Source organism: Akebia trifoliata, chromosome 1 (genome assembly GCF_017979445.1).
Source record: "Akebia trifoliata isolate Shusen 1 chromosome 1, ASM1797944v1, whole genome shotgun sequence".
In the NCBI taxonomy this organism is placed as follows: Eukaryota; Viridiplantae; Streptophyta; class Magnoliopsida; order Ranunculales; family Lardizabalaceae; genus Akebia; species Akebia trifoliata.
In genome coordinates this window covers 6,393,782-6,465,870 of record NC_141375.1, presented here as the reverse complement: position 1 = coordinate 6,465,870, position 72,089 = coordinate 6,393,782, and the positions used below count along the sequence as shown (strand labels likewise).

At 34.6% G+C, this 72,089-nt stretch overlaps 3 protein-coding genes across 8 annotated transcripts in view; 1 reads left to right on the top strand and 2 right to left on the bottom strand.

Annotated features, from left to right (window-relative positions):
• Positions 1–9,735, top strand: part of LOC147410563 (rhomboid family protein) — a 17,379-nt gene extending 7,644 nt beyond the window's left edge. The window contains exons 2-7 of one of the 6 annotated variants that reach the window (XM_086436858.1): positions 1–62; positions 144–208; positions 860–1,333; positions 1,409–1,499; positions 4,427–4,514; positions 9,435–9,735. The exon at positions 1–62 is cut by the window's left edge and continues 9 nt beyond it. In XM_086436858.1, the coding sequence (XP_086292984.1) occupies positions 1–62; positions 144–208; positions 860–1,333; positions 1,409–1,499; positions 4,427–4,513 (779 nt within the window). In that variant the 3' untranslated portion in view covers position 4,514; positions 9,435–9,735. Of the gene's footprint in view, positions 63–143; positions 209–859; positions 1,334–1,408; positions 1,500–4,426; positions 4,515–5,652; positions 8,609–9,241; positions 9,261–9,426 lie in introns of those variants that run through there. The other 5 variants (XM_086436840.1, XM_086436866.1, XM_086436848.1 and 2 more) reach the window with 5 other exon arrangements.
• Positions 9,736–23,462: 13,727 nt separating this feature from the next.
• Positions 23,463–26,890, bottom strand: LOC147410562 (YCF36, putative (DUF1230)). Its single transcript, XM_086436819.1, has 4 exons — positions 26,284–26,890; positions 25,440–25,468; positions 24,468–24,524; positions 23,463–23,853 (listed from the first exon to the last, which is right to left on the bottom strand). Exons 1-4 carry the CDS (start codon positions 26,798–26,800, stop codon positions 23,635–23,637), a joined length of 822 nt encoding a protein of 273 aa, XP_086292945.1. The 5' UTR covers positions 26,801–26,890; the 3' UTR covers positions 23,463–23,634.
• A 1,778-nt stretch (positions 26,891–28,668) lies between these two features.
• LOC147410561 (serine/threonine-protein kinase EDR1-like) lies at positions 28,669–66,602 on the bottom strand. The gene is made up of 14 exons (XM_086436808.1): positions 65,992–66,602; positions 55,845–56,285; positions 54,628–54,731; positions 53,131–54,005; positions 52,655–52,942; positions 43,489–43,529; positions 35,519–35,587; positions 35,185–35,285; positions 33,250–33,328; positions 33,077–33,175; positions 30,254–30,322; positions 29,880–29,929; positions 29,499–29,675; positions 28,669–29,335 (listed from the first exon to the last, which is right to left on the bottom strand). The coding sequence occupies exons 1-14, from the start codon at positions 66,430–66,432 to the stop codon at positions 29,254–29,256; spliced, it is 2,916 nt and encodes a 971-aa protein (XP_086292934.1). The 5' UTR covers positions 66,433–66,602; the 3' UTR covers positions 28,669–29,253.
• Between the last annotated feature and the right edge of the window lie 5,487 nt (positions 66,603–72,089).

Below are 72,089 nucleotides of genomic sequence, written 5' to 3'. Positions count from 1 at the left end.
ATGAGAGAGTGGTTAGAGAATTAGCACAACTATTGGATGCATATGATGCTTATATCGTTACGGTAAGATGTCTACATTAGTGGGTATTACTTACAACACTTGGCTTCAACTCTGAAATACGTTTGTTGATATTTTCATTTCAGAATAAAGAACAGTCCGCTATATTAGAACATCAAGAGAAGACGTCGGTGCAATCCTTGTCAGCGAGGTAAAATGATCTTAATGTATTGTCATTATGTACATCATTCAAGAGAATTTCTGTATTTAGATAGCTGCTAGTGGCAGCCCAACTTTTACTTATTACGTTCCAATTTCTTAAATTATTTGTCACGCCCCAATTAAAGATTAAAACGCGCCATTCAAACATTACAAGGTTTAGCTCAAATTATTTTCTCAATGGTACAAAACATTGTAACACTCGTCCAAACAATTTCAGTAATTGTTTGCAATTATGATTAGGCTCATATAAAATCTTAAATCCAAAAGATAGAAATCTCGCAAAAAAAATGAGAGAGTGCTTCTATTGGCACCCCAACTTGACTTATTCTCAGCCATTTAGTCATTTTCTTTATTTTTAATTGAGGTATAATTAGTATAGAGTCATGCTGGAGTACCATTGAAATTGACATTGTTTGGGACATTGGTGTGCACAGAACCATCAATGCTTCTCACTCGTGTCTTGATGAAAAGCATCTATGGTTCTATAAACACATCCATGTCAGCAATGTCTGAAACGACGTCAATTTCAATGTTACTTCAGCATTTTCCATTAGTAAAAGTTGAGGTATCATTAGCAGCTCTCTGTAATTATCCCTTGGTAGAACATATAACCCAATATGCTTTTTTATTCAACTTTCAGGTTTATGGGGCTAAGAGCTGCTATTTTCACTACCAATTCCAGTGTTCAATCTTTTGCAAGATATGTTGGTTTCACTGTTTTACAATTTGATGAGTTGACAAAGAACTACCAATCCTTCAATGAACCCCCGGCCTCAGAGTTACTGAAGTTGCTTGGATTTCAAGGAGGGAAGGCATTAGAAACAAATGAATTTGATTTAGTTTTTGTGCACATTGGACCTGATGAAAAGGAAGGCAATAAGGTAGAATTGATCAATGAATTGGTTGGTGGGATATTGCAAATAGCCCAACCTGATTCACAAATTGGTTCTCGTTTACACTTATCTCTTGTTATGAGCTATGGATCTTTGTCTGAGGACGAGGAACCAAGCTTCTTGGATAGGATCTCCCAAAAAGATACAAAACCTGATCTTTCCATGCTTTTCCCTCGCCAAAGCTATGTCATGAAAGGAGCAAATATAGTGGATAACATCAGGTAAGCAGAAACCTGAGAATTTTCTTAATTTTTTTGCAACTTATATTGCAGCTTGAGTTAATTTATGTTTGGCAGGCACCATTGCCCAATGCTGATCACACAGTGGCAGGATGCTGTAACCCGCAAAGATATGGCAGAGAAATTTTCTTTCCAAGAATTTAAGGAGGTAACCACTAATATTTTATTGTTTTTATTTTCTTGTTTTTGTTTTTTGTGTTTGTATGTGTGTATTGAGTGTGTTTTGCATGTATGCATACATTCATTCTTGCACCATTTCCTATGTTTTGGATTGTATGATCTTCTTGACTAAAGTCTTGGAATGTAGGGATTTTGACAGGTAAGAGCTTAGAGTCGGTGAATACAATAGAAAGAAGGAAAATTAACATAGCTTGTTTACAAGAGTCAAAATGGAAAGGAGAAAAATCTAGGAAAATTAATGCCTACAAGCTCTGGTGCACATGAAAAGTTTGAAATAAGAATGTTGTTGCTATGATAGTTGATAGTGATTTGAAGGACAAAATTTTAGGTGTTAGGAGAATATATGATTGTCTATCAGCTAAAAAAGTAATAATAGGGAAAGTGATAATTGACATAATTAGTGCTTAGGCATCCTAAGTTGGATTATGAGTAAATTTCAAAGGAAATTATTTGGAAGACAGATGAACTCATCCAACAAATTCTTTATGCAAAGAGGATAGTTAGAGGAGGAGACTTAAAATTGTCATATAAGGAAAATAGAGATGGGAGGGCACATGGAGGACTTGAGTTTGGAAAAGAATTTAAATGAGAAATATGACATTTAATTTGTGATGGGATGTCCTTGCGATAACGAAGACTTATTTCAGAAGGAGGGCGGACTCTTTATTTACTTTTAAGAGCGGAACCAGTAAAAGTTAACCTATGTGATCGACGCATACCAATCAAATTGTAAGGAAATTTTTATGAGATAACAGTAAAACTAGCTATGCTGTATGGAGTTGAATGTTGTGTGTTCAAGAAGCATCATGATATTGGATCACATAGAAGAGATGGGGATGCTAAAATAGTTGAGTGGATCACTTGGTCCTCTTTGTGTATATTGATGATGGTCACAGGTTGTGACTATTTGTATTGATGAGTTGGAGCAATACTTGATATTGCATTTTTACATAAGGATCTAGGGAAATTACAATACGTTCTCAGAATCGAGGTTGAACGATCAAAGAATGTGATAGTTTTACCACAGAGAAAATATGTTCTAGATCTTTAATCTTAGATAGGATTATTGGGACTAAGCCAGTTTCTTCTCCGATGGATCCCACGTGTATACCTGTGGTAAACCAAGGGGAGTTGATTGATGATCTAAAGAGATATAGAAGGCTTGTGAACAAGATTATCTATTTGACAATTACAAGTACTGATATCACATTTGTTGACAGTGTTTTTAGTAAGTTTATGCAAACTCCTCGTACTTCTAACATGGAGGCAATCATCTGTATCCTGCATTATCTCAAGAGTGCTATTGGTGGAGGTATCATATCATATATAAGGCCAATGGCCATTGCATTTTGAGGTATATTCTGATGCAGATTAGGTAGGATCTTAATCCGATAGAAGATCTCCTATGGGATATTGCACCTTTTTGTGGGGTAACATGGTAACTTGGTAAAGTGAGAAGCAATGTGTTGTAGCCTAGTATTGAAGTGGAGTATAGGGCGATGGGACTTACTACTTGTGACCTATTACGGCTCAAATCATTGATGGATGAGCTTGGATTTACTGTTGATGACCCATGAAACTTTATAATGACTATCAAATCGCAACACACATCCAACAATCTAGTGTTTTTGGAGATGACCAAAGCACATAGAGATTAACTATCATTTCATCAGAGAGAAAGTAGGAGCCAAATTTATTTTTATACCATTTGTAAAATCTACATGTCAGCTGGTAAATATGTTCTCCAAAACAATTATAATCATAATCAGTTGGAGAAGATTCAATCAAAGTTGACATATATAAAAGAGGTCCCAGTGCCCTCAAGGGAAGGGGAAAACAACCCCCAGGAAAGTAATCCCCCCTCGGCCTTGCTTTGAATAGTCCTATGGCAGACATCAGTGACCTTGCCGAGTCCGATGGAGTGTTTTACTTTTCAGGCAATGTTATTATAGATATTGCTTATTGTGATTGCCAGGTAAATTATTTTTTCATTATTTGCTTTGTGTTTGTCCAAAACCTTGTCACTACATTATTATTTATGGCGTTTAGGATTTTTTTATATTATTTTAATAAAAAAAAACTGTGTAAGAATAATCTGTACTTATCTTACTATCCAACTATTTGAATCCCAATTTGATTTGAATCCTACTCTTGAGTCTTGATTTTACAACCCAACTCAATTATAACATCATTGATCCTAACCATTAGTGCCCCCTGGATCTGGACATCCCAACTTCTTAACATCATGGCTTAAATAAAATCCTATACCTACCCTGCTCTTTTGATATGCAATGGAAATGTGTGTTTCCCTTCTTATTTTGGCAATCTTGAAATATTGGAACAAACTAGTTCTTCTATGAAAGCCTCTGCATACTGGAACAGTTACAAATCATGCTGCCAAGGAGTACTTATTTAATTGGCTTAACCAAATTAACACGACATCAGAAAAGTTACAGTTAACTTACAAGCTCGAGTTTATCTCATAGACATTGAAGATAAAGGACTTGATCGAATTGAAAATTAGATGGGTGTAAAGGAACACAAACCCATTGGAGAAGATGAACTCCTAAACAGAAATTTGCACATCATGATAACACATTTACTTTGAAGCCAATAATCGACGATGATCACTTTGTCTAGTTTTCTATTTAAATTTATCAGGGCTTATCTTTTTCTTGACCATCATCCCATGATTTTTACCTTGGATTTGAACTTAGATGTAAAGAGGCATCCTGTCCCTTGATCAATACACAATTAACCCTTTTTAAATGATCCCTTGATTGCTTTAGTTCAATTTAATGCAATTTCCACTTCTGATCAAATTCATAAGTATATTTATGTCATGGTTTAATTAAATCTCCTTATATTATGTAATTATTTTTCTTAAAAATGCAGCGTGGAGCGAATCTTGCTATACCTGCAGACAGGTTTCTGCATGAGGTGGCCTTCAAGCTTTGGAAGGCCCCCAAATATGGTGCATGAGGTAGGATTTCCATGATATTTAGTCGAAATCAGTTCTAACTTGTCAACAGAGTTACATTTGCATCATCTTCCCATAATAATATTGGAGATTAGTCTTGCTAACACATACATTGGAAACTTGTAAGACTGTTCTACTCAATGTTCTTGATCATGGATTTGGAATCAATAGCATGCACTCATGCCCGTTGTTATGTCGCCTGTGTACTCCATTGTCGGTCCCGACCCATACAGTGAAGGGTTGTGGTTAGGTTGTCAGCTAGTGTAAAATTCGCCACCCTCTTTACGTAGATTTATTTAGCTGACCTCAAATCTGTGGGATAATACTTTGTTGTTGGTTGTTAAAGTATTTATTTTGAATTTTGTTATCATTGTCATCTGTTTGAGAGTAATGGGATATGATGCAATGTGATAAGGTGTACTGCGATACCCCAAATCAGATCTCGATAAGGGTAGGAGATTAGGATCTTGATTCTGTTTAGGATTAGGTTTAGTTACAATCTATCTGATTGTGTTTATCCAATCGGTTAGGATTTATTATTTTCTCTATATAAATCTTGCTAGGGTTGTTTAATGATCAATTATGGTGTGAAATTTCTATTTATCGTTTTCATCTTATAGTTTCCTATAAGAACTCTGAGATGGAAGTATATTTCAGGAAATTTTAGGAATGGTTTGAATAAAAATAAGGGAAAATCATTTGTGATGGTTTGGGGTTGTGCAGAACGCAATAACAACATTGTAAGAATGAGTTCTAGGTATAAGTTGAGGGCAATAGAAGAGCAAGCAAAGATCGAAAATAATAGTATTGAGGTAGTAATAAAGGATGCGAAGGAAAATGCTGTAAATTAAGATATGGTTCATTATATAATTTAATGGTGAAATAGGATGGGTAAGGTACTAAGGTATAGACAAGTATGACGACTTCAGAACTTTCTAAATTTAAGCATAGTAACCAAGTTCGAATTCAACAATTACTTGGTGGGGGCCAGTTCGGTTAATTCGCATAAATCTGGAAAATTTTCTAAAAATAATTCTAAAAAGATTTAGGGATTATATGAATGATATTTTTTGGGTTTATTCCCAAAATCTCACCATCTTCAACCTCCCTAAAGTCTCTTTTCTTGTTATTGAAATTCAAGGGTTGAAGAATGAGGAGGCTTTTTAGGCTTTCCACTCATGGAGATGTGCGAAATTCTTGAACAATCGATTGATTTGTGATCCTCCAACTTTACTCTTAAGACTCTTGATTTCCCGACCTAGAAAGCAGAAGAAATGTTGGAGGTTGTAGATGGGGAAGATGATGAATAGTGAGTTGTAGATTGATTCTCTGTTTCATGTGTACGAGGAAATACTTTTTTTGAACTCTTTTCTCAGCCTTTGATAGGGGGTTTTATAATCCTGAGTTTGGGACAAGTGTCACCAATCTACCGCTCTTGGTTCTTGCCATAGGGGGTCTGAGACGCCTCCACCCTTGGTTGTGCTGAAATTTTTCGTTCTTTTGACTGTACTTTGTATCCTTCTGGTCTGTATAAAGAAAACTTGTATCACCAAAGTATGCGCTGGGTATTTTGTGTATTGCCGCAGTTTTAGTAAAGAAAAAAGTTTTAGTTCTTAATTATCGTCCTTCCTCATCTTACTTTCCTTTTTGATATTTCTAATTTTTGTTCGGACGTTCATGTTTTTCCCCTTAGCACTTGGAAAACCTCTAAATAGTTGTCGTGTTGTAGCGAACATAACCTTGGTTTACTTCAAGGATGTCAGACCTTTTGCCCTCAAGCATTGAACATAATGTACATTTTGGATCTTTGGCCTTATTTTATTTAGGGTTACACGTGCATGTTTTGAGTGATATCTTGGTGATTCTTTCGTTGCTTGGATTTGTCTTTCCCAAACTTTTCTTGCTTAGAACCATATGAATGTGTCATAACGACCTTCTTGTGATGTTACTCAGATTTTTCTTCTTGATACGTGAGTGTGTTTTAAACAGTCTCGATTTTTAATATTAGGTTTTTCCCAATTCGATTCATATGATTGTGTTTCCTAGAGTCACACAAGTATGGTTTTAAACAGTCTCGGTGTGCTGTTATTATTAGTTTTGTCTTTCCCAGAGTCACACGAGTGTGTTTTAAAGACCTGGGTGTGTTATTATTAGGTTTGCCTTTTCCAGAATCACACGAGTGTGTTTTAAAGGACCTGAGTTTGTTGTTATTATTAGGCTTGCCTTTTCCAGAATCATACAAGTGTGTTTTAAACGACCTAAGTGTATTGTTATTATCAGACTTGCCTTTCCCAGTCACATGAGTGTTTTAAACAACCTTGATGTGTTTTTATTATCAGACTTGCTTTTCCTAGAGTCAATATGTTTTAAACGAACTCAGTGTGTTAATGGTACAACATACACTTATATACACATTGTTGGAGTTTGAAAATGAACTCGGTTGTATTGCCTTCCTTGGGGGTGTATTTATTATTATGCCAGATTTAGTAGATGTACATATTTTAAAAACTTTATACGTGAATGTTATCAATAAGACTTTCTGATAGGTCTGGTTTGTTGGGCACTGCCTAGAGGGGTACTCCGTTATAACTTCGATTAAGTGGATCAATCTCTCAACACCGTCTAATCTGACTATCTATTCTCGTCATCAAGTTACTTCATCACAACCCTGTTGACTCCTCTATATATCACTTCAGGTGTGATAAAAACATCATAATGATGAAGGTCTTTCTCCCTGAGCTTATTATCTTAATTTCGAGTCCCTTCGCGCTCGTTGACCCTTCCTTTGTTGTGGTGGGCTTATCCTTGTACCGAGGTCTTTGGGGTTGGGGATAGAGCGCCTACTCACCTAGATGCCCTTGAGCTTGATAAAAGTTATTTCCGTAGTCTTCTCGTGAGTTAGACGCCATCTCTAGTATTGTCTATCATGTCGCTTCACCCATGTGACTTACAGAGGGAAAGTGCGCCCTTGGCGTTAAGACCATCTCCCATGCTCGATTTCGCATTGTTGTTGCCAGTGCTCTTGCAATTGGATGTACTGTCTGCTTTTCATGCGGCTGGTCGGTTGCTTGAACCTCAAAATGTGTCTCCAGGTGGGCATTTTCTTGTTGTGGGTTCGTCATCTGATCTCCTTGCTTTATCAGGCTATGTTGTAATTCCCTGAGCATTTTTTTATGGAGGTTGATCACATGGTTATGGGTAGGAATCTTTGAAAGTATCCCATGGACAATGTCAAAAGTGTGGAGGCTTTTTAGGGCAATCACTCCTCGAGATGTGCAAAATTCTTGAACAAATTGTCTGATATGTGATCCACTGACTCTGTTCTCTGGACTTTTGATCTCCCAACTTTTCTCTTTGGACGTTGTTGATGAGGTAGACTCCTAATTCTTTGAAGGTTGAAAGAAGAATGATGAGGTACTACAATTGTTTGATACCGGTGGGTATCGGTTCTTTCTTTCCTTACATTGTTTGGTCAACTCATGTTCCTTCAAAGGTGTCTTTTTTCCTTTGGCTTGCTTCGTTGGGAAGAATTCTCACCTTGGATAATTTGATCTATCGAGGGTGGATTACTCCAAATTTTTGCTTTCTTTGTTCTAGGGATGGGGAGTCTATAAACCACATACTTATTCACTGTCCTTTTTCCTGAGATATTTGGATGTTTTTCTTATCCCGGTTTCAGGTAGATTGGGTTCTTCCTTTATCTGTTTTGGCGCTTCTGGAGGGTTGGAGTTTAAATATCTTTGATTCTAGAAAAAGGCTTCTATGGACTATCCTTCCGTTCGCAATTGCTTGGGGTCTTTGGAGAGAACGTAACAATAGAGTTTTTCATGGCAAGGAGAGTTCGTCGCACACTGTGATCTTGGAAATATTGGGTTTGCTCTTCCTTTGGTCTAAGCTGAGTAAAATCTTTGAAGGAGTGTGTTTCCAAGACTTTGTTTTTAATTGGGATAATATTTGTAACTCGTAGCCCTGCGCAGGGCATGCATTTTTGCTTTCTTTCTCCTTTTCTTGTTGTTTTGCTTTTTGTTGTTGGGGGCTACCTCAGCCTCCTTTTCGTCGTATCATTTATAAAATTTATATTTATAAAAAAAAAAGAATGATGAGGTACCGATGTGGTGTCTGCCAAAGGTCTTCCAAAGATTAAGTAAAAAATATGGAAAACAGACGAAATGGTGGAGATGATGATACTGAGTTGTAGAGTGATTCTCTTTTTTCGTGTGTAAAGAAATGATTTTTCTAAACCCTTTTCTCAGCCTTTGAGAGTGGTTTTTATAATCTCGAGTTTGGGACAAGTGTCATCACACTACCGCTCCTGGTTCTTGCCACATGAGTTCTTGCCCATGTCTCATAAATGTTAATACTCAAGTTCAACAAGTAGTGTCTCAGCATATTAATTGTTTAGTTGACTTGATCTTACTATTTGGGAGCTGGTGAATCAGAGAAAGTCACTGTCAGCACTATTCCGATAAGTACCTGCGGATATCGCATTTAATACAAAGATTTGGCTTAAGATTGAACTCTGACTGCCATAAATTCTTTGTCCTATTATGCCCGAGGTTTACCATCCAAGCTAACGAAACTTCACTCTGAAACACTATTTCAGTAGATTGGACTGATCTTAGAGCTCCATTTTTTTTACTTTGGTTCGGGGTGATTTGATTTCTTGGCTAACAATGAGGTTCTTTGAATTTGATAATTGTCAGTCCTCATTGGAAATGTCTGATATGCAGACTAGGTCCACTGGATTAAGAAAGACACGTATCCTTATCTCGGAGTATGATTAGAAATGGGCTCCACAAAAAGATATTAAAGAGTTAAAAATGAGTTTACCTTATATGGAGATTAATTGGTAAAATCTGTTTGATTGTCTTGACCATGGTACCCGATCTTGTCAATTACCGAGTGACCAGTTCAGAATTGCAGGACCACATTGCTGCCTTCTCATGTAACAACTGTATGTAGCTTTTTGGAGATAGACGTTTTCACTTGTGGAAAAGCTATCTCATTCCAGCCCGAAGTTGAGTAGTTGCCTAAGGGGCGCTTGGCTCGTGTGTAGTCACTTCAGTTACAAACATCTTCATCAACAAGAGTGCAATTCTATACGGGGAAAAACTCAGGTATAATTCAGAATTTTCACTAAAAAAATTTCTTCAGAAAAAATACCCTAGATTTTGTAATTACTTCATATTAGAAATAAAAAATAAAACAACAAGAGGTTGTTGAAGTAAGATTGTCTCCTCCTCCTAACCCCTCTATATATAGAGAGAAGGTTAGGATTCAGTGACAATCCTTATCATTCTACATGGATTAGAGGATACAAAATAGGGTAATCTTTTGTGAGGATGATCTCTATCCTTACAAAAAAAAACTGTCTAATCTAAAACTTCTAATCCCATCAAAATTGATTTACTAGTTGAAGAATTATGGACCATTAATTTTTAGTGTTAACATGTAAATCACTTATGATGGGTTAGAAGTCCAAGAATGGACTGATTCTATGTGAGGATGGAGATCATCTCACAAAAGATCAATCATCTGACCCATGTAGAATGATAGTTATCAAATAAGGATTGTGAACTGATCCTAATTCGTATACAGGATCGGGATGAAAGGCCAATACCAAAACCAACATAATTGCCAATTTCTTACCACAGTTAGATCTACAAGATTTACCGGTTAAGAATCATGTAAAACAAAAAATTTAAGTTTAGAATATTACATTCTATCCCTTTCTCCAAATTATACTTTCACCCTCTATCATGGTTTTAAAACTTGTTCAAGACTGAGACGTATTATTCAAGTTAACTTGGTATCAAAGCTGAACGACATCAATTCACAAGTCACTTTTTTAACTGAGATTTAATACCTAACGTTCAATTTTTTTATTTTTTGAACGAGACGTCTCAAATGTATCGGAACACTCGTCTGAGATGATTCGGTATCAGGCGTAGATGAGACGAGACGCGAAATCGAGTTTTAAAACCATGCCCTCTATCCCTCGTCTTCTCTCAAACACAATCATTCAATTCGAGAAAAATCTATTTCTAACTAATTAGGTTCAATAAGACTCAGTACCTCAAAAAAAAAATTTAATATGTAACAACTATATCTCATAATGAAATTATGGTTTTATCTCAAACTCGTGAAATATGGAAATCAGTTGTACAAAGCATATCAAGAAGAGTATTAACTATTGTACTACCTTTTTACAATTTTATGGAATTGAGCTACCCAATTTTAAAACAATCAAATTTCCTTTACGATTGTAAGAAAAATAAAGAAACAGGTTATTATTTTAAAGTGTATTATTCGTGTAAAATCACTCCATTTTGTGCTAAATATGTTTGCAAAAGTATTTTGGTGAACAAAGTCTATCTCATTTTTCAACTTCTTCGTGTTTCAGTTTCCTCAAACATCTCGTCACTTATTAAAACCTTTGTTAGTAGGGGTGCAAGTTAATTCGGTTCAAACCGAGAACCGAACCAAACCGTGTGTTTTGGATTGGTTTGGTTCGGTTTAGATGAATAATGGTTCGGTTTCGGGTTTTAAAAATGAAGAACCGATGGATTCGGTTCGGTTCTCGGTTCAGACTTAATAAAAAATCGAACCAAACCGAAAATCGAATCAATCATTATTTTTAAATAAAATATATATTTTTTTCATTTTTAAAAACCCTAAACCATTTTCAGTTTTTCATTTTTCCTTCCTCTCTCTCTCTCTCTCTCTCTGCCGTCGGAGGAGCTGCTGCGGGTTGCTCTCTCTCTCTCTCTCGTCGAAGGAGGAGGAGTTGTTCTCTCTCTCTCTCTCTCTCTCTCTCTCTCTCTCGTCGTCGAAGGAGGAGCTGTTGCTGCCCTTTCTCTCTCTCGTCTTTGTCGGAGTTTCTGCGGGCGACGACTGCTCTCTTTCTCTCTCTCGTCGAAGGAGGAGCTGCTGCGGGCGGCGGCTGCTGCTGCTCTCTCTCTCGGCTTGGGACTGCAGGCGTGTGAACTCCGGTGGCCGGCAGATGTTCTCTCTCTCTCTCTGCGTGCGACTGTGGGAGCGCGGCTGCAGGTTAGCTAAACCCATTTTGTTTTGGATGGGTTTTGGAGAAAAATTAATTTTTTCCATAATTTTTAGAAATCTATTTTTTTTTTTTTTTTGAAATTAATCTAATTTTTATGTGATCCCATATTTTTTTTTTTGTTTTTAATTTTTTATAATTTGTGTTTACCTAATTTTTTTGATAAATTTGTGGGAGAAATTTTTTTTTTTTTTTCAACCCATGGAACCGAACCGAACCAAACTGAATTAAGATCGGTTTGGGTTGGTTCGGTTCTAGATCAAATCGGTTCGGTTCTGGTTCTCATATAATGGAACCGACCTTGGTCGGTTCGGTTCTAATTTTACTCTAAATCGAACCAACCCAAACCGAGTTGCACCCCTATTTGTTAGTACTAAATCCATTGAACATGAACTCTTATCAAATAAATTAGTTATATAATGCCTAGAAAAAAAAAATTGAATTGTAAATGAAATTATCATAAAAATTATATGAAAATGAAGTTGGCGCATTTCTCATAAATAATGTGCTGGAGTGTGACACGTGTTTTTTTGAAGAAAATGAAATTTTGATGGACTTGTTGAGAGAAATACTTGCAAAAAAAACATCTTTGAGACGTTTAATAGATTTATGATTGTAAAACTAAAAAAAACAACATATATTTCATGATGGTGCGGCTCATTATTCATTTTGATACAACGATTGGATCCAATGTTTAATATCAAAGTACTCATATTTTAATGTTGAAATTTTTTAAACATTTTCTTAGCCAAATCCATGGCTTGGTGAGATTAATGATATTTTTTATTATTTATATTTTTCTTATATAAAAAGTATTTGTAATTTAAGTACGAACTAGCTTAGTTGGTAAAGTCTTTTGGTAATGATACTAGAGACCTGGGTTCAAATCCTGTCAGCACCGAGATACTAAACTCCTTAAAAACATATATTATATCAATAAAAAAAAGTATTTATAATTAGGTATTATAATTTTTTGGTTGATAATTGAGATATTTTCTTAGATACTAAACAATTTTTCTAAGATTTACGATTTTTAATTGATTTATTAACAAATTTTCATAAATGATATACAATATTTAGTTGCTTATTGTCACACGTTTTCTTGATTAGTCATAATTTTTTCAAAGATTTATGGTAATTTCTTACTATTGGTGATCCATCCACAAACTATTGGTTCACCTTTTGCCTGGTACCCCTCATTGTACTGGCTAGCTACCAGCTGCAAGTTTGTAAAGATTGTTAACTTCTTTATGATGATATCTTTCGCCATTCATAATCCGTTCACAACGGACTCATATTTGACCTCGTTGTTTGTGGCCTCGAATCCCAATTTCACCATTTTCTCCAATTTGTCATTGCTTGGAGTCACGAGAACTATATCGATCCCTACGTCACTGTAATTTAATGATCCATCCACAAACGACCTTCATCCTGCCTCTATCCTCCAAATGTCTTCTTCGACGTCAACTATCTCTACGTCGTCTTCATCTTCTTCCCAAATCGGATCTTCAGTAGATAAATCCACCAAAAGTCAGCCAAAACTTGCCCTTTTATTATCGTTCGGACTTCGAACAACAAATTGTATTCCCCAAGCATAATCACCCACTTCCCCATTCTTCTTGATTTTTCCACCCTCTACATCATCTCCCTGAGTGGGTAATCCGTGATTACCAAGACGCAGTATAACTAAAAGTAGGGCCTCGAGTTTCGTTCACTCGGTTCTTTCGTGTTGAAGTTAATTTTGCTACTTCTCCCTGTTCTCTGGCTCCTCCCTTGCTTCTAATCTTTTCAAAAGCATCTGTCTTAACTACTCATTCTCCCTTCTGATCGCTTGAATCTCGTCCCTCTATTATTGAAGCCCTTGTTGCATCTCTCAACTCAATCAACATGTGTTGAATAGCCTATATTGGGCCTTGTGGAACTAAGGGAGGAGTCGCTAGCTAAGGGTCTATAGGTGGGAAATTTGTTGGTTCCCCAATTCCTTTTCATCTTAGTCTACCCATGTTGGTCGTTTCTCCTTATATCCCACAGACGGTGTCAAATTATAGATGTAATTTCTTATACTACCTCCTACATTGAATTTGCAAATCCATAACTCATGGGTATGCCTACAACACAACTTCTCCGATGCTCTAGTCAAATTAAGTTTAAAAATTTGCAAAGTTTCTTCTATGTCAAAGAAATCATATCTTTTGCACATTCTTCTTCTCTTATTTATAGAGATTTTGTCTTGATCTTTTCGTATTCTCTACTGATGTCATCTTCCTCCAAATTCGGTGTTTTAGTTAGAATGTACTTTTTTAATCGCATTTGGATTCATGGAACCATATTTAGTAATAGATTCCTTGTATCTAGGATAATCCCTGATTTTCCGTCAATCAGATCCCTTATATTTCGGAGTTTGAATATTCATTCCATTTCTCTGTTCTCGAGATCTGACTCCGAGTTTGGCATTGGGGTTATCTCTAGTCTTTATATATCTCTCGGATTCAGATGGTCCCAACGTTACTACATATTTTTGGGACTCAATTTCTATTTTTGCCACATGTCATTGTTTGGTGTCATCACTAAAATAATTCCACAACTAATTTTATATTTTGATTTTTTGATTGCTTTACTACAATTTCTCGACTACACACCAATTTTATATTTTTCCTTTTTCTTTTTACAGGACTTTCTTTATATTGATTTACACACAGGTTCAATTTCCAATGTTGCAAACAAGCACCCAAAAACATCAAAATCGTGATTATTATTTTTTTTGCATTTTCAACAATTTAAGACAATTTACAAGGATACCAAGTAGGCCCCTATGTTTGCTTAATTGCATATTGTCAGTGAGAACTGAGAACCCATTTTTCTAGAGGTTATGAATTTTCCATTAAAAAGATGTACAACTTCTGATGTGTTTTGTCTCATAAATCTTTTTGGCAATTTCTTATTTGCTAGTGCAATCAAACAATGGCAAACATTCTCCCAAAAAGTCATTTTTGTAAGAATAGTTTTTTAGATAATTTGAATTTTTGTAGAAAATATTTTCTTAGAAATCAGACAAACACGACAAAATTCACATCTATTATTGTTTATATTCTAACTAAAATTGATTGATGTACTTTAAAAGTGACTTCACATTGAAAATATCTTTACCTTTATATATTCAAGAGTTGGCAGCACCTAGTCGAAATGTTCTTGGCAAATTATATTTTCAACACAGACATTGGTTTGGAGAAGAATGTCATGGCCAAAATAACAAGGAAGCCAAAAGCGATAGTAAAAACGTGCACCCTGAGATGGAGAGAATCATCTTCTTAGGTGTGAAGCCGCCAATAACTGAGCAAGATATGAAAATTATATCTAAACACTGGGGCACGTGTTCTACACCCACTTGGTGCATCACATTACCAAAAGCTTTTGAAATTTAGTACAAGTGGCAGACCAAGTCGAGGAAAGGATCCATACCAGTCTAATATTTGATTTCACAAGTCTAGGGACATCACTAGGAGGATCAACTCAGATAAAGCTAACAACTTTGGGAAAAAAAGAAAATAAACTCAAGTAAAAAATGTACTGTCAAAGCAACCTCTCTTTATCCTAGCGGCAATGAAAATTCAAAGGCCTCCAGTGCCTCAAAGTCCCTTGCCACCTCTACCTCAAGCTCATTGGCCACTTGCACCTCGGGTTCCTTTTCGAGTCAATCCTCCCCAAGAAGCAACGGTGCAACAAATGATAGAGTCTTGCCAAAATCAACAACTTAGGTCGAATAGGAACAACCGAGTATTCACTCATCTACTAATGACACTATCAAAATTACTCCTGACTTTACTCAGGGAAGAATATCTCACTAAGCGACCACAGATTTTAAAGATAGCAAAAGGCCTAGGATACAATCCCAACCTCTTCTATGAATTTCATAAGGGAGCACCGAGGCATTCCACGGATCAATGTTGGCAGCTCAAACACTGAGTCCAGAACTTGATTGATAGAAAGGCTATTATTTTAGATGGTTGGACAACTCAAGCAAAAAAATATCACTCAAAACTCCCTATCTACCAACAATGGAAGAAAATTTGGACCTACTATAAATATCGTGGTCAGATAAGAATCAGACTTTAATCCCTTGACGTTGATAGCACCAATAGAATCAAAAGTCAAGATACATCCAGTGAATAAGCCATCAATGCCAAATGTAAATGCCCTCCCTAAATACATAATAGGCACATCATCGTCTCAAACTTCACAACTCCTTATCAGAATGGTCAGTCTGACCATCTACCCTATCCCTCAAAACTCAAATTTCTTGTCATGACCTCCCCTCATTATACCTTATCCAACCCTCAAACTTCAAACTCTTCATCCAGACCAACCCTTGTTATACCTTATTCTCCATCAAATCTCACAACTCCAAGCTTTTCATCATGACCACCTTTTATTATACCCTGCACTTCATCTACCCCACAAACTATTAACCTTTCTACTCCTACTCCAACATCAAACCCACTACCATTCATTATTCATGTAAAATAAGAACCTCCCCCAATGACCACCATCTCTTTTAAACCTTTCCCGTGTAACTCTAAACAAGTCGTCCCTTGGAGTTATAAGACAAGGGTCGTCATTTTAGCAAGGGTGGAAACAATGAAGGAAGGAATGATGCCTAACATTGATCACATGACCAGTTTTGGGAGGTGTTATAAGGCACTAAAAAAAGAACAAAAAAATAGGAATAAGAAAGAGAAAGCAAACAAACAAAGTGAAGAGGAAAAAAAGGAAGGAAAAGGGAAAAATTGTGGAAGATAACACTATAAAAGGCCAAACCCAATAGAAGGAACTATAAATATAAAAAAAAAAAAAAAAAAAAGAAGAGCGTAGTTACTAACAAAGAAGCAACCGATCTCATTCGAAAAAATGAGTTTAACATAGTGGAGCAGGTGAAAAAGTACCAACTCAAATTAGCATCTTGTGCCTTCTACTAAGTTCAGATCAGCATTGGGCAACACTTTTGAAAGTTTTGAGCGAGGTTCACGTACCTGAAACCACCTTACCAGAGTAGTTGGAGAAGACTGTGGGGAAAATCATGGCTCCCAATTTGACCGTCTTCATAGAAAATGAATTTATTCAAGAAGGTCGCAGCCACACAAAGTCATTAAACATCATAGTGATGTGCAAAGGTAGGATGGTAGCAATGGTATTAATTGACAATGACTTGGCCCTGGATGTATGCCCTTTGGAAACCCTTCACAAGTTAAATGTTGTTTGGTCCCATGTAAGGCCGAACAAAAGGATCATCCAAGCCTTAGACAACTCAAGAAAATAATCATTGGGAGGACTCGATCTACCGACCACCATCTGACCATGCACTTTCAAAGTGACGTTTGAGATTTGGAACATATTGACAACATTCAACCTCTTACTTGGAAGACCTTGGATTCATATCGTTGACTCAGTCTTTTCTTTCCTACATTAGAGAGTCAAGTTTATTATGGGACATACACTGATAATAGTCTTAGCTCATATGGTTCCAGTTGATCAATTTTTGGATGTCTCATTCATTGACATCAAAATGACAAAGGACAAAACAATGCACCATTCATTTCCATTCACCTTTGTCAATTACGTGCAAACCTTTGTCAATTCCGTGTAAAAAGCGAAAGAGAAGACAAAGGTGGGGTTGTAAAAACCAAACCTAAAGATCAGACGAGTAATGCAAAAAGTAGGTTACAGACCAAGACTAGGGCTAAGTCCTGGAGGGGAAGGGGAAGGGCCACTCTTATCAATGCTAAGAAGTATACCCTATTTTGGTCTTAGGTTCAAGCCCTCGAAAAGTGACATCTCTGATATGAATGGCTAAAAAGGAGAATTTCGACTAGTAATACAACAGAACCGTGAGTCGAATGTTTGGAATCTAGGCAAAGTCCCTTATATTAACATTAGTTTCCCAAGGTCACAAGTCAAACCTGACATCTTGTTTGAACAACCTCTACCAAAGTAAGCAAAAAAGCTGCAGTTTGTGAGTTTTAAGCTAAACCTAATTGAAGATGACTTTATTGTTGAGTCCCACCCATATTAGCATTAGTTTCCCAAACTTCGTGGATGGTGTTGATATTTTTTTCAACGGGGAATCCGACAAGAGTCGACAAAATGAAGGAAACGAACATGCAAAAGCGGAGGGTGCCGAGAACGAAGAAAGGTCATCGTTCCCTATCAAATTTGATTGGGAATCAGTAATCACTCCACCCAAGTTCAAGGACTCTGTTCCTAGTTCTAGCAATGGTAAGCCGTATGTGATGGTCATTTTTGGACCATCAAGGGAACCACCTTCCCACCTAATCTACCCTGCTAAAGAGGGACAAATTCTAAAGAATTGGAAGGAATTCCCTATCACTTTTGAGCTTGTAATGGGGTCCAAAATCCCTATGACTTCCAAAAAATGCCATTATAAGAATATCATTTTCTCGGAGACCATAATGAGCTCTTTTCCTCGATAAAAGATTATTTTGTGGCCGACTCACCATCTTTACTAATGAATTTGTATGATTATTCTTCTTATTTCAGAAATCCAAAAAATCATAAAGTTCACAAAATCAATCTTTCAAAGTTCAAAAAATCATGAATATTTCAAAATCCCAAAAATCAAATATTTTCTAAAATCAAAGTTTTTCAAGGATTTAAAAGGGTTATCTGGGTCGAATGAGCATATTGATAGAATTGAGTTTGAAAATGATGGGTATGACTTCAAATTTGAACTTGACTTTGATCTCATGAGAATCAAAGAAGAGATGGAGGAAAAAGTCGAATACCCTCCAAAAGAGATCAAGGAACTGTGGAACGTCATGAAAATGTTGTTCAACAAGACATAATGGATACAAACTCGATAAATCTCTATAGAGATCAACATCAGGATGCCAATCCAAAGTTTAGTAAGAGGTTTTTTTTTTTTTTGATAAAAAGTAAACTCCAAAAGTTTCTAGTTGATGGTGATTATATGTAAAAATAGTTTAAACCTTCATTTTCGCTAAAGTATTTGTATTCTGACTTAGGACTTATATTTTATATTTTTGCCATCCTATGAATATGAATCTGTATGTAACAAGATTAACTAACTCCAATGTTGTTCAATATGGATTTACTTTCACTGACCATTTTTCCTTTTTACCACTCTTTGTATTTTAGTTTCCTCCAACATCTTATCCTTATTCCTTAATAAAACTTTTATTCCAAATTCTTATTAAAGAAACGAATTATACTGACTAAAAAATAAAATAAAATAAATTAACAGTAAAACTGTCATAAAAATTATATGAGAAACACTTAAAAAAAAAAAAAAAAACAGCTTTAATACGTTTAGTAGATTTTAAAATTTTTAAACACAAGAACAAACATATATTTCATAAAATGTTGTGGCCACTATTCATTTGATGTAAGGATGGGATCCACTACTTTGTAATTAAGTGGTCATATTTTAGTGCTAGAAATTTTTTAAACATTTTCTTTTTCAATTAATAGTTTATGTGAGATTAATCATATTTTTTTTATGTAATTTTTACTTAAAAATTAATTTTGAATTATGGATTTAGGTTGATAATTTAGATATTGTCGTGGATACTCACAATTTTTTCTAAGATTTCTTATTTTAATTATTTATTAAATAATTTTAACTAATTTTAATAAATAATATTATATTTTTAGTTGATAATCATTACGCATTTTCTTCGTCACTCACAAATTCTTCAAAGATTTATGGTAATTTTTAATTAAATAAATTTATTATAATAAATCTTAAGAATTAATTTTTATTTTATTTTAGTGTTAATTTTAGATATTTTCTCGGTCATTCACCAAACTATTGATATTTATGTAATTTTTTTTTTTAGTTAATAAATAATTTTAAATTAACGTTAATAAATAATATTTAGATTTTTGATTAATAATTGTTACACATATTTTTGGAACTCACTATTTTGTGAGATTATGATAATTGTTATCAAGTTTAGTTATTTTTAACTAAATATTTATTCATAATAAATAATATGTAATTTTAATAATAAATATTCAAAACAAAATTAATAATTTATCATATTTTCTTGGCTACTCACAATTTTTTTGGGTGATTTAGACATGCCCCCTACATTTTGCCAAATATTAGAGATACCACCTATGTTTCGAAATTGATGACATGCATCATTTGACCTTAGTCTTCTAAATAGATTAAGGGGAAAAGACTCGAATACCCACGTCTTCAACTTCTAGTCAAAAACTCATATTCTTCTTCTTATAACCAGTCAACTTCAAGTTCTCCAACCTACATGGTATATCTACTCGACTTAATTAATCTTCAATTTATTATTTTCTACCTAGAACTAACCTTGTACATGAAACCCTAGATTTTTCTACTTGAAATTCCTTCATTTTCAATTTTTCCAAAAATCTTATTTGTTTTTTCTTCCCAAAACAAATCATATATCTTCAAGTTTTTCAATCTCAAGAGTAACTTCAATCTATTCAATCTTATTTTAATGCATCATTTTCTACCTTCCCTTCCGTGTAGAAAGATTTTTCAACCCAAAATTTCATTATTTTATATCTCATCAAAAAATTTATCTTGGCCTAAGATTTGAAGATTGAATATTTGAAGTAGATAAAATATTAAAATAGTTAATGAAGATCAAAAAATTTATCCAAAGATAACTGATTTTTACAAGAAAAATCTGGAGTTTTGACAACAGGTTGAAGATGAGGGTGTTCGAATCTTTTCCCCCGTACTCTATGTAGAAGACTGAGGTCAAGGAATGCATGTCATCATTTTCAAAACATAGGGGAGTATTCCTAATATTTAGCAAAACATAAGAGGGTGTGTCTAAATCACTCTTTTTCTTATAAGCTCTATACAAAATTTTCTTATTAATGAAACTATTTTATTACATTTTTGCTTGCAAAAAAATCGTTCATTCCTTCCATTCTTTTTACACATCTTTATGATTATTTACATGTGACGTACTTATTTTTTAATGCTGCAAACAAATACCCAACAACAACAAAATCCTGATCAAGCTCGAAAACATTTGTTTTTTTGTTTAACCATGAAGTTTTTCATGAAATCTAGAAGGTTATGGTGTTCGATTGCTAATATGATTATTCATGTGGATCCCACAATACTTTTTACGATTTGAAATCTAAAAATAAAAATCTCTGGCCAGTAGATGTGTGGGCAGGAGAGAGAAATTCTCTTCTTATTATTTAGGTCATCAGCACCACATGTCAAAACGGTGTTGGTCTGTGAGCAAATAATCACTCCAGGTTGACCCTTGACTCAACCAATTGAACGAAGGACTTTTTGACAGGGTAGTACGTGTGACCATGGGATTGGCCTCACCCGAATGGTGGGGATACCCACGATAAACAAAAAAAAAAAAACTATTGTCACTTCGAACAACATTTTTCTATACGTTATGAATTTTTCATTAAGAAAAGTTTTCAATAAACCAACTCTAGGACAAATGATTTGCTGTGGTTTTTATCATGATTATTTTTAAAACCAAAAAACTGACTCATTTTAGCAAATTTCTAACAATGGTAAACATTCAAGCCAAAATTCATTTTTGTAAGAATTGTTTTTGCAAAAAAGTGATTTTTGTAGAAAATGTTTTTTAGAAATCAGACTAATGAGAAAATTCACACTATTACTTTAGTATTCTTACTGAAATTGAATGACGTACTTTGAAATTGATTTCACATTGAAAATATATTTACCCTTATAAGGAGAGAAGGGTCAATATTATTGATAAACACATCCATTAATTAATTTTTTAAATTTACAAAGGTAGCCTTGCATCTTATCTATATCTTATGCTAACAGGACACATATTTGGTCATTTTTGACTTACATCATAACAAAATACCATCACATTTAAGATTTTTAAAACAATATAAACATAAGCTCTATCATTCTCTCTCCAAAATTCACTCATGCATATTTTCTCTCTAATTCAATAACAATCGGATCAGGTCCAGCTAAGATCAAATTGATTTTATATACAAATTATAAATAAAAAAATAAAAAAAATTTACATATAAAAAAATACAAAATATAATTTAAATAATTTCTCATATTCTATTAGATCACGTGACATGGTTAATCCAGAATTGATCCGATACATCATCAAATTGGATTCTTATTGGAACCCAATCCTGAATCCAGATCCAAAATTATTGGATCTGAATGAATCAGATTTTGGATCTGATCCAATATATCTATAATTCTATCAAATCCTAAGTTGGTATGAACCAGAATGTGATATAAGTCCGACTGAAATTGACTTGGATTCTTAACCGAAACAAGTAAAGAATTGTATGTGTATTTGAATTCACTTAAAAAAAAATTATTTTTAAAAAGTAAAAATCCTAATTTTTTAAAATGTAAACTAATTTTTACTTTCTAAGAGTTACTTTCTCCCAAAATTACTTTCTATTCAAACGGGTTTTTAATCTGTATAGATGTAATATGAACTAGCTTTATTCCAAAAGGAGAGATCTCATGTTTTCTTGAAAGAACTTTTGGCTTTCTAGACCATTTAGTCATTTTTTATTGAATAAAATAAACTCCAAACAAAATAATTTAGTCTATGCTGTGTTCATATAGCACTCTAATACCAATCTTAATGAACGAAAGAAGAAGATTTGAACTTTTAAAAGAACACAACTTTGTTTTTAGAATGCAGTTTGTACCAACGGATTGCAAGGGGGATTTTTTAAATGATGACTAAGTGATCTACAAGTAGTCGATCTCTTCGATGAATCGTGAAAATTAGGATTAAAGGACTTTATTCCTGAATAATTTAAAAGGATGTAACTGTTTTTATATAACAAATAAGGATAATAGTGCAAGTGCTTTTGAAAACTTACTTGGTAAATTATATTGACCTGGGATCAATTCTTACAATCATCGAATCACTGAAACAATAAAAAACATGCTTACCAATCCGATAATAATGATAATAATAAAGATAATTGTGGAGAATGCAAATGGATATCTTGTGGATGAGAATCAGGTTGTTTTTGTGATGTTTTGTGGACGGAAATTAACATTTTCTCGTATCAAAAGCATATTTGGTGAGTACTTGATTTTTCGGACTCTCGTAGAAACCAAAAATGGATTGGAAACAAGAGCTGTTCAGACCCACTTTTGATTTCTTCTCGTCTCCACTCTTCACAATCTAGGTGCAGAAGTTGTTTTTTATTGAATTCACCAGTTGTCCCAATGCTTCTAGATCCTAAAATGCACCCCTTGAACTCTGTCACCAAACAATCAATGTCGCAACTCGCAATTGCAATTCCTATAAACGAAATTTCATAAAATCACTTAAAATGGAAAAAAAAAAAAAAAGTCAATCCAATCTACTTTGCTCATTCAAGAAAATATCACTGTGTTTTGATAGAGTTTCATGACGACTTCTTCTCCTGTGGGGAACTAGCAAATGTTTGGATAGGTTTTTGTTCTTGTGCGGAGAGGTTTTTTGCTCTTTGTTGAGAAAGTCCAAAAACTTACTCTTGAGTGGATAGATTGGGCTTCTGCTCTTGCGCAGAGAGATGTATCCACATAGGGTCTATGTAACTACATGATGATCATTTAATTCATATAGAAAGCTTATATTTCTGCACCAATTTTATTATAACAACCTAATTAATGAAAATTTAGTTAAAGTGTTGGTGGTGTGGATAACCATTCTAGTTTTTCAATCATCACACCCATCGCATGTCTATATTTTCATCTGATATTCATGCAGAATTTAATTATTGGGCATGCATGGTAAAAAGTTGGTGTGGCAATATAAGCTCACTTCATACATCAGGATGCCAATTAAGAATTCAGTAGTCACACACTTATAACTACAGCATTATTTGAAATTTATCTATCAACAATGTCGTTTATTAAATATGGAAGCAAAACATACAATGGGTCTAGTTTACAGATATCGTAGGTGACCAACACGACATGTGAAAGATCTGTAGGTCCTGTACAAAAGTCTATACAATATAGGCTGAAGAGCCGAGGAATGTTATTAAGTATTAAAGCAGATCAGGTTCACCACAGAATGCATCGGGTTCAAATGATCTGGCAGACTCATCATTGTAAACTCCAGGTACAGCCCTACCCCCAGCTTCTTCTGATGAGATGTTAGTGTTCTTTTGGCCAACTTCAATGTTGATAAGAAGGAAAACAGATATAACTAAACATGTTGCAAGTCCTACTAGTGTCAATTTCAATCTTCTTAGTACAGGTTTGACCTGAATTGAAGAACAAAAATAAATGAGACCAGGAAACAATGGTTTGGACAAAATATGTTTCTTTGAATATTGGTGAATCACATCAAACCCTTGTATGGATTTGAAGAAGCAATTTGTATAGTAAAAATATGCAAAAGAAAAACAATTCCTTGAAATCTTATTAAGGGTCATTGAGCTCAAATGGACAACCAAATTGGCAATCCAACATCACAGCTCTCTAGATTTCATGGAAGAACTCAGGTCCAAAAGAAAAAGAAAAAATCAATTTATTTTTATTTTTTTTGGAGCTTGATCCAAGGGTTTGAAAATGGACGTCTATTGGACTCCCACCAAACTCCCAATTTTAAAATTAAAATTTAATGGTGAAAATTAACTTTTTTATTTTTTTTAAGTACAAAGAATGTTGTCCTCTACATCCTTGTGGGGCATTGGATCATGTTTCTGGAAGCCACCAGGTGAGCTCAACGACCTTTAGTAAGATATCAAATCTTACTAAGGCTCTATGATAAAATAGTCTTAATTGTGGTTATTCAGCCATGAAACATCACACTCAAGTCACTTTATCGATGGTGGGTCGATTGAAACCTGATGATATCAGTATAGATTTAACTTACTGAAAATGAACCCAGAAGGCGATCACGTGCTAAAACTTCAGCTGTCTTGACCCAAATCTGTCAAGGAAAATAAAATTTAGTTTATGTGCTCTTGTTAGCTTTTTTCTCTTTTTCTTTCCTTTTTTTGCCTTTTTAATGAGTTCAAGAATATCATTATCGAAAACAATCAAAGAATATACAAAGACCCCATATGTCAAGATGACGCATCGACGTCAAAAAAGAATAGAAGAAAACAGAAAAATCATGTCCCACCCTATGCAATACTTGAACACAGTTGACTAATGAAAACACCAAGTTTGATGTTGAGAATAATGTCACAAAGAAACTCTTCTTTGCCTTCAAAAACATGACAATTTCTCTCCTCAATTCCTCAGTATATGCCAAAGGGAAGTAAATCCCATAGACACCATCTCAATGATAAAGAGGACATGAAACAAATGATACACCGATTCCATATTTCACTATCATAAGTACACAACAAGAAGACCAAAAGCACTCCTCTATGAACATCAAACCAATCTAAAAGTATTACGACAAGGCTGAGTATTGGTCCTCAATGTCTTCAAGAAAATCATTCTACTAATATCCTTAAAATTTTCAGAAGCTCATCATCGTCGAAATCTTACCCGAACTATCAGGGTGTAAGCCGCACAAATCCAGTCCTCTATTCAATAATATTGAAAGTAGTGTCTTCTATTAAATCAAGTTTCTTCGTATCCACTCTCAATAACTCAATACAAGTACTTTTTGGTCATCCTCTCGCTCTATTAGAACCTTGAACTGCAAATTCCTTCTCTTATAAAATTTTCAGAAATACTCAAGACCCAACATCCAGGTCACTAGCTAGCATGGATTTAAGTGTTAATTATGCCGTGTTATGGAGTATGGATCATGAGTAATAGATACTAAGCAGTAGTAATTGAACAAGAAACCAAATAAATTCAGTGAAAGAATTACAAGTGAAGTAGTTACCTGCCCATCATACCACCCACTTTCCTCATCTGCAATCAACAAAAACATTCACAATTATACCATCAATCAATTACTCATAAGAACACTAACAAAACAATCAGAAATTTTCACTATTACACCAACAAGTAATTAAATTTCACGATTACACAATCAATGAATTACCCATAAGAACACCAACTAAACTAATAACAAAACAGTTACAAATTTCATAATTAGGCCATCAATCAACTACCAGCTAATAACAAAGTAACAATATCAATCAACTGCCACAAGAACACCGAAAAAACTAATAACGAAGCAATAAAAACTTTCATGATTACCTCATCAATCAATTACCCATAAGAACAACAATTGAACAAATATCATGGCAATTGGAAATTTCGCAATTAGGTCATCAATCAACAAACCATAAGAATCATGGAAAAAAAACAAAGTAATAAAAAAATTCAGTATTACATCACAATCAATTACCCATAAGAACACCAACAAAACTAATAACGAAGCACTTGGAAATTTCACAATTAGGCCATCAATTAACCACGCATAAGAACACCAACAAAGTAACCAAAATTTTCAATCAACTACTCACGAGAACATGACAAATATCATAGCAATTGGAAATTATTAGGTAAACGAAATTTTCACTATCACACCGTCAATAAACCACCCATAAGAACACCAACAAAATTAACAACAAACAAATGGAAATTTTCACTATCACACCATCAGTCAACTACCCATAAACACCAACAAAACTAATAATGAAGTAATTGAAAATTTCACAATTACACTATCAACTAATTACCCAAAAGAACAAAAAACAAAACTAATTGAAGAGCTTTACATTCAACAGTGGCGCTTAGCAAACGATTTCCAACATAAGCCCATCCAAGGTACATATGAAGAACAACCAAAGTAACAACAAACAACCCACTTGAAACTGCTCCAAAAACACACATGAGAGGCTGAGATTCAGGATTAACTACACCGAACCAAGCGACTGGAAGACCGACATATCGAACAAAAGATGCACCTGTGAGGATCAAATTAGAACAATATTCGATTAAATCACTGGAAGCCCATGAGAAAGGGAAGGAATTGGAGAGGTTTTTGTACTCATTTATGGGTTGTTGGTCATGTGGGACAGGGCACTCTGTTTCAGAGGGTGAGGGGACATTTCTAAAGGAGGAAGATGAGAGGGAAATTGTGGAAGTAGTGATGGTGGTGGGTCTGTGATGGAGAGATTTGATTGGGTTTCTGATTGAGATGATTGGTTGTGAGAAGATTGGCGTTATTGGGTGGGGAAGAAGAAGAGATGATGGTGATGGTTTTTGTGATAGAAGGAGAGGTACAGTAGCCATGGAAGTTGGATTCTAAGGTCTGCTGGGATATCCTCCAAGTCCAAGACTCTTGGAGAATTTGAACTCACTTACAACAGAGAAAATTGATTTTTTTTTTTTTTTTTTTTGTTCCTACATAGTAAATTTTGTGACACACACCATTATATTACCATCATACCCCAAATGTAAGATAGAATGTTATAAAATCGTATCATAATTGAAACTATCACACCACCTTACCAAATTAGATCGCTTGAATTTTCAAATTAATGACATATAGCTTGACTTCATATGCCAATGCAAAAGATCAAAATCATCCCCAACCCATACATCTCTTTTAACGTCTAAGATAAACATTTTACCCTTATGTCTGACATGAAGATTCTCTCTTTCAACCATCAAAACTCAAGAACGAGATGGAGAGATTGAAGATGACGCAATTCTTTTCTTCGGGATTTAGACAAATCCAAATAGAGAACCAAATTACTTGAAAGATTCGTTATAATTCTCTTCTTCTTGAAGGATCATCTATAAAGCAAGTTGTTTCAGATGCATTCAGACATCAAAACGGACAGCTGTTTTGGATCAATTTATTTATTTTTTATTATTATTAATTTTTTTTTTTTTTTTTTAATTTTGTCATAAAGTCAAGATGAAGGCATTTTGAGCATATTACTTTACTCTTATGCAAGACCAAAGTCAAGAGATATGTCATCAATTTTTAAACACAAGAGTGTAATTTTCTCCAAACTCCTAAGGATACCCCAAAAAATTACCCTAAGATGTTCTTGTGCTAGTTCTAGAAGGTGCATGTGTATTTTATGGTGTGCTTTTAAACTTTTCCCTTCCTGAAAATCTTAAAATAAAATAGTGAACATTTTTTTAGAGGTGTATGGTTATAGTATAGTGGTGTGGTAATAGAACAATACTTCAAATTAACTTTCAGATCGCATGGACCGAAGGACAATGTAGAGCAGGACCGAAGGTTCTCATTTGGGTTTAGGCCTCATGACCCGGTTGTTCTGTTCCAATCTACGTATTAGGACTGTTAAGAATCAAATCTCCATCGAATTAAATATTAATCGATGGGATAGTAAGAAGTAATTTGTATTTTAGATTAGAGTAGTATTCAACAGCCAATGTTAAGGAGCCAACGTTACGAGCCAAAAGTTGTCCCATATGATTAAAAGTTTTGGATTGGCTGATTTTTTCTGAGGAAGATCTCCATGACATCCTCACAAAAAATCAGCCAAATCTGAAATTTCTAACCCCTATCAAAAGTGATTTATAAATTAATGATGATCCACATTTCTAAATCACTTTTGATGGGATTAGAAGCTTCAGATGGGCTGATTGACAAAGGCATTGGCTACTTAGTGGGACCCTCTCGATAAAATAGAAATCCAAAGAGAATGCTAGTCTTCAATTTTTTTTTTTTTTTATAACTTTCTGTAATACAATATTTCCCATTGCTTCTCAATCTCAACCACACAGAGAGAACATATCTTAATTTTCCAAGGGTTTTTTTTAGGGTATATGTGGAACGGAACCAAAACCAACCTGTTGAACCCCTAGACCTAACCAATGAACCAAAATCACGTCGGTGTTAATGGTAGGAAAATTTTTAAGACATACTATTTTTAGGGTCATGACACCACCAATGGAGACCCACCACCCTGGCATCTTTCACTTTGATACCCTTCTTACATGGCTTCCAGGTAGCCCTTCTCGTGCCCCAGCTCACCCCTTCTGCGGCTCAAACCGAAAAACATCTGGGCAGTGATGATGCCTAAATTTAAAAGCCCTTATCTCTTTGGGATCACAACACACTCACAAAACTCCTTTACTCAATGACTTAACACACAAATGCTTCACCCACATAAAGAAGATTAGAACAGAAATTGGAGAATGCAGGAATGCTTCTGATTCATTCCCATGGCTTTCCTTTTTCTCTTTTATTTTTTTTTTTTCCTTGCTATCATTCATAACAATGATCAGTTTGACATCAACCTATTCATCTTCCAAGCTACTAGGCTTCCATGAATTAGGCCACCCATTGAATGAAAGATACAAGATTATGCTGTTCTTTTTTTCCTGCCTTTTAAACTATTATTCCATTGTTCTACTTAAAAACAAAACAAAACAATACACAAAAGAAAATAAGAGCAGAGAAAACTACTACTTCATTGTGGTGTCCTTGGCACTTCAAGTAGTCGTTTGAACAGGATTCATCAGACAAACATTCTGGCTGATACTTGTTGTGGCCCCCACTTCGAATGAACCAACAACTCCATTTTTTGTTCCTTTTTTTTTTTTTCTTTTCTTTTTTTACATTATTTTTTTCTTTCCTTTTGAGGGGTAGCGAACGATTCTGCAACAAGGGTTCTGCTGCCCATGCTCCAAGTCCAGGCACAAAACGTTTATTTGAACACAAATATTGCCGCTCTAGTTGTTGCCTCCATTGGGTCTTGGGCCTATCTTTTCTCAACAACTAAACACTGCAAGCGCTTAAGAAGGGACATAAGCTGTGAGAAAGAAGGCCGCAGGTTTGGCTCACTGCACAAAAACAAAAGACACCACTTTAAAATGGAACTGAAGCACAGTGCAGTCCATGAAACATAAAACATATAGAAAAATAAATTTATGCCAAAAGCCTGTAGCAGACCCCCAAGTGGTAACTTAATGGCTGACAACAATTGTTAATAAAATGAAAACTTACCTCTGCCAACAATCACGTATTATCTGTGCAACCACCGGATCAATATCTTCAGGTATCTCAAGGCGTCTATTTTGGAATCCAACGGCTCCAACAACTTGCATTGAGTTCATTCCACTCCATGGCATACGCATGGTAGCCAACTCCCATAGTATCACACCGAAGCTAAACACATCGCACCTGCAAAGCAGTCAGATTCAATGCTATTAGCAAAACTAAAAGACTGGAAAACATAGAGCTCCTCCACCTTGAAGGGCCTATCAGCTATGCAGCCACAACATGGTACAAAAGCAAGAATTTGCACTTAAATTCCAACACAGATGCAACACTTATTCTGATATCTGGGTAACATTTTTAATGAGAAAATACAAATTGTTCACTCACTTCTCATTGGATGGTTCATTTCTTAGAACTTCTGGTGCCATCCACTCCGCCTGCATCTCATTGACAACAAACATGTAAATTGTGTGTTTGTCAGACGTAGACGGGCATCCAAGCTAACATGTAAAGACTAATGATAAACTGACTCGCTAAAACTGACGCATTTGACATGCATGTGCACAGAACCACAGATCTTTTTTCCTTGCGTATCCCAAAGAAAAAAATATATGGTTCTGTACACTGCCACATCAACCATGTCATTTTTAGCACGTCATTTTAGTACGTCAGTTTATTGCAACTCACATGTAGAACAACAGTACTATCAAGGGAACATGGAATTATTTTTTATTAATGAAAATGAGTTCATGAAGGATTACAGTTCCAGCCATAGATTTTGAAGAGAGAAATGTGTGGTGCTTCAAACGTGATAAACCAAAGTCACAGACCTGCAGACATGCCAAGTGATATCAGAACTTTTTATGTGATCTCCAGAAACAAACTCAAGGTATTTTAAATATGAATAAACAGCTGATGCATACAAGTTGGAAAACCAAATTTTGTATATCTAGGGATCTAATAGGAACAATGGAGAAAGTAAGGGGTCTGTATTGGTGTTTGATTCGAGTTCAACCAACTCCCACATCTTACAAACTTCGGAATACCAAGCAGAACATATAAACTAGACTTCGGGTTTTAATAGTTGATCTGTGATAAAGATAATTTTATTGAGAAATAGAGAAAGTGATGACCAAGACATGTCAAACATAAGGTGAGATGGCATTGACCAAGTAAAGGAAGAAAATTGAAGGGCAATCCAAGTTCTTGGAACTGTTATTTTTATTCATGAGGAAATTAGTGTGTTAATATTCATGACTATTCCCCTGTTACATGGTCACATGACACATATCCCAAGTTAGTATTCAAGCCTTAAATTAGTAATGGGAGTTCAAGTATTGTAAGGAGTAGTTTCTAAATTAAGTTTAATTTGTTCAAAGAGTTGAGTGAGATCCATCTAGTATTTGTTTTAGTATGTTATAATTAAGTGCTTTTTAGTCAAATTTGAAGTCAGAACTCTAGATAAAGTGAAATAGTGGAAGACGATTCATGCAGCTTACTCCAAATGGCTGGGATAGCACTTCGTTTATTGCTTGCTTGAACTCTACAAATAACAGAAAATCATGTTCTTTTGCAATGATGTACAAAGACTAAAAAAACAAGACTCGAGTTTTTGAGAGATTTCTCAGCTTTTTATGTGTGACTTAATTTTGTATATACTCCTATCATAAAATTCTATTTCTTTCACCCTAAAACCTCAAATCTCCAAGGTTTTTCGATTGTTTCTGAGTCATTTCTGATATCAGAGTAGTACTTTCTGGGGAGACTTGGTTTAATTCACCATGAATCGGATGAGCATAGTTATGGTTTAAACTGCAGAAGGATGATGAATGTCTCTTGAATGGTGGATTTAATCAGTGATTTGCAGAGCAATTTGAAAGAATGGAACAAAGTCAGAGAAGGGAACAAGCTGTTAAAAGTTTTTCTTAAAAGTGATTATGGTGATTCTACATCTGAAAATCCACCACCCACCAATCAGAATCACAGGAAAGTGAAATCACGGGAAGTGAAGCAAAAAAGAAATAAATGAAATCTAGTATTTGGAGATCAAAGTAATATAATTGAGTGTAATCATGTTGTCGGTAATATAGTTAATAAAAGAAGCCTATTTTGTATTCCATGCTTACAAACCTAAAACTCTCTTTCATTTACCCTAAAATCTTCAAATCTTTTTTACTTTTTGATTCTCTCAATCACAAGAATGACATCAATTGTAAACCAAACTACCAAGGCCCCACACTATCTCTCTAAACAAGACAAGAGATTTTCCTTCAATAGCTATTATTTCATCAAAGGAACTGACATGGATCTTCAATTCTGTCAAGAAGAGCGAGAAAGTCGTGTCTTGGACCTAGCTCCCAACCGTAGCACCCATCCAGCACTCAAGAGAACCACTGATATTGCCCAAGTCGGCCTTCTCAAAGGTGTCCCCACTCCCCATGTTATTGTTTGTGGAGCCTAATGGTACTGGTCAGGAAGGAGTACTGTTAATCTTTTAACACAGTGGACACACCAGTCAAGATTTTAAAAAAAAATTCCCAGTTGTATTTTCATAGTTTCACTTATATTATGTAAAATACTAGAATACTAGTTAGGTCTTCCTAGGGGGTATATATCTTGTGAAAGGGTGTAATCTGTAACTGTAAGTTTTCTTTTCATAGTGGAATTGGTGTGGTCCGTGGACGTACCTCAATCTTGAGGGGACCATGTAAAATCTATGTGTTTCTATGTGTAATTGCATCTTGTTTTTATTTCTCTCAATTCATTTTCTTGGTTCGATTGCCCCTATTTTCTTAACACCCCAGAGTTCCCCTACCTTGTTTGGCATCCACAAATAAGAGTTCTATGAAGAGAAAATTTTCTCACTCAACTCCTAAGGGAAGGCAACTTGGGCTACAAAAGGGGGGGTTATATGGAGTATCGCACAGGCTAGACTCTAGGGAAAAGCATGGTCTGTGATATTCGGCTTTGTTGGAATCTTTACATAAAATAGGAATGGAGTTTGAGACAAGAAATTAGACAATTCCAAGTGTTTACTCATGTTTTCCTCCACAATAGTGTAACAGAAAAAAAAATAAAAATAAAAATAAAAAAGGATGAATCAACGAAAATTTCAAGAGTTTATTGAGTAAGATCCATCTCTCTCACGTTTTCATTGAGTTAACCGAAATACCAGAATCCAATCATGATTGAGTAAACTTGTCCAGCTTCCAAGGATCCGATCAAGTTTTTTGACAATTCACAAATTCTAAGAATACAAACATTTTCTCTCCTAGTAATGTCCTCTCAATATATTTTCACATTTTTACATTTAAATTCATTAATGGAAAAAGTATATGCCAAGCACACAAGTGTTTCAAAATTTATAATCCTCTAGGCAACAAATATTTAGTCTTGAAACGAGCATCCATAACACATGAAAATGCAAAACAGAATACGGTGATCCAAGCATTAACTCCAAAATAGAGAATCTGTTATTAACAGATAGCTTAAGTTATAAAGATTTAATCTCTATATGAAATGGAATGACAAAAACTAGTCAACTAGGGAAACACTTATATGCTAAATTTTCAACGGAATCAAACCTTAACAATCCAATTTTTATCAACAAGAAGATTTGGGGACTTCAGATCTCGATGCACAATTGTAGGATTGCAAGTGTGCAAGTAATTCATCCCTTTGGCCTGAGACAAATAGCGGAACTTTAGTGAACATTAAAATGCAAACCAGTGAAATAAAATGACTTGCCAAATTATACCACATCTAAAGCCATACGCAGTCGTCGCTTTTCATCAATGTGGATGTGGGGACGATGCAATAACTTGCACAAACTTCCCCTGTAGAGAAACAATAATAGGGTTGAGAGAGAGTACATGAAATAATTCCATGGATTGCTTTGTGCATTTCAGGAGATATCACAGTGCTGCTAAAAAATTAGTGGTTACTAATGAATCAGGGAAAAACAATAAACTTCATCCATATACAGAAGAATGAGAATCTCCAATTGGAAATACAAGATTTTCAAATAATAGTTCAAAACAACCTCTTTGGATCATTTTAATTTATGATTTCTTGAAATAAATTTTGCATCTTCAAACAAAATGATATTCAAGCCCTCAGCACTAAATCATGAGAGTTTCATACAAATCTTAATGTCTACGATTTCAATATATTCAATTTTTCACATTTGTATAGCCCCCAAACTGATACTGATGAGGACATACAAGTTGCAGATTAAAGCATTGGAGCAACAAAGACCTTTCTTAATAGGCCAACTAGTAATTCTTTTTAGTCTTGGGTTTTCTTTTTTATGTTTATTAGTTAGTGGGCCTATTCTTTTATTATTTTAGTTATTAGTGTGTGGGCCAAGGATGCGTTTATTTTTTTTTTTTTTTTTTTTTTGTGTTATTGGCCCTTATGGGGAGGCCATGCATCCCATTATAGGGCTGGATGGCCAGCCCATGAGTTGGTTTATTTTAACTTTTAAGTTTAAGCGGAGGGTAGTTTAGATAATTTGCAACTTTTTGAGTCATTAGGATTATGGATCTTTACAAGCACATGATGTTATGTTTTATTATTGGAGATTGAATAAAAATTTACAGGTCTTCTGAGTTTTGATGTGATGACACGACTCTTGGTGTGATTCTAAGCCCTTGGTGCAATTCCAAGGTACTATCCTCATTTCTGTTCTTCATTCTTCCCTCTTTATTTTTCTGTTTTTCCCTTCAACCCACACATAGCCAAACCATCCACACAATCCTTTTATATTGAAACCTAACCTAAATCTAGTTTGAGTTTCACATGAACCTCACCAGCCACCTAACTCATCAGGAAACGGTTTTAGAATCACCTAAACCCACCCGAAACTCATCTAACCTAAAGCTACCCCAGCCAAAATCCCTTCCAACCCCTCCCCACACCAGTCAAACCACCTATATCCATCTTAACCCTAGCTGAACCAACCAGCCCCTATACCTTATCCAAACCCTCTTCGTAACCCTATATACCCATCAAACCTTATCCTAATCCAATTACACCATACCAAACCTGGTTACAACACCTTTTCCCTGCCCATTTGAATAAGAAATTGTTGGAAATTAGTTATTTATCATTATTGATGAGTGTCCTGACTTCTGAATAACACCAATTTATTTTGGATACCCGTTTGAGCCTAACCTTTTTTTGGAATCCTTTGATCGGATCAAGAGTAATCTAATTGTGTTGGTTTAAAACCCTACGCTAGTGGAAGTCCTAATTTCCATTAGTAACCCTCAATCATTATTTGAGGTATGGTATTGTATGATTGTTACTAACATACTATTAACCTTTTAATCAACTGTCGACTTTCTATTTTGACTTATAGTGGATTTAGTGTTGGTTTATAATTCATGTTGCCCTTGGTAATATATTATCTGATCTCAGATTCTACAAATTGGGTTAGTTTTCATGGTCCTGCATCAGATTACTCTTGTTGGACATCTCTATATGTTTCAAAATGATCAGTTTCAAAGCCACAATATACTTGGACTTCCACTTTTTCTCCACAATTCTCTCTTGTAGAGAAACACAGCAATTCTGCAGTGGGCTATTATGAGCAAGAACAAAGATAAGCCAGAACCCAAAGATTTCATGAAAGTAGTTTCATGTATTACACCTCAACTATTCACATACAAAACTGATAAGTACAACCAACCTAGGAAGAAACTCAGTCAGTATTGAGAGGTTTGGAGGACGCGTAACTGCTCCCATAAAAAGAACGACATTTGGATGCCTCAGCCTTTGCATGATTCGAACCTGCACAATCAATACCATTTATAAAGTAAACCAACGAAATCAAGAAAGAGGTTCATATTATCTTTAGAGAGATTCTATTCCCACACCAACTTTTGTTAAGAGCACCCCAATTCATATGAAATCACCATAGAATTAGCACATATGTTGGGGCGCTCTTAGTAAAAGTTGGTGTGGCCATAGAAGCCCTCTATTTTTGAAGTATACAATATAAAATTCAACATGGCAATGCTTACCTCGCATTTTAGTTGCTCCAATGCATCGCCAGAGAAATCTTGGTCCAGAAACTTCTTCACAGCAACTTCCTGTCATGCAGTACTAATACCATCTTAGTGACAAAGTTGGGGTTTGAGAATAATTCAGCAAGAGAAAGTCACAGAAAAAGTTGGCAAAACATCATATAAATTAAATTGAAGGGAAATTTCTCAAATAATTACCAAAATTTTCAAAAATGCCAAAAGGGTTACATGTGTTGACAGAGATGTTGTCACTGTTGACAAATCCTTCTTAATGTGTCAACACTATGTGATAGCTCTGTCAACGCTTGTAACACTTTCGGAATAAACAAAAATGCCTTTAATTATTTGGGAAATTTCCCTAAATTGAAAAGTAAAAACTAATTGTTTTAAATATAAAAATATATACATAAATACGTATTTTATATATTAAATAAAAAATAATACTAAAAAAAATGCTAAAAATAAAAATAATCCATGACTTTTTGAAAAAAAAAATCAGGAATAAATCATGATTAATCGTGATTTTTTGAAAAATCAATGTTTTTTTCAAAAAACTTTATGAGTTTTTGAAAAAATCGGGATTTAACCGACAACTATTAAAATCGTGATTTAATCACAATTTTTTGAAAAAAATCGCAGATTTTTGTCACTATGAATACTATCATGCTAATACAAATTAAGAAGTAATTTTATAATATCATCTTCCGAACTATTAGACTGATAATTCAGAATTACCTACAAAGACCAGATTCCAAATTGTTACCAATCAATATACTTATGTTATTTATGAAAGAGTCATAAAGAACGAAGATCCATAAATAAAAATTCACCTCAATGCATTGAAGAAATGGTAGAAAGCACATAATATTTTGGTTCTGCATGAACAATTCAAATGATTTTGTATTTCAAAAAACTAAAGATAGAAGTAACACTTGCTCGACGAGTCAAATCACGGCCTGGCCTGTCAATAACTTTCAAGCATTTGAAGTCATAAGCTCATGTGATTTGGCTACACTTTACAAGTGCCTGATTTAACTAAGGAGTTTTCACGCAATGCAGTCGACTGCTTTAGTTAACAAGGATAACCAGGAAAAGGCATGTTTCATTTAAGGGAGCATATTCTGAAAAGTTCGGTTATAAGGCACGTAAGGCTTCCTTCCCTTACTTTTCTTATGCTTTGCACATTATTTTTAACCCTCCCTGATATGTTGGTATGTGGATTGGTTAGTTTTGGGCTTCTTTCCATCACATTTTAAGGCATTGATAGGTCATGACATGCTACTTACAGATTGAAGCTGAGGATGCCAAGTTTGATAGTTATACTACCTTTCACATGACTTAATCTTTGTGGACATGTCAAATGTCAAGATCAAAGGCAACCAGGGTGAAGGCATCTTTTTGAAGATTCATTCATGTGTCATGGGTGCTCACACCCATTTAAACATGCTTGACATATGGTCCGCTGACAAACATTTTGGTGACTAGACTAATTGTAAGTGTTAATGCTTATTTATTAGTGATACAAGGGTTATACAAAAATTTCGGTTTTTTGCCAGATAACAAGGGGCATGATCCTAATTACTGTCCACTTAAAAAAATACATAAGGTAGAGAGAGCTGTGGGCAACATGTGAGATTCCCAGGTACCCATCTACTGATCGGTTATCCCATATCTTCTCTTGGTTTCTCTCTTTTATTCACCTTCTCTCATCTTTACATGTAAAACCATAGATAGCTTGCTACATGGTATCAAAGCATTGAACAAGATCTACGGGGTTTCTCATTGGAAACTAGAATCAGTATGTGGTTTGCTTGGGTTGCCAAATGGGTGAACTGAGCAAAATATAGAGAAATGCCAATAGCCTTCCTATGTAATCCGTTTTTCTCTACTCGATTCCAATGTCAATAGCTAACCATTTAGAGAGGAAGGTTAGAGATTTCTTGTAGGTATGCGTTTTCTAGCACGAAGGCATGAGGAATGGTGTTACACTTGTAAAAGCCTTGAGGCTAAAGGTGGAAGCCTCAGAAGCACATATAATTTAAATAGATAAATAACTGAATTACATATGCAGTTTTATACTTCCAGCATTTCATAATTTCATCCCTTGAATAAAAAAGCAACACTTAGTGTGTAATAACCACTAATAAAAAAAGCCTAGCAATAATCTAAGACTAGAAGAAGATGTGGAGGAATAGACTTGGCATTGAGAAAGAAATAAAAATAGGGAAGAAACTAAAACAAAAACAAAAAACAAAAATGTGAAAGAAGACAAAAAGTTAACTTTCATGTTGGAATTGCAAATTGGCAAGGATTGTGGAGAGATTAGGGAAAAAGAAAATAATATACATATATATATGGGAAAAAGAAAATAATATACATACATATATATATATATATATATATATATATATATATATATATATATATATATATATATATATATATATATATATATATATATATATATATATATATATATGTATATATATATATATATATATTACGTTCAGGGGACATCGTCAAGTGACAACTATTTTTACACTTCTTGGATGCCATCTGTTTTACAAGATCCAACGGCATCTAGTGGTGTTGTAGAAAACATATAAAAAATGGACAGCATCCAAGTGGTTGTGTAAAAATAGTTGTCAGTTTTAGATGCCCCCTGAACATGTCACTAAATATATGTATATATCTATGTTCAAAATACCGTATAGTAAAATGCATCGGCCGAGACCCATATGAAACATTGAATGTTTCAAGAATGTATCATTATGTATCGTTTTATCTCTTGACCAAAACATAGCCTCAAGACTAGATTTTAAACCTTGTATTTTGTGTGTGTGTGTGTATTAAACCTTCATGTAAATTAAATGTTATAAAAGTTACTATGCAAAGATATATAATAAAAAAAAGAATAAAAGAAAAGATAAAATACATCCTCATATGGATATGGAGTAAACCTTACTCAAAGTGTCAAAAAGGCATGTGCATCTCCTAAGGCAAAAGTTTACTAAACAACTCTGACGATGAAATCAGCCTTCGAAGCCCCAAGGTCCTTTTTGAAAGCCTTGCTCTAGGGTAGGCCTTAAAGCCTCCAATGCCTTTGAAATTGCTTGTAGGGAATAGAAACTCCACCTTTTGGAGTGGAGAAAGATTTGTGATCCATAAGTGATTAGTTGTGTAGGATGACGTACTTTAAGGAGATAAAAACGGCTCAGCTTCGTAAATAAAGATATGGAGGAAAAGGACATCATGCAGAAAAGGGACATTCAATTCGATTGCGAGATCAACAATGGTTGGTTTCCAAAAACTTTCATCTTCCTTGTAGTATAATGGGGTTTCAAAAGGCTCCATCAAACATCTAAATTTGCTCCAAAATGGGATCAATTTAAAGTGGGGTTACACATATCAAGAATACTTTGGGAGGACTTGTGGTGTGGGGACACTCTTCTTTTTTCTGCTAAGTGTAAAGTTTTATTAATAAAGAGGACAAGATATCCTCGAGAGAAACAAACAAACAACAAACGGATCACCCTTAACACACTGATCCCACCTATACAAAAAATCCTCAAAGAAAATTCTTTAAACTTTTTAAATTGTTTACACCAATAAAACAGGCCTACAATACTAATGATTAGTCCTTGAGTGGATTGCTCCTTCCATTGAAAGATTCACCCATTCCTTTCTTTCCATAAGCCCCAACAAAAGGCGGAGGGGATGAAGTTCTAAAGAATCATCTCTCTACCCCAAAAAGTTGTGGATTTTCAACTTTGCAAAACCAACACCAAGAAACATTGAACGAGGAAAGGAAATAGGAATAAACTAGTTGAGCAACCTCATAGGGAATAAGAAGGTGATCAACTGATTCACCACTCGATTTGCACAAGAAACAAAATTCAACAATTACAACACCACTTGCCTTAAGGTGATCACTAGTGAGTAGTTTATCCAAAACAACAACCCACAGGAAGAATGACACTTTTGAAAGGATCGAAGGAGACCAAATCGCAGAAACAAGACTAAAGATACCCGAGGAAACATCAAGTAAGGAAAAAAAAGATCTAATAGAGAAAATACCATCTTGACTGCTAGCCCATGTCATGGAATCTTCCATATAGGTAGAGAAAGCATAAGAGGATAAGAGATTAGTTAGAGAGGCTACCTCAAGGATCTCTCAATCATTAAAGTTTTTTCTCAACCCAAAGTCCCAAGACACATCCTAGCCATCTTTTTTTTTTCTTTTGAGGACTAATGACCAAGGAAACTTTCCAAAAGCGGGGAATCACAACACCATCAATCCTCCCCCCCCCCCCCCTCCCCAAAAAAAAAAAAAAAAAACTTTATTTCCTCTTCCCACCTTAAAACTGATGTACTCGGTGAATTCAGGGGCCATTTTGTGGATCATTTTCCAAACACTACACCCATACGACCTATTGTTCAACTAGCTTTCCCATGGCATTGGGCCCTCCCCATACTTTGCTTTAATAATTTTTTTCCACAACTTGTCCTTCTCATGAAAAAAACGCCACAACCACTTCCCTCACATAGCCTAATTGATTTGCTTAACTCTCCTAATTCCAAGCCCTTTTTTTTATTTGGACAACACACAAGCTTCCACTTAACTAGGTGGAATTTTCTACTTCCGGAACTTTCATTCCAGAGGAAATCCTCATCAACTTCTCTTGTTGGGACTCAACCTTCTTCGGGATTCTAAATAACGACATGTAATGGATTGGGATGCTAGAAAAAGTTGTCTTGATCAACGTCATCTTTCCTCCCTTAGAGAGATATCTAGCCTTTCCAAGATTCCAGCCTTCTCTTGACCCGCTCGATAATTGGGTCCCAAATACTAGACATTCTATAAGAAGCACCGAGAGAAAGGCCCAAACAGGATGATGGAAACGTGCCAACCTAATAACAAAGAATTCCACCTGAGCCTGAATGTCGAGTACCTGACCAGCTCCAAAGATCTTACTATTTCTAAAGTTAATAAGGAAACCAAAAACAGTCTCAAAACAACTTCAAAGACCACTCAAAAGACGCTTGGTCTGGATTTGCATCAAGGAACAATAGAGTGTCGTCAACAAATTGGAGATGGGATACTTTCGGACCAAGGTCATCCACCCCGAAACCTCTTAAATCTCTCACTCTACTTGCTCTGGATATCACCTCCCCCAAAGCTTCAACAAAAATGTTAAACAAGAACATAGACAAAAGATCTCCTTATCAAAACCCTCTAGAACTCTTGAAAACCCCAACACATTGCCATTAACCAAGATTGAGAAGGATGCAAACGAGTCACATTTTCAAATCCAAAAAAACCATTTTTCACCAAATCCCATTCGTCTCAACAAGTACCAAAGGAAAACCCAGTTTATGTGATCTATATAAGCCTTCTCTATATCAACCTTACACAATAGCCATGGTCTTCCCTTTCTTAGCCTCAAATCAATATATTCATTTGCAATCATAACTCCATCCAAAATTTGTCTCCCCCTAATAAAAGCCCATTGTTCTTGCCCAATAATCCTTGAGATCACCAATTTGAGTCTAGAAGTAGGGGCCTTATACACCAAGCTGACAAGGCTTATAGGTCTAAAGTCCATCAAATCTTCAGGTCCCTTTTTCTTGGGAACTAATGATATAAACGTAGAATTGGAAATATAATAGAGGAAGCTCTACTAATGAAAATCCTTGATAACCATCATCAAGTCCTCCTTAATAATCTCCCAACTAAACTTTTAAAACGCCATGGAGAAGCCATCAGACCCTGAAGCCTTATCCCCCCCCCCCCTAATACCAATAGCTTGAAACACCTCTTCTTCCCGAAAGATCTTTCAAAACCAAAATTGTCCAAGAAGTCATTTGAAACAACCCTCCGCATAGAGGTTCTAGTAGAAGTCTACAATTGCTTGTCTAATCCTCTCCTCAACCCCTAGAACCGAATCTTTGAAATAAAGCTCGAGCTCCAGTGAGAGTTTGTTATCTAATGAAGGAATTTTGTGTTATTGTCACCCTCCTTAAGTCATCTCACCTTAGAATTTTGTTTCCATCTGATTTCTTCCAACATGAGCAAATTCTGAAATTCCGTTCTTAGATCAACACAAGAGTTCCTTTCCTCATAGGATAACAACCTTTCTTCTTCTTCCTTTCTATCGAGACTCTCAATCTCCTCCAAAAGAGATTGCTTCCTAACCTCCACTCTTCCAAAAATCTTTTTGTATGTTCTTTTTTAACTTCAAGTGGTATAGATGGAATATCACTGATCGACCGACTGATGTAACAATTATAACCCTTGAACAAATATCAAGCGTGTACATCATACCAACCAATCCGGATAAGACAGTGGAGGTAGATACACCAAAATGTATATTCATGGTGAGCAATTCTTAGGCGTGGGTAAATCAAGACTCACCATTTCCAACTAACTAATTTGGAAATCCCAATTTCCTAGAAAATGGCTTTTTTTAGTGGATTGAGATGCTGGGTAAGATTTCCATCCTAAACCACTTGATTAGTAGAGGGTTTGCACTGCCCAAAAGGTGCATAACGTGTAAAGCTACTTAAAAGGAGATGGAGAACTTACTTATTTAGCCCATTTGCATAGGGCATTTGCACTGGAATCAGAAGGTTCCACATACAATATATGGCCTTTGGTGGTATAGTAGGGCTTCTTCGTGGAAGGGAAAATCCTATGGAAATTAATTCCTTTCAATGAGTGGCACCATTTGGAAGGAAAGAAAATAAAAGTGTGACAATAAAGAAGAGAGCCAAGAGGCAATTGTTTAGGATTTCAAAGAACTAGTGTAATTCTGACCATTGGTTTTGGTGAAGTTTATAGGATGTCGGTTTGATGATTTTATGTTTAGGTGGTAGTTTATTCGAGCTTAACACTGTTTTTCTTTTCTTGGCCTTTCTCTAGTGATCTCAATCATTAGAAATGTGTTTGCATATAATTGCTATATTTCCTTCTTTTTCAATAAAATACACCTTCATGTGATGGGTGGAAGCTTCAAAGAGGGAAGTGTATATTGAGCACCAAATGGATATGTTAATATTGGATGTGCATGTTAACGTGGTAGGTTTATCAAATGTCAGATGGACACTTGGAAACAAATGGTTGTGCAAAGTTAGTCCATAAATGTATGACAGAAAGTTAAAAACTATAGATCACATCAATTCAAGCCCCTTAGTCCCAGATTACACAGCATCCGCTGAAGAATTCTTAAGATTGAAATAACCAATCTGAACATCAACACCAAGGTTGGTGCTCACAGACTAGACCTGTCCAAGCCTTAGATCTATCGAGGGTCCAATTCTCACAGGTCTTGCCAATTCAATCTTCTAAACCAAACAAGCTCACAACTCGTATTTGAAGGAAAAACAAGCAAAGGCAAAGTAGGAGGTCGAGGAGATCATCCTATTGCATTACAAAAAACAAGCAAAGGCAAGAAGCAAGCCAAACCTCGCAACAAAACTAATGACCTTCCTACATGATGCAGTCCGATCTAAAGATAAAATCCACCCAAAATAAAAGCCCCGAAACTCCTTGTTAAGCTTGGACCAAATTAGATGAGAGATTAGATTTTTGTCAAATATTGTGTAAGCTTTCTTTTCCTTCAAAGGTCCTTTTATTTCTCTCTAACCAAAGAACCTGCCATATCTCAAACAGAAGCAAATTCCAAAGAATGTTCCCTCTAAAACTAAAGGCCACGGAGTGCCAACTTTGAAAAAGAGAAAAGGACAGTTTGGGGAATAATACAGTACATACAGAAAAGGATGAAAAGGACAGTTTGAAGATGCCATTTCACAGAGCTTAACAGAAATAAAAACAAATCCAAACAATTCACATGCATTACAGAAAGTAAGCCTAAAAAAATAAAGCATGGTTTATTATTAAAAATCCAATCAGATGTTGCTTTAAAAGGTTAGACGGATAATTGCTAATGTACCAAGGTTTAACTTACAGTGCCATTCCAATCTGCACGATAAACCTCTCCATATGAACCTGCAATTGAAGAAATTACAAACATAAACAATCCACCATGCAATGAACCTGTACTTGTCATTCAATACTATGTAGGCCTATATCTATTATATCTCACCCTTAACATTACTAAAGTAGTTACCAAGGTCAAAATAAAAATGAAAAATCAACCAGTAAATTTTCAAGTATACTTGGGACAAGTTTCTAAAAAGGTCATCCATGTATTTGCTAACTAGCAGGACTCATCAAATGAATACTGACTTCTGAGATGTCTTGGTATCATTCATTCACTGTCCTGAGTTGTTAAATCAGGTTAAAACTCAGCCAGGAATTAAGAAATTGGCCCTCAGAAAAAGAAGAAAAAAAAAATTGAACCATTTGGCTGATACTTTTAGTACTGATTTTGAGTTTTTAATATGATGTTCAATTCCATGTCCATTCATCCAAAATATATATTAAAATGTATAAAGAAAAGATCCAATGGATAGTATACTCTAATCTCAAAGGATCAGTACTTGGATTTGTTGAGCAACCTCCAGTTTAAATTGGAATGTAGATGTATCTAAAATCGTTAGATGCTCTCAGGTAAGTCTAAGTGACCCCACTATTCCTTTCCGGTAAGTTATGTCTTTTAGCCTTTATTTGCTTCAACTTAGTTGGGAAAAGAAAGTACTAATCGACTCCAGTACTATTACCCCCATACAGGTGAATCTCATTAATTGGCATTTTCGTCTTATGCATTCATAACAAGAGAGGAAAAACATATGCTAAATCTTTGGCTAGTTGTAGTCTAAGAATAAACTCACTATAAACAAACCAGTGTAGTTAAGGGTGAAATACGCACTTAAGGCACAAAGGCAAGGCGCACGCCTGAATGAAGTAAGGCACAATAAAATTATAATACAATCATAAAATTATAACTTATAAAATTCAAAAAAATGAAGTAGTGAAATATAGGTTTTGAATATTTTTTCAATTATAACATATAAATATTAGTTTATAAATAATTTAAAATATTCAACACTTCAAGAAGAGGTAGAAGGAGGAGGAGAAGGAAGATTGGGAGTAGTAGAAATATTAGAGAGGAAGAACAAGAAAACGGGAAGAAAAAGAAAAGTAGAAGTAGGCCAACAACAATATGTATTGTTGCAGCTACAACATAGCAATAATTAGGATTGTCAATGGGCGGATCTAGGTCGGGCTTGGTTGACCCCTAACCAAACCCTAAAGAGGCAAGTTCAACCTTAGACCAACCCTATATCCCTAGAGGGCCTAAGTCGACTAAGCTAACCTGACCCTAATGAGCTCGAGCCAAATAAAAATGACAAAACGTAAAATTCAACATTTTTAAAGGCAGAACATGTACTTTCCTACAGGTGCCAGCTAGCTTAGTTGGTAAAGTATTTGGGTGATGCTACTAGAGACCTGGGTTCAAATCCTGCCAGTATTGAATTATTGAGCTCATTAAAACAGGCTTACCAATAAATAAATAAAAGATGAACTTTCCAAATAAATATTTTTTGTATGTAAAGACGATACAAATAAAATAGATGTATTTTGTTCAATTTTTAGTAAAGCATGCACCTGGTGCGTCGTGCACCTTGACTAAGGTGCAATCAAGATGCACGTTGGTACACCTCACTTACACTGCCTCACCTCACATTTATTAAAGCGCCTTGAGGCGCTCCTAAAGCGCAACAAGGTGTTTTTTTTTTTTTTTTTTTAAATGACTTGACATACATTTAACATTAAGCTTGTCGTATGAGGAACCTTTTGCAGTATGCCATAGCTTTTACCCTATGGACCTATAAGAGGTTCAAAGGAAGCAGCCTGGTCATTAGCATCAAAAAAGCTATCTTCTGTGCCTTGTATTATTTGTGGAGGGAAAGATACAAAAGGGTTTAAAAGAAATGCTTTCACCCTATGGAGCTTTTATTCAGATGAACTGTTGAAGATGTGCATTTCAAGTTTTTTAATCAAAAGCTAAAGGTGGGGGGCAATGATTACTTGAGGTCGATTTCTTCCACAATAGAGGCATCCCATGCAAGTGGGAACCTCCATTGAAGGGGTGTTAGGTCCTCAACCCAGATAGAGCATTCTCTTCGGCAAGGGAAGGTATTGGGGTGCCATTATTAGAGATTGGAATGTTGGTATGGTTGTTAGTTCGGCAACTTGTGTGAGACCAAGATTGGTCATCCACCATGAACTTCCAGCTATCGAGGAAGGGCTTATTTTGGCTCTAAGGCAAGGATGCTTCAACATCATTCTAGCTTCTGATTCCAAAATAGCGATCAACTATATTAAGGGTGTGGGGACCAAAAGTACTTTCTAAGGTGGGCTTCTTTATCTGGACGGTCGTTTTCGATAAGACCCAAACAATAGACTTCTTAATGAAGAGGGGCTTTTGTACTACTAATTGTTGTGTGATGTGCTACAAGGATGCCGAGTCGCAAACTGTCTCTAAATTCACTTTAAGGCATCCCAAGATGTTTGGTCTCATTTTCTAGGTTTATTCGGGGTTTCAATCTGTTCTCCAACTACTACGTGAGATCTATTTATTTCTTGATTACATGTTGGTTGCTCATTCGAGGGTATGAAGAGGGTACTTTAGAGCTGTTAGATATATCAGTATTTTATATATGTGTCGTAAGGGCATATGAATAATTTTATTAGTTTTCTAGTTTTATATATATATACCACGGTTCATAGTGAGAGAGTCAAGTTCGATTCCTCCCACTTTCTCCATTTTTTTCTTCTCTAAAACTTAATCTAATCTTCTACGTGGTATCAGAGCTTCGCTAGTGATCAAATTTTGGTTCTCTCTCTTCTTCTTCCACATTTTTTTTTCTTCTTCTTTTCTCTCTTGGTATAAATCAGATTTTTCTAATCTGATTTGTATCTATTATCTTCATGGTGGTTAAAATCCTCTGTTTGGAGAATTTTGTTTTGTCGTTGGGAAATACCCCTACTGTGATCATAGATCAAGGGATTTTTGTCAATTATTAGTGGTTGGTTGTGGTGCAATGTGGTGGTTAGGTTTCAGATTGTGTTTTTGGCCTTCAAGGTACCTTGCAACATCTTGAGAGGTATTGGATATTTGTGATTTTATCTGGAAAGGGTTTTGGAGTCTTGCAATTTTATCTAAAGAAGTTTTAGAAACCTGCAACTTCACTGGGATAGATTTCTCTGTTTTTTGGAGGTTTTTCACAGATCTTGGCTATAAGAAATTCATGTCCAGGAGAATTTCCAGTAGAAAATCATTCTAGAAAATATCTAAAAGGAAAAGAAAATTAATTTTGTGGAGGAAGCACTGAAAATTGTAGAGCAATTTCATCATGGAGCAGAAGAATATCTTGGGTATATCTACTGATTTGGTTAGAAGTCAAATGACTTATATTCGCTTAAATGGAAGTAACTACATGTAGTCGTCGAAGGCCGTGGAGATTTTTTTGAAGGCCAAGGGCAAGAGATCTCATCTAACCAAAGCGAAGGCCGATTCTCTTGATGAAAAAGCCATTAAGGTATGAGAATAACAAAATGCTCAGATTGTTACTTGATTGTAAAATAGTATAGAGCCGTAGATCAGTGTTAACTTTATGTTTTTGGATACTGCGAAGGAGATTTGGGAACGAGTGAGGCACAATATAACCCGAATTTTTTAAATCACTCAATAGTATTTCAAAAATTCAGGCTAAGTATTTCAAAAATACTCAGCCGTGGAGATTTTTTTGAAGGCCAAGGGCAAGAAATCTCATCTAACCAAAGTGAAGTCCGATTCTCTTGATGAAAAAGCCATTAAGGTATGAGAATAACAAAATGCTCAGATTGTTACTTGATTGTAAAATAGTATAGAGTCGTAGATAAGTGTTAACTTTATATTTTTGGATACTGCGAAGGAGATTTGGGAACGAGTGAGGCACATGTATTCAAGAACCAACAATATAACCCGAATTTTTGAAATCACTTAGCAGTATTTCTCCTTACAGCAAGATGATAAAACTCTGGATCAAACCTTCGCTTCATTGATGCATATGCGTGAAGAACTGAATCAATATCAAATTATTTCCAATGATATCCTTCAAATACAAAAAAGAAAAGAGGATATGGATGTTATTCGTCTTCTTTCATCCCTCCGATCAGAATATGATGCAGTAAAGTCTCAGATTTTAGGAAGTCCTGACCTTTCCTTGCTAGATGTTTTCTCCAAGATAAAGAGAGTCACTCTATCAGATAGTGGTCAACCTACAAGTGATCGCTCTACTTTACCTACTCTTGGATATCGAGGTGGTCGTGGTTATTGAGGTAGTCATGGAAAACATGGTGGTGGTCATGGAGGTAGAAGTGGTAGTAGAGATTCAGGGGGGAGGGGGCCGTAGAACCCGAAAGTGTACCCATTGTGGTAAGGATGGACACACTATTGACTTTTGTTGGGATCTTCATGTGAAACCAGTTGTCCCTCAAGCAATCATTTTCTTCAGCTCAAGATGTTGTCCAGCCTAGTATTTCATCTGATCAGAATATTGAGAAGGAATCCATTGTCTTTTCTCAAGAGGAGTATGATAAACTAATCTCCAATTCATTAGCTACTGCTACTTTAACCCAGACAGATAAGGTATCCACTTATTTATTATCATCTACGAGTCCCTGAATCATTGATTCTGGTGCGTCAGATCATATGACAAGTAATTCTCACTTGTTATCATCTCTTTCTCCATTTTCTTGTCAAAACGTTAAATTAGCTGATGATTCATTTTCAAAAGTTGTTGGGTCAAGAACTTCACAACATAATCCTAGTCTTTATTTGTTCTCTGTATTTTATGTTCCTAAATTTTCATTTAGTCTTATTTATGTAAGTCAACTTATAAAGAAATTGGATTGTTCAGTGCCATTTTTTCCTTCTCACTGTGTGTTTCAAATCTAAAAAGAAAGAAGATAATTGGTGGCAGGCATGAAGTAAATATTTTGTATCTTCTCAACAATGCTCCAGTCCCAATAGCTCTTCATTCATCTTCTACCACCTTTTAGTGGTATTGTCGACTTGGTCATCCTTCTCCTTGTGTTTTACAGCGTCTAATTCCTGCTTTAAATAAAGACTTCACACTTAATTGTGAAACATGTCAGTTTAACACACACCATCGAGCATCTTTCCACTTAGTATGAGTCGTAAAGAGTCCAGTCCTTTTCGTTTAGTACATTATGATGTACGGGGTCCTTCCCCCACTACTTCTCATTTAGGTTTTAAATATTTTGTTATTTTTGTAGATGACTATTAAAAGATGACTTGACTATTTTTAATGAAAGATCGTTCTGAGTAGTTTAATATATTTCAGCAATTTTATATGGAAATTTGAATCCAATTTGGTACTTCTTTATGCATTTTACGTTTTGATAACGCAAAAGAATTTTTTCTTGGTCTTTATACTACTTATTGGTAGTCTAACGGTATCATTCATCAATCATCTTGTGTTCATACCCCTCAATAAATAGGGTAGTTGAACGTGTGCTTACTGCTTGTCATCTCATCAACCGTATACCTACTGTTTTCCTTGATGGTACTTTTTTACATCAAATCTTATTTCCTGATCGTCATATTTTTAATCTTTATCGTGTTTTTGGGTGTGTATGTTTTGTTCATCATTTGGGTCCTGGTCTTGACAAGTTAGATCCCAAGAGTTTAAAATGTATTTTCTTGGATACTCTCATACCAAAAAGGGTTACCAATGTTATAGTCCCACATTACACAAACACTTTGTTTGTGCTAATGTTACATTTTTCAAGTCTACACCAAACTTCTCTACTAGGTCATCTGTTGATGCTACATTAGAGAGTATTCCTTTATATGTTCCTGTTCCAATTTCTAAACTCAATCCAGCTCCACAACTTCGAGTTTATCACAAGAAGACCACTACTGTATCGCCAACGCCAACTTTTTTGTCATCTGAATATCCATCTCCACCTCTTGTACTAGTACCTCCTTTCGTTCAGTTAATGAATGTTACTCCATCTTCTAGTGAATTGCCTATCGTTATTTGCAAAGGTACGCGTTCTTGTGTTACCAAACATCATATCTCTAATTTTGTTTCTTATTCTTCGTTGTCTTCTTCAATGTCTTTTTCTATTTTCATTGTCACTTTTGTTTCTATTCCTAAGAATTTTTACAATGCCTTATCTCACCCGGGATAGAGAACAACTATGGTTAATGAGATGGATGCTCTACATCATAATGATACTTGGTCTCAGGTTTCTCTTCCTCCTAAGAAGCATGTTGTTGGTTGTAAGTGGGTCAATGTTGTTAAATTGCATCTTGACAGTACAGTTGATAGATTGAAAGTTCGGTTAGTTGCTAAGAGATACACACGAACTTATAGAGTTGACTACTTTGAGACTTTCTCTCCAATTGTGAAACTTACTTCGATTCGAGTGTTGATTGCATTAGTTGTTGTGTCTGATTGGTTATTGTATCAGATAGATGTTAAAAATGCCTTCCTACATGATGATTTACATGAGGAAGTGTATATGGAGCAACCACTTGAGTTCGTTGCTCAGGGAGAAGCTGGAAAAAGCAATCTCCACAGACATGGTTTGATAAGTTTAATGATGCAATTCTTGCATTTGAGCTAATGCGGTGTCAGACAAATCATTCAGTTTTCCGTTAGAAAACTAGAAATGGGTATGTGTGTTGATAGTCTATGTTGATGACATTGTTTTGACTGGTAATGATGGTGATGGGATATAATGGTTGACGTTTTATCTTCAACAATAATTTCATACCAAGGATTTGAAAAAATTGAGGTATTTTCTTAGTATTGAGGTGGCTCATTCAAGTCATGGTATTAGTCTCTCTCAAAGGAAGTATGTGCTAGATTTGTTAGAAGAGACACGGTTACTTGAATCCAAACCAATGAATACCCCGATGTACCAGAAGTTGAAACTTACAGCTAAACAAGAAAATGTGTTTCATGATCCCAGCAGATATAGAAAGTTAGTTAGAAAGTTGAATTACCTCACCATTACAAGACCAGACATCTCACATGTTGTTAACATTGTGAGTTAGTTTATGGAAGCACCTAGGATGCCAAACTAGGTAATTGTTCAACATATTATGAGGTATTTAAAGGGATCTCTAGGACTTGATTTGTTGCACAAGCCTAATGGTCATACTCGGATTGAGGGATATATAGATGCAAATTGGGTTGGTTCTCCTTCAGACAAGAGGTCTACCACAAGTTATTGTACCTTCATAAGAGGTAATCTTATATCTTGGAAAAGCAAGAAGCAAACCGTGGTGGCCAGATCAAGTGTAGAAGTTGAATATAGAGCCATGTCCCATGCTTGCAAACTTACTTGATTGAAACATTTTCTCCAGTAGATTGGTTTCACAGTAGAAACACCTATGAATCTTTTATGTGATAACAAGGCAGCCATGCATATAGCTTCCAATCTAGTGTTTCACAAGTGGATAAAGCATATTGAAGTGGATTGTCATTTTTTTCGTGAAAAGCTTTTGAGTGGTGAAATTGTCACAATGTATGTCAAATCTGAAGATCAACTTGCTGATCTATTTACTAAGTCGTTGGGCAGTGATAGGGTTACTTTTCTATGTAACAAACTGAGATTATATGATATATATTCTCCATCTTGAGGGGGAGTATTAGATATATCGGTATTTTATATATGTGTCATAAGGGCATATGTGTAATTTTATTTATTTTCTAGTTTTATATATATACCACGATTCATAGTGAGAGAGTGAAGTTCGACTCCTCTCACTTTCTCCATTCTTTCCTTCTCTAAGCCCTAATCTGATCTTCTATGAGAGCATCACCCACTGTTGGTGCTTGTCGAAAGAACACAATGGTAGGATCTTTGATGAGAAGACCTCGGGCCTTTCAAATCTTATTCTCGATGTATTAGGTGTCATCTTCTTGTGGTTAAAAGTGTACGACAAGTTTAGAGGGGTGTTTGTTGACCATTTTGTAGGGAGGTGGGAATGGATTTGTAGCATTACAAGAGAGTAGTGTTTGTACTGTTTTCACTTGACTGGCCATCTCGGCCGGTCTCGCTCTTCTCTTATTAATGAAATTGTTTTTTTATCAAAAAAAAAGAATACTATATTAAGGGTGTGTTTCAAGAACCTTGACAGGAGAGAAGGATTGAATTATTCAATACAGATTTATCTTCTTGTTTTTTGCGATCTTTTGCCCATGTATAGGGAATCGAAGAGAGTTGCTAGCAGGCTTGCTAACTTTCTTGTAAATGAAGGGTATAGGAAGGTAGAGATTGCAAAGTTAGATGATGATTTTTTTCGCATCCTCTAGGAAGCTAGGGAGGAGAAGATGTACCTGAGGATGTAATTATTGGTGGCTATTCTGGTTGGAGTCTTCCTTAATCCACTACCATGTAAAATCTGCATAACATTTTGGTGGCCAAACTAGGCACGAGTAACATTTTTATGTCATGTGTTGTGACCCAAAGTGTGCAATCCACAAAAGTAAGACAAGGGAGTGGGGGGCCAAAACCTCATGGGGTCAATGGGCCAAAAGATTACACCATATGCAATATTCAGCATGACTAACACATGACAAGTACCAATGAAAATGGTTCAAAATACCATATCATATCGAAATGTATCGACCGATACCGATACTGATACAAAACAGTGACCCTGAAACATAAAATGTTTCAGGAATGTATTGATCAAGGCAGTATCGATTTTTCAATTGACTGAAACATTGCCTCAAGACAGGATTTTAAACCTCGTTTATGACCAACACCTAAGGTTGCCTTTTTTAGATAACATGTGCTGACCTGAAAATTACAGAACTACGCTCACTTGTGCAAAAATCTCTACTACTAAGTTGAGGTTATTAGGTCATTTTCAGGGGAAGAAAAGAGTGGTTAAAGTTCCACGGTCACGAGAGGTATGCGCTCATTATATATAGTAGAGGTTTGGAAAAATATCTTTTAGTTGAATTAGGTGCCTCATGAAATACTCTTAAGAAAGACCAGAAAGATTTAAGCAATTCAGTAGAAATACAATATAATCTAATAAACCCAAACTAAGGAATCAATAGAGAAGAATGCACACCCATGATTATTCATGTTTGAACTAGTGGAAAAAGCGTAGGAGAATTTTTCATGCATACCAAGACCAATTCGCTCCCCAATCTGTATATCTTCCCATGGGATCTCCCATTCTGCAACCTCATCCAACATTGGGTTAATCCTTTCATTATGAGAATAGCTTGCCATATGTTGGTCGTGATTGTATGCTTCCTTGAATTTCACCATAGAGCCTTTGGTCCTTTCTTGATATTCTGGCAAACAAATGATTCCTCCAGTTTCTGGCTTCTTTTTGTTCCTTCCTGCATTTCCCTGAGAATACCGCTCCTCACCGGTCCAAAGATTTTCAAGTTGTCTTTGGCGATAATTGGCTGCAAATGGCATCGAAAATTCAGTAGTATATTTTTCAAATAACATTCTTGTAGTCACTGTGAATGAATGAACAACATGCACCATGCCTACACCAGTAGAATCAGCTTGGATTAACTGAATCAATTATCAACAAAAATAAACTTTTCACTTGCAATAATAATAATATAAAAAAAAGGAGGACCACCACCTTCGCCAATGACATTTCTTTCACCACCAAAACGAAGATTTGTGCTTCCCAAACTCTGTTTATCTGTTGCCGAAGAACTGGAAGTTGGTTCATCAAAGTTAAGGTTTAAATAAGCACTTTTATCTTCTTTTCTTTCTTTTGCCATCCTGTTGTCAGATGGTTTTTGCTTGTTCTCCCAACCAACTTGATGCAAGGATTCAACTCCACTAAAGGGTACCACAGAATGCTCAGTATCTGAGGAAATCTGATCACAATGTTGTTGTGACCCCCCATCCATTTTTTCCCCTTCTTCAGAACAGCTTGGAACAAGCCCTTTCTCCTCCCCTAGATCCCACGGAAGCTCCATGTCCGCAAACATATCAGGAGAAGCCGAGGCACAACTCTCTAACAAAACTGCATGCAGTTTCTGTGCAAATTCAGGGTTTTGAGCTGCACTGATCACATATTTAGAAACATCTTTAAGTTGCAACTTTTGTGCAGGTGAAGCTTTCCCACTGGTTCCTGGTGAGTTTTCTTGTGATCTACGTAATGAAGGAAGAAGCTTCCCAAAATCATGTTCAAATCTCTCAGTTTGATTTTTCTCGACATGATTCACTCCATCCCCCTTTGATTGAAAGCCCACAACTACTGCTTCGTTTGACCCTGAACCACCACCTCTAGGAGCAAAATCAAGATCAAGTAAATCGCCTCCCAATTGTCCAGTTTTATTCTCAGACTGGTGGTTGACCTTGTCAAGTGCCGAACATGAATCCTTCCCTGTCTGCTCAATGGATAGAGAGCTCATCACATCTAATCCAAAATTTTGAAAATGATTACTGGGTATTTCAGCAGGAATTAGTGTGCCTGGAGCTCCCATTAGATCAATTATGTATTCACTGCATCATTCACATTAAGTTAGCATAATAGTATCGTTTTCAAATATCTACAGTAGACTATTACAACGTTCTTGATCATCTCTCTGACAACCTACTAAAAACAACTGAAAAAGGTATGATGGATATCACATTCAGAATATGTTTTCCATTTTTTCCCAGCTATTTCCCATTTGTAAGTTAAATGCTATTAGCAAAGACATGAAGGCAAAATAAGCAACCAAACTTAATTAATCAATATGTATCAGAAGATGAATTAAGTAAAATGAACAGCAAGTTTATCTCAAGTTAAAATGGTAAGCCCTGGTAGTTCAAAGATCATTTTGGAACCTATTGTCAATTCGATAAGGTAATACCAACCTAAAGGCCAGTATAGGATACTGCACCTTGCACCATGAGGAGTTGGTAATTTCTTAGCCAGATGAAACATTATATATTGCTAAGTTCAATTGCAATCTCATATTAAGACATCTGGAATTATATCGAAACGATAACACGGTATAAAGAAACCGACAAGTACTTAAACGACAAGTTATCCCCAATTAATTGTCTACATCATGAAAATCAAATCTGAACTCAAGATTTCTATCAATAGATTGGAAAGGGCATAGGATGAGGTCATTACCTATCATAATCAATTTTAATCACATTAACAGCTCCCTCATCGGTGCCAGTGTAGTAGCTCCCTTTAACCAGCCTACATGGAAGATTGATCCGATCAGCTAGTACCTAACACCAGAAATATGAAATCATTCATCATATTTTTGGGATGTCGTTAACAGGATAATAAACATCCAAAAACACATTCAACAGGAAAGTCAACATTTCACCACAAAGAAGAGAAGGCAATGATGAGTCGCATTTTTTAATTAATTATAGGCAATATATATTCTGTTTTATCCAAAATCATGTGCTTGAATGACAAAATCAACATGCTTCCATGTCAGACAGGGAAAAACACAAATATATAAAGCAATCGGCTTCTCAACCTTGACACTCATCAAAAAGGGCATCATTCTAACCTTTCACACTAGTATTCTATTTGGCATTAGAATATCAGTGGTTGTGAGGCAAGTTAGAACATGTTAATGTGAACCGAGTACTAAGAGTCATATTTATAACTCCTTAAAATATCAAACTTCTTCTTTTCAATGATGTAACTGGTGATAGTTATTTTGCATGGTCTCACGTGGTGCTTTTCCAAGAAAGCCATAAAGAAACCAGATTAATTGATAACCACCAAAAAAAATTCAGTAACGAATTATAAAAAAAGATAGGAACAACAGATATCAAGCTTCCAGTATTGACTACATTCATCAACAAACTTCGGCCATGGATCAATGCACATACTCTGGTTGGTATGTTAGTCCTAAAACCAGAAATGGGTTGGGAAGACATCTTTATAGGTAATCAAGATGTGGGCGCAGGCGATCCTCTAAAGGGAGCTCAAATATGCCCACTAAATCCATTATAGTTTTATATAATGCACAAGTTTCTGATCTATATCATGAAAATGTCGGCAAAATTTGAAGACAAGATTAGACACTGGGATAAAAGAATCAGTAAAGCGTCTTTATCATATATTATAACTATTTATTTAGAGAGATTCTGTTGCCACACCAACTTTTGGTAATGCCACCCCAATTCATATGTAAATCACCAAAGAAGTAGCAAACATCTTGGGGTTGCGTTAGCAAAAGTTGGTGTGGCAATAGAAATTCTCTTTATTTATCAGTTAGTGCAAAAACAAAACAATTACCGAATGTAATGGTGTCCCTGTGGAGAGTAGGATGTAAGTAGATTTAACTTGTGCGGATAAATAAAAAATGGAAGTGCTTCTACCTTAAAAAGTAAGGCCCTGTGGCGAGAAAGTCCAACACTAAGGCAACCAAGAGGAAGAATGACGGTGTTCAGAGTGCTCCTCAACTCGTAACTCCTGCCTTTCCACTTTCTTAACATTTCATCAGCATCACCAACTGGACCACCCATGGTATCAACAACTAGATCCGCAATCCTCTGGACTAAACCACTTGCAATAGGGCCGTGTTCTGAAGCTCGGCATTCCACAGCTAAAGACTCTACCCTTCTCTCGAGCTGCCGCAGTGCAGGGTCAACAATACGGTTTACCAAAATCACTTCATAATCAGCTTTAGCTGAAATGGGTGTTGCTTGAAGATCCACCAGCGAAGGCATTCTCCCTTGCATGGTTGAGTTTGGGTTGATTCCATGAACATCATAAAATCCATCCATCACTTCTTCATCATAATTTACAACATTATTGTTCTACACAGAAAAATATGGAAATGGTTAACATGCTAGAAAAAAATCCTTAAAAAAAAACAAAGAATAAAGAACAAAAACAAGACTCATTAAACTTCAAAAGAAAGAAGATAGTACAAGATAGAACAGACCAAAATGGTCTCTTTTCTATCCCCCCCCCCCCCCCCCCCCCGCGCAACCCACCCACAAAAAAAGTAAAAAAAATAAAATCCTCCTAAGAAAAATGCAGCTATATCTGAAGTAAGCTACTCCATGTATTTACGATTTAACATATCTTGTTTCTCGCTCAAGAGTTAGGATTTTACAGGAGGCAGCCAACCAAATGAAGAAGGCCATTTTTGAACCCCAAATAGGGCCAGCTGAGAAAGAAAGCAAACCTTGGAGGGCAAGAGAAAGGAAAGAGCTAACCGAAAAACATCTTTCCTTATTACAGGTTCACTATCATTCTCGAATGGCTAAAAAGGAACCTGATCAAGTTTGAGGTCAAGTCAGCAAGCTCCTGAATCTCCCCATCATTAAAATTTCTTATAAAACTTGGATCTCACGAGGTCTCATATCCAATGCAATTCAAGAAGGCAGCAATAGGTAAGTTCTTTTTCAAAGACAAATCATAAAGCAACAGGTATTAGAATTGCAAAGGTGAACCGCCACACCACTTATCCTCCCAAAAGCGAATCCTATCACCACACCCAAGTCTAAATGCAAGCAGCTGCCTAAACTCAGGACACACATTCATTCTGCCCATCCACAGACTACACCCCAAAGATTTCTTCACCACCTTACTTTCCCAACCATGTAAGTTTTCACCATATTTCGCCTTGATCACCTTCCTCCATAAGCTTGTCCTCTTCCCCAAACCTCCACAACCACTTCCCCAACAAAGTCATATTAGACACCTTAAAACCTTTAATCCCCAATACCCCGTTCTTTTCTGGAGTGCAAACCACGTTCCACTTGACTAAGTGAAATTTTCCCGTCCTTGTCATTCCACAAAAAGTCCCTCATTAAATTTTTTCAGCTTCAACTCAACACTTCTGAGAATAGAAAAGAGGGATAAACTGGTAGATCAAGATATAAACAATGTGCTCTTGATCGATGTCACTTTTCCTCCTTTTGACAAATACTTCACATTCCAGGAGCTCTATCTTTTCTCCATACTCTCAATAATTGGCTCACAAATTGTTTTACTCTTGAACCCCGCCCCAAGTGAATGACCTAGTTAAGTTAATGGGAAATACCCTCATTGACAACCAAACATCAATGCCAAAAAGTTTTTGGCACCTCTACAACCCCAAAAAGTTTACTTTTCCCCTGATTTATACGGAGACCAAAAATTGCCTCAAAACAGCAAAGCAGTCCCTTAAAGAGCCTAACCTACTCCATAGAAGCACCTAGAAAGACCAAAGTGTCATCTGCAAACTGCAAATGGGACACCTGTGGGCTGTGGCCCTCTCCTTAACTTGAAAACCTGCCAGCTCCCCCATATTTATAGCTCTCTTAATGAGTCTCCCCAAAGATTCCACCACCAACATAAACAAAAGAGACTAATGGGTCCCCTTGTCTAAGCCCATGGAAGCTTTAAAAGTAACCAGCTGGGCTTCCAATCATTGGGATCGAAAAGGAAGTAGAGGACACACACTTCATTACCCATTCAACCCACCTCAACCCAAAGCCCAATACCTCAAGAATCCCTAGTTCCAATATCATAAGCCTTATGGTGGTTTATTTTGCACAACAGCCCCGGCTTCCCACCTCTCAACCTTGAGTCCATACACTCATTCACTATCAGAACACCATCAAGAATTTGCCTGCCCTTAACAAAAAGTTTTGTGTTCAGTCCCAATTAGAACATGAATGAATTCCTTTAATCTTGATGCCAGGACCTTTGAGATGATTTTGTACGTGGAGCTTACCAGACTTATTGGTCTAAAATTTGTTAATTCCAAAATACTTGTTTTTTTTCGAAATCAATGCAACAACCAAATTGTTTTCTCGTGGTATCTCAATCTTATATGTGTTGGCCATTAAAAGAGTGTTGACATAATTTTTATCATAGTTGTTGGTTGTGTATGGGCAAGAAATTGAAAAAGAATATATCATATAGTGATGGAAGTTCTCCAAAAGGTGCAAATTCTATTTTTCGCCACAAGTGATTGATTTTCTTTTATTCAACATTTCAAATTTTTCTAGACCATTTCTTCATATTTTTTTAATATTAAACTCCAATATAATGGAAACCATGGTTGAAATTGTGCCCCATAATGAATCCGATAATGTTAAATTACCAATATAAAACTAAATGGTGTGAATTATCTCCAATGAACCAAATGTGTCGAAGTTTTCTTAAAACCCCATGAAAGGATATGTTTCTCACAATGAAAAATAAAAGGAAAACTCCATGTCATGTAGGACATGGGTACCTAATGACACCCAAATTATTATATGGTTATAGAATAGTATGGAGCCCTTCATTAGCACTTAGATAATACTTTGGAGTTTGGACACTTCTAAAGACATATAGGACACATTGAAGGAGATGTACTATTTCAATAAAAATAATAGTCATGTTTATCAGTTATATCAATCAGTGTTTTTAGGGGTGACCAAATATCTAAGGCGTACGCCTCAACTGAGGCGCAGTATTTTTGTTGAGGCGTAAGCCTCAATTGTAAATCAATTATCTTCTAATTAAAAAAATTTACCTTCAATTTAAGTATTTTTAAACCCCTATACTTTCAATACTACTAAACAAGTTGTTATGGATGTTGTAGAAAATGATACCACATGATCAAATCAAGAAGAAGATGATATGAATTATGGATGTTGTAGAAGCATTTTATATGGTAGAAGATTGAAAGTGATAGGGTCTTGAGATTATTTTTTAGTGGTGGACGTGAATTTTTTAATTTTATTTATTATAATGGTGAAGTGTGGACATGCTTAGTATTGAGTATTGGCTATCGACTCTTAATTATAAGGGATTCAAACTTGAATTTGAGTGTGGGGATTGAAACTTGGAATTTTAAAATTAGAAATCTATATTGGTTATCTTATTTTTTATTTTTTATTTTTTATTTAAATTATTTATATATTTTATACTATTTATTTAAAAAAAATTCAGAGCATGAGGGTTACGACTTACGCCTCAAGGCACTAGAGATCCCAACACTACGCCTCCTTAGCATCTGAAAACATTATCAATAACCATTTAATCTTTGTAGAAAAGGGGCAAGTCATAGGGAGAAACAATACAATTTTTTCCAAAAATTTATATATATATATATATATATATATATAGGGTCCCTTTCAGCAACAAACATTTTGACAAACATTTTTCAAAACATGGGTTAGAGGTCTTGGAATGGGCTGATTTTTGGTGAGGATGATCTCTACGGTGAGGAGATCATCCTCACCAAAAATCAGCCCATTCCAAGACTTCTAGCCCCAGTTTACAAGTTGAAAAATCGTGGACCGTCCATTTTTTGTAAACCATTTTTGATGGGTTAGAAGTTTTGGAATGGGCTGATTTTTGGTGATGATGATCTCCTCACCGTAGAGATCATCCTCACAAAAAATCAGCCCATTCCAAAACCTCTAACCCATGTTTTGAAAAATGTTTTGCCAAAATGTTTGACTCTTGCCAATATAGTTGGTGCCTTATCAATTATTTTGCTCCCCATCCCCCTTTATGTATAATGCCATTTTTTTCATTCTTTGTGTTAGAAACTTGCACAGCATTCTTCACCTCTCTCCAAGCAGTGACCTAACTTTCTATGAGTAGCAACTCCTCCAACAAAGCTTTGGCAAATCCACAAGGTTTGTTGATTTTTTATCCAGGTATGTTAATTCCTCTTTTCATTCTTCTTCCACCAAACAAGATTTGCTAATTTGACAAGAAACTTGACTTCTTCTAAAAACCAAACATCTTCAACCTCTAGGGAAAAATTGTTACCTTTCAAACTCAAGATTCTATCTTCTTCAACCTTTAAATCTCAAAACCAAAGGGTTTCTAGAGAGGTTGAAGATGATGGGTTTCTTGGAAAGAAAAATCAAGGGCTTGTTATGTTATATGTGAAGAAGTTGGAAATGATAGATTTTTTTAAGTTGAAGATTTCTTTGTAATCAACATAACTATTTCAATATTTCATGGGTCTATTCAATGCATGCTGGTTGAAACAAGTCTAAATATTTCAATATACATTCTCATCCTCCTTCCAGTTTCTCACAATGATTGTTATTGTTATATATGTAAAACATGATAGGTGTTTCTTATTCTCATACGTAGGATTTTTCCTATTTTATTTCTCAAATTGGAAACTATGGATCCGTTGTGACTATGCTCATGATTGTTACCATAGACTCTTTCATGGTTGAAAATTTTCTAGAGCTAAAAACAAGATTTGGGAGCATGTTGACAAGATTGGGCAAGGGAAAACAACAAACAAAACATAAATATTATAAGGAAGAGTTCTATTGTTCAGTGACAAGGTTGAAGTTTCATTTAGTAAGGATACTTGGAAAAGATATTAAGTCCTAGATTCAGAGCGAAAATTTTCATGGGCAGCTGCATGTGAAGAAGTGGGACTACAAAGAAAAGGAAGAAAAACATCATTAATCTAATTAAGATATCACCAGAAAAAGAAAAGCCCCTTCCTTGGTTGAGTTGAGTTCTTAAGTGATGACTACGGCAGTTAGAACTAGTGGTAGGAAGGTAGGTAAGTAAGAGCATAAAAGAAGAAGGAGATAGTTGATTTGGCAATTCTGAAGCATTTAATTACTAACAATATTACCTTCAACATCACAAGGAAGCCAAAGTTTATAGTTGCAATTGTGAGGCATTTCATCACCAGCAATATTCCCTTCAGAATCACAAGGATGGTAGCCATCAATGTTGCATTTCGTAACTAACATTTTATGCTTTCCCGGAAAAAGATGATATGATTATTAATGAAGGAGAAGAGATTGAAATTTTGGATAATGATGACATTGAAAGGGATTATGTTAAAATCTTGATGATTGATAATATATTTGTTATTGCTTAAGACTTGAGAGTTGATAGTATTTTAGATTATTAAATTGTTCTTAATAATTTTGAAACGTTATAAAATGAGATTCACGGTTATTATGCTTTGTATTATTAAATTCAGTTTAATAATTTTGAAATGTTATGAAATTGATTATCATTCTTTCTATTGTCTTTTTTATAATTTTGAAGCTTTGAATTATCTTTTTTATGATTGTGGTATGTAGTTTAATACCACATCCTAATCTATTGAACGGTGAATCAGTGGACCACATCCTAATCTATTGCAAAACTTCTTCTCTTGTGTGGTCCCATTTCTTTGGCCTATTCAAGGTTCATTGTGTGGTCCCCAATTCCACGCTCTCTCTCTTCCAAAGTTGGAATTTGTCTATGTTCGAAGGGAGAATGAAAATCTTATGGAGAATCTTTCTGTTTGCTACTACTAGGGGGCTATCGTTTGAGAGGAATAGGAGGATCTTCAAAGGCTTGGAAACTCCAACAAAGGAGATCGTCGTAGACATCTTAGATCTCATGTTCTTTTGGTGTAAGCTATGGCTTGATTTTAAAGGCGTGTTTTTTGAGAATTTTGTATTTAGATAGGACTCGCTTTTTAGTCGTTAGTGTTTTCTTGCTTTTTGGTCAGTCATCTCGACTGCCGTTGTTGTTGCTGTTTTCCTCTCATCTTAATAAATTTATAGTTATCAAAAAAGAAATGCTTTTTATTGTCGTTTTTTATGATTATGATACATACTTTGAATTTGTGATGCATGTGGATTATTTCATGCACCTATTGTATTGCGAAGTTTTAGAATCCCTGGATTTTTTATTTTTTTTTATTTTTTTTAACTGTCCCAGATCTATCCCAATTAAACCGAACTGACCCCTTGTCAAATTTAAACTTTATAATTATGATTGATATAATATTATTTAACATCAAAGGGTAGGTGTGAAGAACTTAATGTATGCGCATCACTTATCCTTGAATGGAGATCATAAAACAATAAAGATAAAAGTTCTGTTTTGCTAGATTGTTGTCAAGATTTGGTCATAAGTATAAGCCAGTCAGATCTCAGATGCTAGGAGACAATGATATTTCATCTGTTTTAGAGGTTTTTGCATGTTTACAGAGAGCATCTATAGTGTGTAGTACCACAATAGATATTGGTACTAATTTAGAATTAGTATCATCCTCGGGTAGAGCAGAATGAGATGTGGTGGACGTGGAGGTTGCATGTCCCATTGCAGGGGTCATAGCACAGGAGGCTGAGCATAGTCGAACTAACCGTAAGCGTACACATTGCAGTCTAACAGGGATATAGTTGACAAGTTGAAAGACATGTTCTTCCCATTTCTATTCCTCTATTGTGACCACCAAACCCATAGAAAGAGTGTTTATTCAAAAAGCGAAGCATAAACAGGATCCACCAACTGAACCTGCTCATTTAACATCTCCCTCAATAGAAGATCCACCTCCAGAGTTTAGTTCAGATAATCTCATGTAGCATTTCATAAAGGTAAGCATGTTTGTATTGACCATCTCATCTATAATGGATTTCTTATAATAGCCCTCTAGATTTCATACATTTTATTTGGCTATCTTTTCATGTTCTATTCCTAAGTCCTATCAGGAGGATTTTACTCGTGTTGGTTGGAGGGCAGTTATAGGAGATGAGATTTAAGCTCTTCAAGCAAATAATACTTGGGATCTAGAAACTTTTCTTCCCCAGAAAAAGGTAGTTGGTTGTAAATGGGTATATGCCACTAAAAATAACTCAGATGTACAGTTGAGCAACTAAAATCTTGTCTTGTTGCAAAAAGATACATTCAATGCTATTGTATTGACTATTTAGAGACATCTCCCTCGTTACCAAACTCAAATCCATCCGAGATAGAGATCTTCATTGCCACTGATCAAGGACGGCCCTTATTTCTGCTTGATTTGAAGAATGAGTTTCTTCAAAATGAGTTGATGGAGGAAGTATACATGGATCAGGGGGGCTTGTGATTTGTTTCTTGATAAAATGTTATTCATCAATCAAAATAAAATGGCAAATTAATGGGAGCTAATTGATGATCCGGAGAGGTATACGAGGCTGGTGGGAGGCTTATCTACTTGATGATTACTAAACCTAATATCATGTATGTTGTTAGCATTGTTAGTCAATTTACCCAGACCACTCGTGCTCACATGGAGGCAATCATTTGCATCCTGCGTTATCTCAAGGTATCTCATATGGGGCCCATGTACATTTGCACTTTGAGGCGCATTTACGTGCAGATTTGGCAGGATCTCCATCAGATAGGATAGCTACTACCAAGTATTACACCTTTGTCAGAAATAACTTGGTAACTTGGCAAAGAAAGAAAAAACTAAGTGTTGTAGCCAAGTCTGCTGTTGAAGCAAAGTATAGGGTGATGGTCCTTACAGCCTTACTATATGTGAGCTATTATGGCTAAAATCACTTATGGAAGAGCTTGGTTTACTATTGGTGACGCTAAGAAACTTTGTTGTGACAATCAAGATGCAACACACATAACTATCAATTCGTCTTTCACGAGAGGACCAAGCACATATAAACTGACTATCGTTTTATCAATGGAGAAAGTGACAGCCAAAGTATACCGTGAGCTAGATTTGCATGTCAGCTAGCAGATATATTCACCAAAGCCCTTAAGCGTTATTAGTTGGAGAAGATTTAGTCCAAGATAGCATACATGATACATATGCTCTAGCGTGAGGGGGACTAAGTATTAGTTATATGTGCTTCACAACTTATATTTATTAGTTTAATCACTATTTTTATCAAGTAAGTACGCGTAGATTAGTCTTCTTTGTTTTGTTCAAGTAAAAGATGTATCATTGTAATTATTCTATTTTTCTTAATAAAAATATGAAAATGAGGGTGGGGGGTGAGCCTAAGGAGACCGATCCCTCCCCTCCCTCTTCCTTCTTGTCTTCATTCTTTACTAAAACACTAGTTTTAAACCTTAATCCAACTGAATACATTTTATGTATTATAATTAATACATAGTCACCATATCTACATGACAATTGAATTTAACTCTTTTTTAAGCTTGAATCTTAACTTTGAAAAAGGAGCAAATGTCAGTTGCGTACACATATACAGCTCATGCCCTAGTTATATGCAACAAAAATGGATTAAGAATGAAGGAAAATTAATTCACAATAATAAATATTGAATGTAACGTTTTCATTGCAATTTGAAGGTGCTAAATGATTGAGAGGACTCAAAAGAACGTGAATTGAGATGGTGAAAGAGAATATGAATACACTTTCAATAACAAAAGACATAGGTTTGGATAGAACTAAATGTTGGAACAAGATTCATTTAGCTAACCTCAAATCTTTGGGATAAAGGCTTCAATATGACGATGATGAAAGTTTTTATACCAAATTAAGACAAAGTAAATATTTTTAAGAATCAAAATTCCACTAAGACAATTAGTCTCCTCAAAGACTTCCAATAAAATTCCATTTAAAACCCATACAAGCTATTATAATCATCCCTTTGGTATAAATTTCTAATTGGGTTTTACCTATTTTTAGATAAATGATAAATTCTTATTTTCCCAAGCATCATACATAGCTAGTTTCAAGACATCACTAGGTATGATTCCAAGCTTTTTTTTTTAGCTAAGTTGGTAAAACACGTTGAAGCGTTGTTCCCATGTCCTAGGTCAAACCCCTCTAAACCAACCTTCACCTTCTAAATTGCTAACCACTAACCCTGTACCCATCAAAAAAAAAAAAATTTCTTGCACTCAATTTTTTCATATCCAAGAAATCTTCTAGTATCCATGTCGATGGAGGGCCCTAAGTGGCATTATCAAAAACAAATATATATATATAGAATCTGTAAGATAGATACGCCAATAAAACAAGATTCTAGTAAATATGAAAATACTTCCATATCCAATACATTGAAAGCTAAAGCTTTGATTTGGTCACATTAAGGCTTTGATACATTCCATAGTTAAACAAAACCCATAATACAAGGAACAAAAACAAGTTGATCTTAAAAACAGCCCAAATTAACGTTCTTTTTCTCATTTCGTGAAGTACTAACAATTCTCTAGCATGCATGTACATGCAGACCTTAAGCAACCATATCAACAAACAAAAAAATTGAAATCCATTGGATAGAAGTGAAAATAAGACAAGATTCTATTACAAAATGAAGCTTCAAGTAATGGACTTGATACATTCCATGATTAAACATAAACGATAATGCAAGAAACACAAAATATCCACACACAAAAACAGGCAAATTTCCTACTTTTTACCACTTTTGGATCTCATTTAACTCAATAATTCAAATTGAAATTATTTGGAGATTAATTAAGATCAAACTTCCATAAAAATCGAAAATGTGAAACAAACAGATAATAATTCACATTCATAAAGCTAATTCGACATTAAAATTCGAGAAATTCACCAATTAACATTCTTTCTCTCAAATTTCCTACTTTTTACCACTTTTGGATCTCATTTAACTCGGTAATTCAAATTGAATTATTTGGAGACTAATTAAGATCAAACTTCCATAAAAATCGAAAATGTGAAGCTAATTCGACATCAAACAGAGAAATTCAAAATCGAAAACCTCTAATCCTTCAAATCACTCAAACATCAGAAATCAAAACCAAGAAAACCAACATACTAACCCAATATTGAAGCGAGAGAAACTCAACAGCACCAGATGGAGTACAACCTAGACTCAATTTCTTAGCAGCCTTGATCTGAGCAGATTCCGAGTCTCCCGACCCATCAGGTTCCGAAGCACTGATCGCCAAAGCGAGCTGAACCTGAAATTCTTCTTCGAAGAAATTGAAATTGAGAGAACTATCGACTTGATCTGCTCTACTCGTTGTTCTTCTCTCTGCCACATCAATGGCTCTGGTTTCTGGATTTGTAGTTGTTGGGGGCAAATTAGGAGAAGAAGGGAGAGATGACGGTGACGGTGAAGGTGATGGTGATGGTGACGGTAACGGTGACTGTGACGGTGACGGAGAATTGGTTTGACGGGATTCACCCAATCTGCTTTGGTTTTCGGTGACACTTCCTCCAATATGGAGTTTTCGAAGCAAATGCTTCATCATTGGCATCGGTTGCTTCGCATTCGACTCTGTCTCTCTCTTTCTCTCTCTCTCTCTTCTCTAGTCTCCGTTAAGTCTTAACCTGCGCACAACCTCACAAAGAAGTCTCTCTTAACCTCCGCACACCACCGGAGTTAAATTAACCACCTCGTCTTTCCCTCCAAGGAAAGAAGAAATGAAGATCATCTGCATTAATAAGTAATAAATAAACAAAATTATATTTAGGAGAGTTGATAATATGCAACTAGTCCCCTTATGTTTACTCTACATCATATACATCTGTTTAATCTGAACCGTTCAATTGGTAGAATACCTCTTTGATGATATATTGATGGAAGTTCGAACGAATCAAAACGGTTTGATATTTTTAACCTTTTCGATGTACCTTTTTTATTGTTTTCTTTTTTTTTAACAAATGGATTTGCTTTTCTTGAGATTATGGCATTACTTGTTTCAGTTTCTGACTTAATTTTTGAGATTGACGACAAATTAGACGGTTTTATATTCTTAAGTTGGTATACCGCGTGGATGATAAATGAGGAGAAAAGATAGACATTTCGTAAATGGACAAAGATGATCAAAGATTCGCTTTTAGGTGCACTCGGGATGATGCTCCCTACCTATGCATGATTATCAAGTTAACATCCTATATACGTAGACCCTCAAGTGATCAACAAGGATTAATTTACAGTGGGTCATGGGGTAGGTCATTTATCCACAATGCGCGTATAGAACATAAATGCACATTGGGAATGAGATAAGTGGGAGAAGTGTAAAGGTAATTAGTATATGTCAAGGAGAGTCTTACGAGTGATTTAGACTTGACTTCTTATTTTCTTAGGATTTTTTAAAGTCACATCTAGTTGGATGGTTATCTCAATAAGATAATGACATTGAAAAGAAAATTAGATTTCAATTGAAAAATTAAGTTTCCTTTTGAAAAGCAATGATAAAAACGTTTCTCAACAACACAGACACAATTTTACTGGCATTAATTTCTTTTGTCAAAAATAATTTTGGATATTATCTAGAAAATCAAATCTTTTTTTCAAAAATAATTTTATGTTTATTTACGATTTGTCACACAACAAAAATTAGTAAGTTGTGTGTTTATTAACAAAAAAATAAAAAGAAATTGATAAGTTTTACTATCAATAAATAATATTTATCTCGACATTGTTTACTTACTAAAATGGGATTACACTAGTCTCAAAGAAAAAGTATTTCTGATTTTATATAAAGAAAAACAAGTATAAAAAAAATGACATTAATTCCTTTCAAGTTATATTTCTATTAGTGTATATTTGGATGCAAATTTGAATTTGTCACAAAAATGCAATCCTAGTAATCTCATTTAAATTGTAATATCATTCAAATGCAAATCATTTTTCTAGTGTTTCACTTCTAATGAATTTCACTTGGTAAAAATACATCTCACATTTTTTAGTACAACTGCAAAAAGTTACAAAAGAAGATATAACTAGGCATCTCAACCAAAGCACAACCGCACTATAAGAGATTTGAACCCACCACCTTCCATGAGAGCAAAATAAATTTTCATACTTTTTTTATGTTAGTTGTTTTAGTAGCTATGTAAAACAATATGGCAAAACTATTTTTTTTTTAATAGTTTAATACACATAACAACTAGAATGTGCAAAAAATGTCTCCTTTATCTCTTTTTTTTTTTTTTTAATTATTAAAGAACAAAAAACTTGAAATAATATAATTGCATTATAAAGAGAGATATGTCTCACTATCTACATTAGACTTGTTCGTGCAATCCAATTTTATTTAATAGATTTGAAAATATATTCGAAATATATTTGTGTATATACATAAATGAATTTATATATGTGTGTATATCTTAACATAATGCTTATACATTATTTCAATTTTGATTATTAATCAAACATAATCATTGATTATAATTAAATAGGTTGTCCTCTTGATAGATCTACTTAAGTTATTGACGTTCATCATGATTGATTAGACAAGTGAAAATACATGATTGTACTAAAAGAAATTTGGATATTCAAGAGTTTATTGGAATTCACCATATATGTATATATACCAAATATTTTAGAGTTCTCTAACATAAAAAATATTAAAAATTATCACCTACAACTTCAAAATAAAGTAATGGCGATGGGACTTCCATCAGCGGTGCAAAGTTATGGAATTTGAAGTTTTATTGAAATCGATGATGCAAAGGAAGTTTCGTTGTATTTGTCTTGACATATAAGTTAATTGGGATTTCTTCCTATGTCATGTCTTGTTCTTATACTTAGCGCATTATATAAAAAGAGTTGTCTTGATATTTTAGTTAGTTAGACACCACATTCTTCAATAGCATTAATGTTTTTTTGGTCAAAATCTTTTTCAAAATTTCTTTGCTAAATTATTTAACCATTTTTTTTTTAATCCCTCATTTTTAGTCAAAATAATAACGCATTTTCTATAGGCAGATAACATTCTTTATGAGACATAAACTTGAGTTTACACGTCAATACTTATGTACTTATTAGAAAGAGTAAGCAAGAAAGTCGATCATGATTCGTTTAGACGTAAAACACGACCCATAAGAGATTTTTATCCTTCATTGTTTGTAATAATTATAATTATTAATTATTTGTTACGCAAGAGTAGTTAACTTTGATTTTTATTTATGAATTTAATTTCTTTTAATTATTCAAATATATGGGAATTTAATAAAAAAAAATATTATTTATCATCTTTATTGTATCTATGAAAGTACAATTATATTTAAGTTGGATCGAATTTAATTATTTTATAAGAATATTTTTGTGCAAGAAAATTCATTAATTTACAATACAAATAATTAGGTACATTTGACATTATTGCAATGCACTTTCTTCTTACAAGTATTTAGTACAAGTACATCAAGATATTAGATTGCGTCTAAACTTTGTTGATTAGCAAGAATGTTGATGTTTAAATTACTATCTTCAATAATATTCACACATATCTAACCTTGATTTAAATTTATTTTAATTAAAATCATATTGTAATAATATATGCATTGGAGAAATTAAAAAAAAAAATTAATAAACACGGTACAAGTAAAAATATACAATTAATCATAATTACACAACTGTTGTCTAGTCATCTATGTTGATTGTGGTGGAATAATTTTTTCCGTTACTTGCAATTTGTACAATATGAGATTTTTATAGTAATTCGGACATTATGCATAGTCATATATGACGTATACTTAGAACAATCCAGTGAGATATTATATGAGTGACATGAATCTCAAAAAATAGATAAATATTAATATCTATAAATAAGGGGAAAGATAATAGATGAGTATAACAGAAAAAAATAATTAATATAATTGTGAATTTTGAAGATAAGAGGATTTTTATTTTTAACTTGAGCATTATATAATTTTTGGCATGTACCAAATCAATGTCCAAATGAAAAAATAATAATAATAAAAGAACTTAATAAGTCATATCAGTGAAAGTTTATCATTAAATATTTGCTTATGACATAACTAACCAAATCATGATAATTAAAAAAAATTGACCAAGAAAAGAGAAACAAATGTCTTCTAGTCTCAACTACTGACCATTAAATTTATTTTTCAACTAAAAATATATATTTAAATCGAAAAATCAATTGAGGAAGTATTGATTGAGATGTCATATTGTATGAAAAATTGAAGTAAAACAATATTTCAAGAAAATTAAAGCAAAAGGAATATGTTAGAATAATCAAACCGTCAAACGACAATCTTTCTACTTAAACAAATGATAAAGAAAATATAAAAAGATCTTCATATAATTTTATCAACTTAGAAAAAGCATATCATAGAGTACCTACAACACTAATTTAGTGGGCATTTGAAAAAAAATGAATCCAAAATAACTATATAAATATAAACACATGTATTTAGGTTGTGACTAGTGTGTTAGTAAACGAAGAAGAGACGATTGTATGCTCTATTACAATTAATTGAAATCAAGAATTGATTTTGGATATGTATTTACTTGCTTTATCTATAAACAAAAGAATTATTCATATTTAAATATGTAACTAATTAATATTATTTACAAATAATATAGTCTTAAATAGATATATAGATAAGAGAACATATATATGAGGGTGGTAAATGATATATTTACCAATGAAGAAAAGAAGAATAAGTTCTTGATTACAATTCATTTATATCAAAAATTGACTTCTGAGTATGCATCATTTATTTAAGTGATAAGTAAAGTAATTATCCTTATTTAAAAGTATGTCTTAGCTTGTATTATTTATAAATATAGTAATAGTTGATAAGAATAGGTAGAGAGTTAACATAAAATAAAAATTATTGAATAATTGATGAAATTCAGTAGATTTAGAATAATAGAATCAAGATTGAGTACGTGACGTATAAATTTAATACTAATAATAAAGAAAAAAAATGTCTCGTACAAATTGATTGTCTAGAAATATTTTAAAATATGTTATCTAAAATCTATTGGATATAAAGATGAAGGGATTGGGGGAGATGTTGAACATAAAATCAAAGTTTGATGGTTAAAATGAAGGTATTCTTCTAAAGTGTTATATAATCAATACATATTAATCAATTTAAAAGAAAAAATCTATATAACGATAGTAAAACCTTGTATATATTTTTAAGAAGTTGAATATAAGATGGTCAAGAAATAACATATTAATAAATTAAGTATAACATGAATAAGAATGTTTTAATAGATGGTTGGAAAGACTTGAAAATATATAAATAGAAATAAACGTGTTTAAGAAAATAAACAACTCTAATAAATGATAATCAAATAAAAAATCAATTGAGATAAGATTAATTATCGTCTCAATTAGAGAAAATATTCAAGTTGAAGGTTATAAAAAAATAAGGAGATAAAAAAGATAAATGATATGTTTTTGGACATGAACACATTTTTAATAATATAAGACGTGACTATGGATATAGTGGAATGGAGGAATACGATTTTTTAATTAAAATCAAATTCATGAGATAAGGCTTTGATGATAATGATGATTTTAAATAAATGGCAACTTAGATATATTTTAACTTTATAAAATTAAAGTAAACAATAAAAAAATTAAAATATTTAAATTATAATAAGTTAATCTAATTTTTATTAATATTGTAAAACGTATGAATTATGACTATGAAATATATATATATATGCTTTATAACAACATAGCGAGAATTATAACTTAGGTGACGTGCCTACTTCCATATTAATTAATCTATTATCTATATAAAAAGATAATTGCTAGTACAACTTTTTTAATTAATAAAAATATTCTTATCTATTAGAGATTATCTTTTATATCAAAAGTCTTTTTTTTTCTCTACAACTTCATTGCAATTCTTAACTGTTCAATTTCAGATGTTTAAAATTCTTTAATTCATTTTTTATGTGAATTGCACAAATTCATATTCGAAAAAGGATTTGATATATTTGAAATGCAGACTTCATCAATGATCTCCCAAAAAAATGAGCACCTTACAATTCATATTTACCATCCATATGCAACATCCTAAAAGATTTCACTCACACTACAAAATATGAGGTATTTAGAGGCGGTTTTAAACTGCCACCAATTTTGTATAAACCGCCTCCAATATGATGAAGGACGGTCTTGTCAAACCGCCTACT

Coding starts and splice junctions, on each gene's coding strand:
- LOC147410561 (XM_086436808.1), bottom strand. CDS start 66,432: ATGCCAATGATGAAGCATTTGCTTCGAAAACTCCATATTGGAGGAAGT. Junction 35,588..43,488: donor GTGCAGATTGGAATGGCACT/GTAAGTTAAACC, acceptor ACTGCATGACAG/GAAGTTGCTGTGAAGAAGTT. Junction 35,286..35,518: donor TGGAGCAACTAAAATGCGAG/GTAAGCATTGCC, acceptor TTGATTGTGCAG/GTTCGAATCATGCAAAGGCT.
- LOC147410562 (XM_086436819.1), bottom strand. CDS start 26,800: ATGGCTACTGTACCTCTCCTTCTATCACAAAAACCATCACCATCATCT. Junction 25,469..26,283: donor GCTAAGCGCCACTGTTGAAT/GTAAAGCTCTTC, acceptor TGTTGATTGCAG/ATGAGGAAAGTGGGTGGTAT. Junction 24,525..25,439: donor GTGGGTGGTATGATGGGCAG/GTAACTACTTCA, acceptor TTTCCTTGACAG/ATTTGGGTCAAGACAGCTGA.